Genomic DNA, 72,089 nt, shown 5'->3' with positions numbered 1-72,089 from the left:
GTAATTGTTTCTCTGGGCCCAAGAAAAAACAGCCCATCCACACTAGTAAATAGTAAAATCAATTCAAAATCCCATATATTTACTGAATGAGACGCGCTACCCACACCCAGCACACCTCCCCTCAAAAAACCTGGGTGCTCTTCTTCCTCCTCGCTCCCACCCACCCGACGTCAGCTCGCTCCACTCGTACCCCAAAATTCCTCACCTCACTCCTACAAAAAAACCCCACCTCCCCTTCTTCCTCACTAATAAAGAAAAACCCCAGCTCCCCTTCTTCTTCACTCGCACTACAACTAGCCTCGTCATTCGTTACTCTGCTCAAATCCGTGAGTGCGACACGACGCCCTCATGGAAAATGGAGTCGGCTCACCCCAGCGCCAAGAAGATGAGGCTCCCGTCAGCGGCGACGCCTGTTGTAGATCCTGCACCCGGCAGCACGGGGAGAAGCGGCGACCCCGCCCCCACCAGATCCCAGGAACCCGTAGAATCTCGGGTGGACCGCATCAGCGATCTCCCGGACGCTGTCCTTGGGGAGATCATCTCGCTTCTCCCCACCAAGGATTGCTGCCGCAACCAAGTCCTCTCAATTCGGTGGCACCCTCTATGGCGCGCCATACCCCTTAATCTCGACTATCGTCAGCTATCTCTCTTCAATTATTTTGAAATCCCCAGAGCCATTATCTCCTCCCACCAGGGCTCCGTTCAAAGCATTTGCATCCCGTCATGCTACCTGAGCAAGCATACCATGCGTTGCATGGTGGACGCCTGGCTGAAATCCCCTGAATTCATAGAACTATAGCTGCTTGAGTTCTACTACTCCCCTGGAAATCACATACCACATACCAAACGCCATGAACTTGTGCCCTCAGCACTGATGTCCATCTCGCAGTTTTCCTCCTCTCTCCACACCGCCACATTTGCACTGTGCTACCTACCAGACAATCTGGTACTAAACCTTCAACTCCCATTTCTCAAGAAACTTTCACTTGTGCGGGTTCGTATATTGGAGGCCTCATTGCACAGCATCATCCACTCTAGTTGCCCTGCCCTGGAGTGCTTGGTGCTTGTTTTGACAATTAGAATCGGTTGTCTCCAAATAAAGTCGCCTAACCTTGTAAGAATTGGAATTTCTTTTGACGGAAGGCAGCTTATCATCCAAGATGCCCCTTCACTTCAAAGGTTGATCCTTGATTCTAGTTAATCACCGTTGCAAATAACCGTCCTCTCTGTGCCTAAACTGGAGACCTTGGGTGTAATACATGATCTCTGTGCTCATTTCAATATCGTGTTTGGCTCAATAGTTCTTCAATTACTTTATACTATCATCTACACTTGTAACCATAAGCTGCATTTTAAATTTCTGCGCATAAGTTATATATCATCTTGGAGTACACATTTTGTACTAATATTATGTTCTATGCTCAATGAAGAGTTTCTCCATGGATGACCTATCAATGGTGCTGGATTATGTTAAGATCTTATATATCCAAATGAAGAGTTTTGATCTGAACAAGATTATTGTCTTGCTGCAATGCTTTCCATGTCTGGAGAAGTTGTATATAAAGGTGATAATTTGACGCACATTGGAAGCCCGCATATAGTGTACTAGAATCAACCATTCAGTTGTTACTCTTTCGACACTCTTTTTTTAGACCTTAACTATTTTCAATCTTCATGTCTATTTAGGCAACAGGACAGGGTAAGAAAGTTATAACCAATCGGTGGATTCATAAGCATCGAGATTTTCTCACTTCTCATGAGATTCGATTGAAGACAATAACGCTAGAACGATATGTAGCCAACCGTGCAAACACTAGATTTGTCACATTCTTCCTGTTGAATGCGAGGTTACTATTGTCCATCAGGCTTAAGTTTATCAGCAGCATGGTTTTGACGGATGGGTATGTCGAAGAGCAAAAAAAGGAGTTTCAGGTGGGCAAAAGAGCTTCTGAACGTGCCGGGCTTCTATTTAAAACATATTGTGGTCATAATCCAGTAAATTTTACGACCCAGGATGTTCATTCTATGGACCTGACCGCTCCATTTCACTGTGACTGCCGAAAATAGTGCTGGAGTTAGATGTTGTTGCCCTTTTCCACCTGGTTTTTTTTGTAAACCTGGTGAATAATTAACCCCCGTGCTTTTGTAATGTTTGTAAGCTGGAGTTAGATGTTCCTGCCCTATTGAACTCAGCTATGACAGTCATATTTTCTTTGAAACAAGGCCAATGGCTTGCCATTCATTTAATTTAGAGTGAAATATTGTAACAAATCCCAACCAAGGTAAATGACATCACTCTTGCCGGCTGCTTGAGCTCAATGTGCATTATAGAAGCCAAGTGATTAGCCCCCACCAGCATCCACAAACTTATCTCGAACTAGCACATCAAATAGGCTGTAAATTTTCATAGAAAAGGCTGCATGACCGTGACAGATTTGGATTCTGACATTTGGGATCCACGAGGAAATAGCCTATCCAAGGTGGTGTCGACTTACTAGCTAGTCAACAAACGATTCTGCCTACCAGCCGTTGGATTGACATCCAACATCTGTCGTGTATCTTCTATCTCTTGTCTTCTTCTTCCTCCAGCCGCTCAAACCAAACCACCCCGTCGGCAACGCCTGCTCCCGCCTCCCATGGCTGGCTGCACCTCCGTCGCCCTACCGTAGGTACCCTCCAACATTGGCCAGTCCCTTCCTCTATTCCCCCACACGTCCTGTTATTCTCCGGCAACGTCAGCCCCAACACGCACCCGCACCCGAACCAGTCAACGCTCGTACTCCCCTCCGCCTGTGACTGGACCGGCGCATCTTCCACGGCTCCTATTCGTTCCGTCCAAGGCATCGCCGTTGTCCTCCATGTCGCGGCCTTGGTTCGCTCGCCGTGCGCGGTGCGCCGCCCTCTTGCGTTGTCAACATTGTCCACAACCGAGAGGAACAAAGAGATGACTGTACGTGGAGAGGATGACAGTAGGGACCCACCAACGTCATGGCAGTACACAAGCAAGTGCCTCTATATTACAAGCCCAAAAATATGGTTCCTCCTAATGGTTGGACATCTGGGGCTCACGCCATTGTGAACATAGTCAATAAACGAGAGAATTACACTACGAGCGGTTGACACCAGGGACCCAGCAGGTCGCGCAGTTTTTTTTGAGGAACAAGCAGTTGTTATTTATACTAGTTTTAGCGACGAATCATGGTAACAACGGGGCTGTGCGGGGGCTGTGGCCCATCTAGCTAGGGGTTTATTTATGTTTACCACATCATGAGCCCAATTGTGTTTTTTCTTGCTGAAAATGGCTAGCCCAGTTCTATTTTTTAAAGAAATACCCAAACAAGGCATACTTGCTTTATCGGCCCTGCTGGGCTGCAAATCTTTCAAGACGAGGAGAGTTTCATTCGGTTTGCCCAGAAATGGGCTGTACATTTTTAAAACACATCAAACCAGGAATTAGTTTCAATTTTTTTTCATTACAAGATTTTAAATTCCATTGATTTTTATGCATGGACAATTATTTGGATTTTATATTTATATAAATTATTTTTCAAAATAGTTTGAATGTGAATCAATATTTCTGGATTAAAAAAGTTGACCGCACCGAAATATGCAAAAATTCGTATACTTTTTTACCATGGCCACAATATGGGGTGTAATGCTAAAAAAGGAAGATGGGCTCCAAAAAATTTCTTAAGAATTAGCAAATGGGTTGTACATTATTAGAAATAATGGCAGATGGGTTGTATGCTGTTTTCCATAGATTTGAGGCCGACTTGTGCGCCTACTACAGGTTGACGCGTATGCTTTCATAAAAAAAGGTTGACGCACATGCAACGCCTTGTCAACTTAGTCAACACACGAGAACAGTGACTGTTGGATGTCCATCCAACGGCTGTTGTGCTTTTTCAATCTCTGCTCTTCATGCTCCAGCCGCTCAAACAAGCACCGGCAGGACTGCCTACTCCCTCCTCTCACGGCCAGCTATGCTGCCGCGCAGGCCTCACAGCCCCACCATACTCCCATCGCTGGCCTACCCATCCCTGTACTCACCCACACCTGCTGTTATTCTTCGGGGATGGCAGACGAACCAGTAAACCCTCGTACTCCTCCGCATGGGAAACACCTACCGAGTATTCCCTGGATCCGTGTCGTTCCCTTCCTAGGCCTCACTGTCGTCCACCGCCCTGGTGCTCTCGGCGCGGCCTGGTCAACGTGGTACTGTACGTGGAGAGGCTGACAGTTGGGTCCACGGCCGCACGCAAGGAAATGCCTCCTTATTACGCGCAAAATAATAATTCCTCCACCTGACAGCTAGGATCCACAGGAAGGGCCTCTATATTTCGTGAAAAAAACGTTCACCCCGCTGACAAGTCGGACCCACCAGCTATATCTTCGCACGCAAGGAAGTGCCTCCTTATTACGCCCAAAAAATGAATACCCCCTGCTAGCTGGGACCCACCATATTGTTGGGTTGACTTGTGGGCCTACTAAATTGACGGGGACGAAGGGCTTTGTCAACTTAGTCAATACTCCAGTGATCGTATGATGTCCATCCAACGACCATAGTGCTTCTTCAACCTCTGGTCTTCTTGCTCTAGCCGCCCAAAGCAGCGCTGGTCGTGCCGCCTGCTCCTGCCTCCCGTGGCCAGCTGTGCTACCGCGGAGGCCTCACCACCCCCATACTACTCCCACCACTGGCCAGACCATCCCTCCACTCACCCACACCCCCTGTTATTCTGCGGCGACGGCAGCCTCACACCGCAGCCGAACCAGTGAACCCTCGTACTCCTCTTCGCATGGGCATCCACTATCGCGTCTTCCCCGGCTCCACGTCGTCCCCTTCCTAGGCCTCGCCATCGTCCACCACTGCGGCGCTCTCGGCGCGGCGTGGTCAATGTGGTCAACGACCAACTTCCATCAGAAGAGTACTGTACGTGGAGAGGCTGACAGCTAGGTCCACGGCAGCCGCAAGGAAGTGCCTCCTTATTACGCAGAAAATAATTATTCCTCCACCTGACAGCAGGGACCCACCGGACAGGCCACCAGTATTTCGCGAAAAAAACATTTCCCCCTGACTGCTGGGACCCACTGGACAGGCCACCGTATTTCGCGAAAAAAATGTTCCCCCGACTGTCAGCTCGGACCCACCGGAAGTGCCTCCATATTACGCACACAAAAATTAATACTCCCCCTGCTAGCTGGGACCCACCTTGGTGGGAGGCTGACTTGTGGGCCTACTAAGTTGACGGGGACGGAGGGCTTTGTCAACTTACTCAATATGAACGATTCTAGCTCCAGTGACCGTACGATGTCCATCCAACGGCCGTAGTGCTTCTTCAACCTGTGGTCTTCTTGCTCCAGCCGCCCAAACAAGCGCTGGTCGTGCCGCGTGCTCCTACCTCCCGTGACCGGCTGTGATACCGCGGAGGCCTCACCGCCCCTACTACTCCCACCGCTGGCCAGGCCATCCCTCTACTCACCCACACCCCCTATTATTCTGCGGCGACGGCAGCCCCACATCACAGCTGAACCAGTGAACCCTCGTACTCCTCTCCGCGTGGACTTCCAGTGCCGCATCTTCCCCGGCTCCGCGTCCTCCCCTTCCTAGGCCTCGCCGTCGTCCACCGCCCTGGTGCTCTCGGCGCGGCGTGGTCAACATGGTCAAGGAACGACTTCCATCGGAAGAGTACTGTACATGGAGAGACTGACAGCTGGGTCCACGGCAGCCGCAAGGAAGTGCCTCCTTATTATGCGCAAAATAATTATTCCTCCACCTGACAGCAGGGACCCACTGAACGGGCCACCGTATTTCGTGAAAAAAATGTTCCCCCCTGACTGCTGGGACCCACCAGCTACATCTTCGCACGCAAGGAAGTGCGTCCGGGCAAAAAAAAGATTCGCCCCCCTGACTGCTGGGACCCACCAGCTACATCTTCGCACATAAGGAAGTGTCTGACAGTCGGGACCCACCTAGTCGAAGCGTACGTAGCGTTGTCATTCTGGTCGCGAACGTGTACATACATACTGGTGGATGTAGAGGCGCGCACGTGTCGTAGTAGAGGCGCGCACGTAGCATGTACACGTACGTACAACGGTCAGTGTTCAAGAAAGAAAATACGGCCACGTATGTGTACATACGGGTGGGGTCTCGAACGCCTACTCGCGCATATGTATGGCCAGGGCTCGTGTACATGGCTGGGTCGGAACGGAGAAATAGCGTCGTCGTCGTGTTCATGGGGAGCCAACCGGTTGGGTCGGAAAGGAATGCGTCATCATGTTTATCGAGAGGGCTTGGACAGAACAGGCGATGGAAACAAGGCATGGCGTACCGCAGAACGGAGGAAACGGCCTTGTGTTCAACCGGCCACGTTCAAAACGGGATCCTGTTCATCGGGAGGGGTCTGGCGTACCACAAAACAGAGGAAATGGACCTCCTATGGTCAAAACCGAGGTCATGTTGATCAGGAGGGGTGTGGCATACCGCAAAACAGACGAAACGGACTTGTGTTGGAGCGCTACGGTCGAAATGGGGGGTCCTGTTCATCGGGAGGGGTGTGGCGTACCGTAACACGGGACTCCACGAGATACTGTTCATCTCCACCGTCGACCTCCAACAGCCTCCACGGGCTACCGTCGACCTCCTCCAGCCTCCATGGGCTCCTGTTCATCCAGCCTCCACCGTGCACTACTCCACCGGCTACTGTTCAACAACCCCTCCACGGGCACCCCTCCACCATCTACTGTTCATCCAGCCCTCCACGGGGTCGTCTTGTTCATCCAGAGGCAACACCACTGGGTCCTGTTCATCCACCCCCACCGCTCACTGGTCATCCAACCCCCCCTGCAATGCTCACTGTTCATCCAGAGGCAGCATCGATCGGCTTCAGTTAGTAGCAGTAGCGAAGGAATCGCTTGATCGGGTTTAGTTAACAGCCATCGATCGATCACTCAGGTTCAGTAACGCGTAGCCTGTAGTGCAATCGCTCGGGTTCAGTTAGAGCCCAACGCCTCGCTCGGTTTCAATTAGAGCCAATGCCTTGCACACACGCGCGTACATGTACGAGAGAAACGCACATCGCTCGGCCCCCGACCACCCATCGTAACCGGGAACTCCCCGAAAGTTTCCTCGCCCTCGCTTCTACCACGGGTTTTTCCGTCATGGACGGCCCAAAGAATGTCATGCAGCTGCATCTCCGGCCTGCCCAGGACGAAAATCCCATTTTCTGTCATGATTTTTTGTCATAGAAGTAGGAGCCCACCACATCTATGATGATACCGGGTTTTGTCACAGTTATCTTCATAGAAGTGTCATAAGTATGACAGAAAAAATTTCGTTAAGCCCAAAATGTCACGGATGTGTCTTTTTTTTGTAGTGAAACTAAGCAATTATGAGTGGCATAATGTTTAGCTTCAAGGGTGGAGTGTTGGTAGTGCGACACAAAGCAAGTAGGCAGATTGTATTCCATGTAAAAGATCGAAACCTATGTAAAAGCTGGAAATGACACTTTCTTTCTATACAATGCAGTCTTCATTGCCCACACATGATGGAAGAGATCACATAGAAAAATACTATTCACTCATGTCTATGGTTCCAGTATTTAGAAACAGGATGGTCCACCCTAAAAGAATATTGACAACAAATATGACAAGGCAAGCATAGATGTAGTGAATCAATCATTTACTTGTGAGCTTACTAGGACAAGTATGCAGAATTGTAACTGCAGTAAGAGACCGTCCAAAATCTGAATGAAGAAGTTTGTCTAGCACTTACTGTTTGCAACTAATTGACGTGAATAATTGGATATCATATCGAATGAGTAAGAAAGACAAGTAAAATTGTTAACAAACCTGGCTTGCAGTAGTAATCTGGGTCAATGTCACTACGACCAACAATCCAAAATGACTAGTGTCTATTCTGAGGGCCGGAATTTTGAAAACCCTGTGAACTTTAGAGGTACTAAAGATTACCGAAATACATCTGAACCATTAAGTGTAGGTAGCACTTAGCACACAAAAAACCCTAATGACAGTCCTGCCTAATGAGTAATGAATCAATTAGAAAATGGGTGATGAGGAGTGGCTGCTGAGTGTTGAGGACGTATCTCAGGATAAATTGGGTTGGCTTGGTGGGTGCTGCACGCCTGAGCCCTGAACAGACTGGGAAGGTAGGCACGATGGCGTGCCCGGGCAGCGGTGACGCTGTTGGGCGAGCGGCTCCTGGCCTCCTGTTAGTCTGGCGTCTTCTCCTAGAGTCATGTCGTCCGGGGACGGCAAGTCGCCGGCGAGGCAGGTGGCTGGGGGCGAGTAGAGATCGGAAGCGCGCAGCAGAACAGAGGGGAATCGGGGCTTGGGACGACCCAAAATCCCAGGGTGGGCCAGCCCACCGTGGGCACCCTGTAGAGATACACACCCGAGCGGCTAACATGCATTTTCGGAACTAATTTAGGAACATTTAGCTGACGAGTTAAACAACTCTGTTTTAATAATATCAGATTCGTATTTGAACAACTAAGCTTGTTTAGCTTGATGGGTGGAGTAGTGTTATTATGACACGAAGCATGTATTCTGATCATATAGTGATCATAAAAGGGGGAAACTCTAAGCATATATTTTTTTAACAAAAGAGGGTTTCCCCTCCAATTTTTATCAAAGAAACCACCACGGAACAAACATGATCAATTAAACCCTAAGCATGATCAATTAAACCGTATTATGGTTGTGCCATGGCAGACTTGAAGCTGCAAACCGGAGAAATGATATTTCGCATCCATTGTTTGCTTCGAACTAAGAACTAAATTCTAAGAGCTGAAAAGAAAGTAGAGTAACCAAGTTAAGATCTATTTTCTGGTTGAGATCAAAAAGTTGAGGAGATATGAAGTACCATGATACGTCTCCAACGTATCTACTTTTCCAAACACTTTTGCCCTTGTTTTGGACTCTAACTTGCATGATTTGAATGAAACTAACCCGGACTGATGCTGTTTTCAGCAGAACTGCCATGGTGTTGTTTATTGTGCAGAAAACAAAAGTTCTCGGAATGACCTGAAAATCCACGGAGATAACTTTTGGAAAATATAAAAAATACTGGCGAAAGAATCAAGGCCAGGGGGCCCACACCCTGTCCACGAGGGTGAGGGGCACGCCCTCCCCCTGGGGGCGCCCCCCTGTCTTGTGGGCCCCCTGATGCTCCACCGACCTCAACTCCAACTCCATATATTCCGTTTCCTGGAGAAAAAAATCAGAGAGAAAGTTTCATCGCGTTTTACGATACGGAGCTGCCGCCAAGCCCTAATCTCTCTCAGGAGGGCTGATGTGGAGTCCATCCGGGGCTCCGGAGAGGGGGATTCGTCGCCGTCGTCATCATCAACCATCCTCCATCACCAATTTCATGATGCTCACCGCCGTGCGTGAGTAATTCCATCGTAGGCTTGCTGGACGGTGATGGGTTTGATGAGATTTACCATGTAATCAAGTTAGTTTTGTTAGCGTTTGATCCCTAGTATCCACTATGTTCTAAGATTGATGTTGCTATGACTTTGCTATGCTTAATGCTTGTCACTAGGGCCCGAGTGCCATGATTTCAGATCTGAACCTATTATGATTTCATGAATATATGTGAGGTCTTGATCCTATCTTGCAAGTCTATAGTCACCTATTACGTGTTACGATCCGACAACCCCGAAGTGACAATAATCGGGATACTTCTCGGTGATGACCGTAGTTTGAGGAGTTCATGTATTCACTATGTGTTAATGCTTTGGTCCGGTACTCTATTAAAAGGAGGCCTGGATATCCCTTAGTTTCCACTAGGACACCGCTGCCACGGGAGGGTATGAGAAAAGATGTCATGCAAGTTCTTTTCCATAAGCACGTATGACTATATTCGGAATACATGCCTACATTACATTGATGAACTGGAGCTAGTTCTGTGTCACCCTATGTTATAGCTATTACATGAGGAATCGCATCTGACATAATTATCCATCACTGATCCAATGCCTATGAGCTTTTCACATATTGTGCTTCGCTTATTTACTTTTTCGTTGCTACTCTTATAATTACTACAAAACTATTATCTTTACTTTTTCCACTGTTACCATTACTATCATACTACTTTGCTACTAAATACTTTGCTGCAGATACTAAGTTATCCAGGTGTGGTTGAATTGACAACTCAACTGCTAATACTTAAGAATATTGTTTGGCTCCCCTTGCGTCGAATCAATAAATTTGGGTTGAATACTCTACCCTCGAAAGCTATTGCGATCCCCTACACTTGTGGGTTATCAAGACTAATTTCTAGCACCGTTGCCGGGGAGTATAGCTCTATTCTTTGAGTCACTTGGGATTTATATCTGCTGATCACTATGAGGAACTTGAAAGACGAAAGAACTAAGATTTTTCCCTCAACTAGGAGGGGAGGTAAGGAACAATCTATCTAGCTTTGCACTAGATTCTCCTTCTGTTTTGAGTAAGCTTGCGACACCTAAACCTACTACTACTATGAATTCTGATATGTCGCATGTTATTGATGATGCCACTTCTGCTATGCATGATACTTACGATGAAACTACTTCTGTGCGTGATACTACTTTTCCATTAGGTGAATTTCTTGATGAACAACTTGGTAGGGTTAGAGAGAATGAAATTATTGAAGATGCTATTATTGATGATAGTGATGATGAAAGTTCTCCCCCTGATTATGGATTACCTGTTGTTCCTGAGGGTTATGTTATGGATGAGGAAGCTGCTAGAGCTATTTTTGCTTGCAAACATAGATATGATCTTAAGAAGTTATTAGCTAAATGGAAGCAGCAATCCCTTAATGCTAGAATGAAACCTGACCCCGCTTTTGCTACTTCACCTATCTGTGTTACTGATAAGGATTATGAATTCTCTGTTGATCCTGAAATAATTACTTTGGTTGAATCTGATCCTTTTTATGGCTATGAATCTGAAACTGTTGTGGCACATCTTACCAAGTTAATTGATATAGCCACCCTGTTTACTAATGATGAGAAGTCTCGCTATTATTATATCCTTAAGATATTTCCATTCTCATTAAAGGGTGGTGCTAAAACTTGGTTTAATTCTCTTGATCCTGGTTGTGTGCGTAGTCCTGATTTAATACTTCTCTGCTAAATATTTCCCTGCGCATAAGAAACAAGCTGCCTTGCGGGAAATACATAATTTTATGCAAATCAAAGAAGAGAGTCTCCCACAAGCTTGGGGGAGGCTTCTCTGACTACTTAATGCTTTGCCTAATCATCCTCTTAAAAATGAAATACTTGATATCTTTTATAATGGACTAACCGATGCTTCCAAGGACTACTTGGATAGTTGTGCTGGTTGTGTTTTCAGGGAAAGAACAGTCGACCAAGCTGAATTACTATTGAATAATATGTTGACTAATGAAAATAATTGGACTCTTCCTGAGCCAATTCCTGAGGTAATTCTTGAGCCAATTGAGCCAACTCGTGAGCCTATTCCTAAACCAACTCCGAAGAAGAGGGGTGTTCTATTTCTCAGTCCTGAAGATATGCAAGAGGCAAAGAAATCAATGAAAGAAAAAGGTATAAAAGCTGAAGATGTTAAGAATTTACCACCTACTGAATAAATACATGGTCATAATATACCGCGTGTCGAAAAAACACATTGTCTTGATAACCCTACACAAGTAGTAAAGGTAAATTTTCTCTACATATATGCTAAAGTTGAAATTCCTTCTACTAAATTTCATAGCTCATGCTTGGATGAATGCGATGACTTTATGGCTAGACAAGAAAGTTTTAATTCTTATGTTGGTAGAGAATTAAAGAATAATGCTTTCGAGATAGGACGCTTAAGTGATTATATGGCTAGAGTTAAAGGTGAACTTAAACTCATTAGCAAATATGCTTCTATGGTTACCACTCAAGCTGAGCAAGTACTTAAAGCTCAAAGTGATTTGCTCGATGAATTAAATAACAAACATGACTTTGCTGTTAGAATGGCTACTAGAACTGGTAGAATGACTTAGGAACCTTTGTATCCTGAAGGCCATCCTAAGAGAATCAAGCAGGATTCTCAGAGAAATAATTTAGAGGCACCTATTTCTTCTAAAAAGAATAAAAAGAAAGACGAAAGGACTTTGCATGCTTCTAGTGAACCTATTGTAGACACACCTGAGAATCCCAATGATATTTCTATTTCTGATGCTGAAACACAATCAGGTGATGAACATGAACCTAGTGATAATGTTAATGATAATGTTCATGCTGATGCTCAACCTAGCAAAAATAATGAAGTAGAGGTTGAACCTGCTGTTGATCTTGATAACCCACAATCAAAGAATCAATGTTATAATAAAAGAGATTTTGTTGCTAGGAAGCACGGTAGAAAGAGAGAACCATGGGTTCAGAAACCCATGCCTTTTCCTCCTAAACCATCCAAGACAAAGGATGATGAGGATTTTTAGCGCTTTGCTAAAATAATTAGACCTATCTTCTTACGTATGCGCTTAACTGATATGTTTAAAGTAAATCCTTATGCTAAATACATGAAGGATATCATTACAAATAAAAGAAAGATACCGGAAGCTGAAATTTCCACCATGCTTGCTAATTATACTTTTAAAGATGGAATACCAAAGAAACTTGGAGATCCAGGGGTACCAACTATACCATGCTCCATTAAAAGAAATTATGTAAAAACTGCTTTATGTGATCTTGGAGCCGGTGTTAGTGTTATGCCTCTCTCTTTATATCGTAGACTTGAATTGAGTAAGTTGACACCTACTGAAATATTTTTGTAAATGGCTGATAAATCAACTGCTATACCTGTCAGCATTTGTGAGGATGTGCCTGTTGTGGTTGCAAATGTCACTATCTTAACGGGCTCTGTTATTCTTGATATACCCGAGTACGATAGTATGTCGATTATCCTTCGTAGACCCTTTTTGAATACTGCAGGGGCTGTTATTGATTGCAACAAAGGCAATGTCACTTTTCATGTTAACTAGCAAAGTGGCCCGCCCGATGTGCGGGCTAGAATTTTATAAATTTTTATCATGAGAACTCGTTATTGAATTTCTGTAAAGTTGGAACCTACTGTAATCACATTCACAAATATCAGCTCTTGCAAACATAGTTTTGTCTTGGTATGTTTGATTTTATCATTAATAGACAATATATATGTCATGTAGTTATTTACCTCATTCTTACACATATTGTACTAACTTTTTTTGCAATCAATCCTACTATGCAATTTATATTTCTTGCAAAATTTTGTAGCCGTTTTATCATGTTGGTTTGTTTTATGATTTCTTCTGTAAAAGAACATATGCATAGGTATATTACCAATATTATATAAGATTGACATATTAACCTTTTAGTTTTTTTAACAAAAACCTTTTAGTTGTTGATATGTGCATCAATGATATTTTTCCCAATTATCTCTAACTTGTTCTTTTAATTGACTGTGAACATCTTAGTAAACATAGTTTTAATTTTAAATTTGGTATATCAAGGAAATGACATTTTTGTAGTGTTTATCATTAAAAAAATTCAACCCCTTTAAAGAAATTTTGGTGGAAGAATATTTCATCATCTTATAATCAATTCAAAAATTGAATTATCATAGTTACAACTTACAACAAATCACTACAGGTTGTGAAATTGAAAAAAATACATTTAACAACAAAATAAACTATGCCTAGTGGAAGGTCAAGGACTGTGATCTATCAAAAAAGGCGGAAAAGTAATAAATAAACCAATTAGCGAGAAAGTACCGTGGTAAATAAATTAAGTGAGAATGGTAAATGGAACAAAAATCATCACAAAGGGTGTACAATTAAGAAGAATGGCAGAGCAAACACCAAATTAGTGACTATTAGGTACTTCATTTATTAAATTTGACTTTTTCACGATCCATCTACCTCATACACTGAAGCGAATGAATTGGGTCCTTCCTATAAAATACTAAATTCCATGGAACAAGAAACTGATATATCTGATTGTGTCCTGAAATAGTTTAGGCTGGAGACATAACTAAAATTAAGGTAGTGTCCATGTGATCATCATGTAATCAAATTATTTCCATTTTCCAAGCGTTCACTTGGTACCAGATTGACCAGAAAAGTAGCACACATATAGAGGATGTTTTGTCATTATAACATCAAAATGTTATTTCATTATTTTATCAAAATTATCTACTTTGTAGGATTTTATCCTTTAGGTTTGGTGAATAAGCAAACAAAAAATTGTAGCTGGTAATTAGACAGAAAAATAGGGTACAATCAAGATGATTGTACATCATCAAAGAAACTGGATACGTGGGGGTAATAAAAAGCTTGAGTGCGCAGCGAATGCCTATAATAATATTCTTTTATTCTGATTAGATATTTCCAAGCCGTCTAAGAAATTGTTCCTAACAAACATAATTGCAAGGTAATCAGTTTTTGTTCAATAAAGAATAATTTCACAAGCTCATAGACTTAGCTTGTTTTTGGAATTATGGTAGATTATGATAATTGGTTGGGCTAACCAACTTTTCCCATATTCATGGGTAGTTCATTTTAAAACAAATTATAAAATAAATCTAGTGAAAATTCAATAAACCAAGCCTTCGATATAAGATATTTTCATAGGAATAGTACTACATTATTATTTTGTTTGCTAAAACAATAGATCAATGACCATATATATGGTCATTCAAACAGTACACAATTTAGTACTTCAACAGATGCTGGTAAATGTGGTCATTTGTATCCAAATTTATTAGACCATCTCTAGTGTTACAGGAAAACGATTCAAAAGTTATTAATAATTTTTGCACACCATATTTGTGCAACAGTAAACTAAGCTTAATTAGCAGGACTTGTTGCAGAGCATATTTGACTGACGCTCATGATCCATTTGGTTTAATTAGCTACATCATAACACCATGCAGCTTATTTTCTTTTTCTCTGATTATTAAACACCGGCCGGTTGGACAAAATAGACAAACCTGTGTATCTCGTCGCAGCTAGGTGATTTCATCACCGGCTCGATCCTCATGAAGCTGTACCCGTGAACCATCCTGATGCGGTAGTTTCACCGACGATAATTGTGCGCTTGAGGTTGACCTCGTAATCCAGCAATGGGACACATCATGCTGCCGCAGAAGCATCCAGCTGTGAGCACTAATTTGATCCCCCATTGCGTGGCCGACGGGCTGTCCGCGTCATCAGCCCTGCCAGGGCGAACATCCCTTGGAAACGCCTCCTAGCGACCAGCAACGCGGGGCAGTCCTGTTCTGCAGCTTGTTCTTGGCCACGATGAAGCTCCCGAACATCACGTTTCGGCCCAGTGGGGACTGCGCGGACATGAGCAGGGCGACGTATTCCTTCAGCGACAATACGTCTTGCGGTGGCTCCATCCTGTTCGGTAGGTTGCCTTTTTTGGCGAGATCTGAAGCTCGTTGCTAACCACGCCGAAGCTCCTGAACGTTGCATCACCGAGCAGCAGGGACTGTCCTGTTCCGTAGCTCTTTGTCTACCATGCCAAAGCTCCTGAACATTGTCTTCCCTGCCCAACGTGTACTGCTCCGACGTGAGCTGTGTGGTGTATGTATTTTACGATGGCTCATTTTCCCGTGGCTCTAAGTTGCCGCTAGATCGCTATCGCAAGATGACTTGCTAACGATCCTGATCGCTGCTTTTGAAATACTTACAGAAGAAACCATCGGCCACCGCACCGCCCTTGCCATATGAGCCAAGGGAATCGCCGGCCTAGGACGTTTAGACCTCGCGGTCATGGAGAGAATAAGTTAGGTTTAGATGGATGGTATGTTTTTTGGTGGTGGCATAGGTGGCTAATTTTCTAAACTTGTACGACCAAAATTTACTTTCAAGATCTATTGGACGCGGTTTCCTAATTAGTTGAGTCAACGGTCAGATGTTACTAATTTTTCTAGCATATTTATATTTTTTCTGGTAAACCCATCAATTACTTTTGATATATAAATAGACATACACCATGCACCTACGGGTCGGTTGGTTTGCTGTTCTTGAGTTGATGTATATGAGTAGATGCATGTATTCTAACTAGCTATATCAGAGGACGGTCAGATTTCAGCAGAAAGCCGACTTGCAAGGTACATCAACAAAACGTGAGTATGCAGGGGCGAGTGCCAAAATCGATGAATATCAGGGAGGCCTTGGCATCATGTGCTCTAAGCGCATAAGCGCATGAACATTGCCCTCCTTTCCCGCTGGCTCTAGCGCATCTCTCAGGAACATGGCAGTCTGTGGTTAGACATCATCCGGAACAAATACCTGCGTGGTCAACCCTTGGCCTTCTGCCAGCGGTCAGGCGGGTCCCAGTTCTGGCAGTCGGTCATCCAGCTGCTTCCCATCCTACGCATTGGGACCTCCATCTCGGTTGGTTCCGGAGCGGCGACCTTGTTCTGGTTTGACCGCTAGGCTGGGGACGCCCGCTTCGCTGCCCGCTTTCCCGACCTCTTCTCCATCGCAGTCGCCCCGACAATCTCAGTTCAGCAGGTCCTTATTGACTTAGGGCGCCTCGCATTCCGGAGGCCATTTGGGCCTCCGGAAGTGGCCGCCTGGCATGAGCTGCTTGATTGTATTGCGCTCCATGAACCGACTGTCGATGTTGGCCCGGATGAGGTTCGGTGGCACCTTGAGCCTTCGGGACAATTCTCCACCAAGTCCCTCTATGCGGCTATCACCCCCTCCTCCGCCCCTCCCCCCTTCAGGCGGTTTGGTCCATTCGACTGCCCCTTAAAATCTGGATCTTCATGTGGCAGTGGATCTGCGGTCGGCTTCCGTCGGGTGTTGAGGTCCGCAAGCGCAATGGCCCGGGCTCTGGCATCTGCCCCCTTTGTGATTCCCCCGAAGACTCGAACCACATTTTCTTCTCCTGTGTGTCTGCGCAGTTCGTCTGGAGCCGCTTTAGGGAGGCAATTGGCGGGAATTGGTGCCACTCCAACTTCCCCGACCTCTTCGCCGAACTACAGGCCCCCCCGCCTCCATCTCGCCACATTAGGTGGCTTGAGATTGGGGTTCTCACGTGGACGCTTTGGACCATTCGCAATAAACTTGTGATTCAGCGCTCCCCTCTCCGACGCTCTACTGACGCCCTCTACAAATTGTCTGGTTACTTGCAGCTCTGGCGGCCGCTTAGCCGCCCTCGGCACCGGGACGCCATCTCCGCCTTCATCGCCGACCTCCGCTCGATGGCCGTCCGTCTGTCGCCGCCCCCTCCGCCGCCTCCTCCTGAGCCTGATTAGTCGTGTGTTGCTATCCAGCTCCGGCTACGGCCTTGGCCCTGGCTGAGCTGTCTTTTTATGTTGTGTTGCGTTTCTGGGCTTGTTGAGCTGTGCCCTCAGCAGAATCTCTGGACCTTATTTGTGCGACTTGGGTGTGTGTGTTGAACTAGTTTTGTATGTGCTCCTGGCGGTTTGCTTTATTTATAAAGCGGGGCGAAAGCCTTTTCCGGTAAATCGATGAATATACCTGGCGCCGGCCGGCCGACGTGCATAGTGCACCGGCATGTTTTGCCCTGGTTCTTGGTATGTCGATTGATGTGCTCTGTACATGCATCGAGGGGACCTCCGGCCACCGGGCCGGCCGACGGACATCTGATAGCACCGGCATGTCTTGGTATGACTCTTCGTATGCTGATCTTTGAGTTTGGTATATGTACCGAGAGAACCTCCGACCGCCACCGAGGAAACCACCGGCGGTTTTAGGACTTGTTGCATGTGGGGGTCTGATCTCAATTGACTAATCAACAATAATTTAATCTACACAAGTCCGCGTAGTCATCATGCGCCGGCGTTGCTGATAGGATACGCATGCAGAAGTACCTAATTCATCTGCAGAAAACTAATTAATCAATAGTATTTACTTTTCTAGAAGTGGGTATGATCCAATGTCCTCCAAAATTGTTCGGTTGTCCGTCATCCCGGTTCGCCGACTCGTTCTCATCGCTCTCGTCACTTGTCTTTTTTTTTTGGAAAAACTTCTAATCTATTCATCTTCAATCATGGCACTACAACGAAAACCAAAAATAAAAATTACGTCTAGAATCGTAGACCACCTAGCGACGACTACAAGCACCGAAGCGAGCCGAAGGCGCGCCGCCGCCATCGCCGGAGCCGGGCATAACTTGTTGTAGTAGACAGTCGGGAAGTCGTCGTGCTAAGGCCCCATAGAACCAGCACCCCAGAACAGCAACCGCCACCGATGAAAAATAACGTAGATCGGAAGGATCCAAACTAAAGGCACACGAACGTAGACGAACAACGATGAGATCCGAGCAAATCCACCAAAGATAGATCTGCCAGAAACACACCTCCACACGCCTACCAACGATGCTAGACGCACCGCCGAAACGGGGGCTAGGCGGGGAGACCTTTATTCCATCTTCAGTGAGCCGCCGCCGTCTCGCCTTCCTGAGTAGGACACAAACCCTAACAAGATTGAAAAAAATGACTAAAAACAAAACCCTCCCGCCGGTCCTTGTCAGGATCCACCGCGCCTCCATGGCCTTGTCCTTATTATAAGATCTTAAAATTTAGGGATGTTTCACGTTCAGGTGGTTGAGTTGTCGTGGATCTGAGAAACTAACGCCGCGGCGGCAGGTTTCTTTAGGCGTTTTGCTTTTAGGATAAGAAGTCTAGGTTTTCTTTTCCTTTTCTTGATGGGAGGGAATGAACATGCAATTTCTCCTCCCAGGTAAGGTACGTGGGCTAAGACGTTCCCTTAGGTGGAGCTGTTTTTTCCTTTGATGTGGCCAAGATAACTTATCAAGGGCATTGTGGGTAATATTTTTGACCTTTTAATCCATTGGTTGTGCTTGCCTGATGGGTTTAAATTGATGGCTAGATGTTTCTAATTATTATGAGATTTTCTAGGCCAATTCTCTTTTTTCTAGTTACCCCATAAAGCACTTTTTATATATAAATAGATGGTAATGAGCATACGGTACACTTTCCGAGGAAACAACCTTAAGTTCATAGCATCAATTCTATTAGAAAAATTCCAACTATCATTGTTGGAGGTTTTGAATTTCCTCTTCCTACTGTCAAGGAAAAGTATGATATTCTTATTTTTGGGGATGTTCATATCCCCGTTGAGGTAACCTAGTGTTATTCGAAATTTCTCCGGTTCCGTGTTATTCGAAATGAGTTTGTTAACAAGACTTGATCAACCTTGTTAGTGGATTCGTTTTGATGATCATGAGATTGATGGAATTAGAAGGCACAACCTTCTGTACCCTCTTTTTACTTTCTGTTATTTAGAATAAATAAAGCAAAAATAGTATTGTCTGTCTTTTCTGAATTATCCGTTCAATAAAAAATATCGTGAAAATAGAAGTGCTCCAAATGCCCTGCAAATTTAGTATGATTTTTATGGATTATTTGAGGATTTTAGGCACTAAAAACAATGCAGGGGGGCAAGCACCTGGCCACGAGGGTGGAGGGCGCGCCCACACCCCCTGGGCGCGCCCCCTATCTCATGGGCCCACTGTGGCCCCCCTCCACTTATTCCTGCACCCACACACTCCATCTTCTTCCCAAAAAAAAACCATCCTGATCAAGCACGAGTTCTAGCTCATTTTGCTGCGATTTTTGATCTCCTTGCTCAAAACTCCATTCACAAAACTGCTTTGGGAGATTGTTGCTTGGTATGTGACTCCTCCATTGATCCAATTACTTTTTATTCTAGTGCTTTATTCATTGCAAATTTTTGCTGCATAGGTGACCCTGTTCTTGAGCTTGCATGTCAAATTTATGACGTTCCAAGTAATTCTAATGCATGATATAGGCTCTAGGCACTTGTAGGAGTAGTTGCTACCAATCTTGTTTAGTTTTATTCACTTTTATTTTGAAATTACTAAAAGTTTAGAATTTTTTTAAAAAAAGAAATATGTCTAGGAGAATGTACCAAGGTGGTTCCTCAACAAAGAGAGGACCCAGGCGTGCTATGCATGAGCAAGACGATGAACCACCAAGGGACGCAGAAGTGCGAGCTTGTGAGTGGCCATCAGAAGAGTTTATGGTCAAAGCAGGCATTAAGGATGAATTTGACGCATATGTGCATAATGCCGATCTTGAGGACTTCTTACAAGATAAATGTCCTCAGTACTATCAATTGACTGATTCATTCGTAAGAAGGTTTAAATATAAATCTTTGCGTAATTCTCAGAGTGTCATGTTTGATATTTATGATAAATCTTATACCATGGACTTAGAAGATTTTACAATTGCTTGCAAACTCCCGCAGTGGGGCAATGTTAATGACCCCCACAGATCTGAATATAAAGACTTTCTTGCTAGTATTACTGTGGGAGAATCTAGGAATATAGCACAAGCTACCATAGGGAGCATTCATTTTCCTGTTATACATTATTTTGCTCTCTTCATTGGTAGACGCATTAACGGTAAAGATGAAGCATGTCACATGTGTGTCCCTGATCTTTGTGTCCTCAAGAGTGCTGTGTTAGGTAATAAAGATTACAACTTGGGGGCAATAGTTGCACGTAGGTTGCATAATAATGGTATATCCGGAGATTTGTTTGGAGGGATTTATGCGACCCGTGTTGCTAATTATCTTGGTATAGCTCCACAAGAGGAGGATATGGAGTTGCTTCCTGCTTATTTGGATTATGACGCGATGGTCAAACATCGTTTTCTTTTGAGGAATGAACAATTCCTCCAGTATCGACTAATCTTTGACAGACGTAGCTCTGTCCATGTTACTCTCCCTGCTCCATCCCTTTTTGATTACCAGGCAAAACGAAGATATGTTGTTACCAGGGAGGAGGCAGCCGAACACGAGGGGAGAGCGGAGGTAGCGCGCCAATATGCCGCAACTCAGGAGGCATTGGCTACTGCATCTCAGGACGACCCCAGTTATAACTTCGGATATCAGCCAGGCTATCATTGGCACTAGACCAACTTAGGCCAAAAGCCTAAGCTTGAGGGAGTACGTATTTCTCACTGATACGTCCATTTTGCATCATGCTTTTATATCAATATTTATTGCATTATGGGCTATTATTACAAATTATATCTCAATACTTATGGCTATTCTCTCTTATTTTAGAAGGTTTACCATGAAGAGGGGGAATGCCGGCGGCTGGAATCCTGGCTGGAAAAGGAGCAAATATTGGAAACCTATTCTGCACAACTCCAAAAATCCTGAAACTCCACGGAAGTCATTTTTGGAATTAATAAGAATTATTGAGCGAAGAAAATACCAGAGGGGGCCCACACCCTGGCCAGGAGGGTGGGGGGAGCGCCCACCCCTACTGGGCGCGCTCCCTGTCTCCTGGGACCCCTGGTGGCCCTCTGGTGCCCATCTTCTGCTATATGAAGGCTTTTACCCTGGAAAAAGTCATAAGCAATCTTACGGGACGAAACTCCGCCGCCACGAGGCAGGGACTTGGCGGAACCAATCTAGGGCTCCGGCGGAGCTGTTCTGCCGGGGAAACTTCCCTCTGGGAGGGGGAAATCATCACCATCGTCATCACCAACGATCCTCTCATCGGGAGGGGGTCAATCTCCATCAACATCTTCACCAGCACCATCTCCTTTCAAAACCCTAGTTCATCTCTTGTATCCAATCTTGTATCAAAACCACAAATTGGTACCTGTGGGTTGCTAGTAGTGTTGATTACTCCTTGTAGTTGATGCTAATTGGTTTACTTGGTGGAAGATCATATGTTCAGATCCTTAATGCATATTAATACTCCTCTGATTATGAACATGAATATGCTTTGTGAGTAGTTACGTTTGTTCCTGAGGACATGGGTGAAGTCTTGCTATTAGTAGTCATGTGAATTTGGTATTCGTTCAATATTTTGATGAGATGTATGTTGTCTTTCCTCTAGTGGTGTTATGTGAACGTCGACTACATGACACTTTACTATTATTTGGGCCTACAGGAAGGCATTGGGAAGTAATAAGTAGATGATGGGTTGCTAGAGTGATAGAAGCTTAAACCTAGTTTATGTGTTGCTTCGTAAGTGGCTGATTTGGATCCATATGTCTAATGCCATGGTTAGGTTTACCTTAATACTTATTTTGTAGTTGCAGATGCTTGCAATAGAGGTTAATCATAACTGGGATGCTTGTCCAAGTAAGGGAAGTACCAAGCACCGGTCCACCCACATATCAAATTATCAAAGTACCGAACGCAAATCATATGAGCGTGATGAAAACTAGCTTGACGATAACTCCCATGTGTCCTCGGGAGCTCTTTCCTCATTATAAGAAATTGTCCAGGCTTGTCCTTTGCTACAAAAAGGATTGGGCGACCTTGCTGCACTTTATTTACTTTCATTGCTTGTTACCCGTTACAAATTATCTTATCACAAAACTATTTGTTACCTACAATTTCAGTGCTTGCAGAGAAAACCTTACTGAAAACCGCTTGTCATTTCTTTCTGCTCCTGGTTGAGTTCGACACTCTTACTTATTGAAAGGATTATGATAGATCCCCTATACTTGTGGTTCATCAAGACTCTTTTCTGGCGCCATTGCCAGGGAGTGAAGCGCCTTTGGTTTGTGGAACTTGGTAAGGAAACATTTATATAGTGTGCTGAAATTTTCTGTCACTTGTTACTATGGAAACTAATCCTTTGAGGGGCTTGTTCGGGGTATCTTCACCCCGACCATAACAGCAAAGAGTTTCTCCTCAACCTACTGAACATACTGAAATATTTACTTTGAGATTCCTTCGGGTATGATAGAGAAACTGCTAGCTAATCCCTTTGCAGGAGATGGAACATTGCATCCTGATTTACACCTTATCATTGTGGATGAAGTTTGTGGGTCATTTAAGCTTGCAGATATTCCCGATGATGTTGTCAAAAGGAAGGTTGAGGGAGTCCTGGATTAGGGGGTGACGCTGGCTATCTTGCCCACCATGGCGCCTCCGCACTCCGCTTGACGTCCGCCCACGACCTTCGGCTTGACGCTGAAGATCTTCAACCATAGGCCAAAGTGAGGCTGGATGCGGAGGAAGGCCTCGCATACAACGATGAACGCCGAGATGTTGAGGACGAAGTTCGGGGCCAGATCGTGGAAGTCCAGGCCGTAGTAGAACATGAGCCCCCAGACGAACGGGTAAAGAGGAAATCCCAGTCCGCGGAGGAAGTGGGGGAGAAACACGACCCTCTCATGGGGCCCAGGAGTGGGGACGAGTTGCCCCTCCTCGGGAAGCCGGTGCGCGATGTCATCAGACAAGTATCCGGCCTTCCTCAACTTTTTGATTTGCCCCTCCGTGACGGAAGAGGCCATCCATCTACCTCCCGCTCCGGACATGATTGGAGAAAGGTCGAGGTGGGAAGTGCGGGCTTGGGCGCTGGAGCTCGAGTGTGCAGGGATGGATAAGAAAAGGAGGAAGAAGGCGTAAATGGAAAGGATGGATTCTTATCCCCTTATATGGGCGGCCGATACTGTAAGCCCCCACCAGCCCAATAAAACTCACTTATCTCCCAAGCGCCACGGTTAATGGCGCGGTTGGGTTACCCATGTCCGTATTGATGAGAATCCCGGAATAAGGGGACACGATCTCTGCTTTGACAAGATGTGCCAAGAAAACCGCCTCGCTAAACACGCTGAGGTGGAACAGTAAAACAATTCGAATAAAGGCTTGGCCGTGGCGTGATGTCGCGCTGCGGAATACGTCAGCAGATTAGATTTGTGCAGATATTATTCTCTCTACGGTGGCATGTGGAACTTATCTAGTAGAGCCGGACACTATCCTTGTGTTCAACATCTTCTATGGAGTATTCGGAGGAGGAACCCGCCTTGCAATGCCGAAGACAATTTGCATGCCGGACTCGTCGTCATTGAAGCCTGGTTCAGGGGCTACTGAGGGAGTCCTGGATTAGGGGGTGTCCAGATGGCCGGACTATGACCTTTGGCCGGACTCCCAGACTATGAAGATACAAGATTGAAGACTTCGTACCGTGTCCGGATAGGACTTTCCTTGACGCGGAAGGCAAGCTTGGCGATATGATATGAAGATCTCCTCCCATTGTAACCGACTCTATGTAACCCTAGCCCTCTGCGGTGTGTATATAAACCAGAGAGATTTAGTCCGTAGGACGAACAACAATCATACCATAGGCTAGCTTCTAGGGTTTGGCCTCTCTGATCTCGTGGTAGATCAACTCTTGTACTACCCATATCATCAATATTAATCAAGCAGGAGTAGGGTTTTACCTCCATGGAGAGGGCCCGAACCTGGGTAAAAACATCCTGTCCCTTGTCTCCTGTTACCATCCGCCTAGACGCATAGTTCGGGACCCCCTACCCGAGATCCAAGGTGCCGGACTCCGTTCCGAACTCCGAATCTTCCGCGCCCCTTCCCATCGAACCCGATTGGGCTCCGATCATGGAGTTCACCGCCGCGGACGTCTTTCAGCACTCGCCCTTTGGCAATATCCTGAATTCACTAAAGTCTCCCTCTTTGTAAGGAGAGCCCTGGCCGGACTATGGCCAGCATGGTTGGGATGCGGACGACGAAGAAATTCGAAACCCACCCACCACCCACTTTGTAGCCACTGTCGATGATCTAACCGACATGCTCGACTCCGACTCTGATGACATCGACGGTATGGACACCGATGAAGGAGACGACCAAGAACCAGCGCCTATAGAGCACCGCACAATCACCTCATCACACGATGTATACATGGTGGACATGCCTAAAAGAAGCAACGACAAGGATCTAAAGGACGCAACCAGGGATCGTCCCCTCGGAAAACAATCAAAGCAGCGGCGTAAGCGCCGCGCCAAGCCCCACCTCGACAAAGACCCGGCCCTAGAGCAGGGCGAATCAACGGAAGACGAACATGCCATCGAGCAACCGTCCAATCAGGGCGGACAAACCGAGCAATCCGTCCCCAGCAAAGATAATAGTCCGGATGACCTCACGACGGACAAGTCACTGGAGCACCAGAACCTCCACCAAAGGCTCATCGCCACTGCGCGTAGTCTGAAAAAGCAGAAGCGGAAGCTCAAAACAGCGGAAGATGCACTCAGAACAAGATGGGGCAAAGTACTTAATACCGCACACAAATACGGCAACAGCCATCACACAAAGAGCTATCAGAAGCAGAAATTACTATCAGAATTTGATGAAGAGGCCTTAGAGCCCCCACAATCAAAAAACAAGGAAGTCACCAGGTCGGATAGACGACCCCACGATCGACCTCAAGCGACAAAGGGCGCCGCACTCAATACGGCACGCGATCCGCTCCAGGATTCGCATCAAAAAACCGTTCCAACCAGATCCATTTACGGGCCAAGAAAGCAAGCTCCAGCGAGCAATGCAACGCAAAAAATACCAGAACATCACGGCACACCTACATACAGGGGCGCCGCACGCCCCCTATGTTTTACCGACAAGGTACTGGATCATGAATTTCCAGCGGGATTCAAGCCCGTAAACATAGAAGCATACGACGGAACAACAGACCCTGGAGTCTGGATCGAGGATTATATCCTCCATATACACATGGCCAGAGGAGATGACCTTCACGCCATAAAATACTTACCCCTTAAGCTCAAAGGGCCAGCCAGGAATTGGCTTAAAAGCCTCCCCGAAAACACCATGGGAAGCTGGGAAGAGCTCGAGGATGCTTTCTGGGCAAATTTTCAAGGGACCTATGTCCGACCCCCAGATGCAGACGATCTGAGTCATATAACTCAACAACCCGGAGAGTCAGCCCGGAAACTCTGGAACAGATTTCTTACTAAAAAGAATCAGATAGTTGACTGTCCGGACGCCGAAGCCCTAGCAGCTTTCGAAAATAGCGTCCGAGACGAATGGCTTGCCAGACACCTCGGCCAAGAAAAGCCAAGAACAATGGCCGCATTAACAAGCCTCATGACCCGCTTTTGCGCAGGAGAGGATAGCTGGTTAGCAAGAAGCAGCACCAGCGACCCGAATACATCCGAACTCAGAGATGGAAACGGGAAACCGCGCCGTAACAAAGAACAGCGCCGGATCAAGGAAAACAGCCCGATGAGCACGGCAGTCAACGCCGGATTCAAAAGCTCTCGGCAAAATCAGAAAAAGCCGCCCCCTAAAGATGACAGGGACGAGCTATCTAACCTCAACAAAATCTTGGACAAAATATGTCAAATCCACAGTACTCCCGGAGACCTGCAAACCACACCCACAGAGATTGTTGGGTCTTCAAGCAGTCTGGCAAACTCAATGCCGAACACAAGGGGCTCGACACACCAAGCGAGGATGATGATGCACCCCACAAGTAGAACACCGGAGAACAAAAGAAGTTCCCACAAGAAGTCAAAACAGTAAATTCACTTTAGGTGACAAAAGGGAAAAACAGAACGGCGCCTGCGAAGATATGCGCCATACGGCCCGCCCCAGAGGAGCACCGCCACTGGTTGTTACAACCAATCACCTTAAATCATCAGGATTACTCCAGAGGTATCCGGAACGCACGCTGGACTGCCTTGGTCTTGGATCCGATTATTGACGGACTCCAATTTACACAAGTCCTAATGGACGGCGGTAGTGACCTAAACCTGTTATATCAGGACACAATCCGCCAACTGGGGGTAAACCCAACAACAATTCGCCATGGCAACACTTCCTTTCAAGGAATCATGTCGGGCCCGGTTACCCAGAGTATGGGTTCCCTTTCGTTAGAAGTCATGTTCGGCTCACCCGACAACTTCCGAAGCGAAAAGCTAACCTTCCACATCGCCCCATTCATAAGTCGCTATCAAGCGCTACTGGGACGTGAAGCTTTCGCCCGCTTTAACGCAATACCGCATTATGCATCCCTTACACTCAAAATGCCCGGTCCATGAGGCATCATCTCATTAAAGGGAAATATCAATTGATCCCCGAAGTACGGATAATGGTGCGGCCGCCTTGACAGCCGCACACTAATCCAGCTTCATTACCCCGGACACGGTTCGACGAGTCCGGCGTAAACATACAAAGGCCTAATAGCCGCATAACCCGGTGCAAGGGGCTCCGCGTGTTTACACCAGGAGACAATACGGCCCAATTTTACTCATGCCTCTGTGTTATATTTTGTTTATTTTAATATAGATTTCTCGCATGATTATTTTCACTAAGTCTCTCTCTTTCACAGACAAACACCGTGCTACGCCCGTCCAGGATACGGCACAACGGAGACACAGGCACAGACGTGCAGTAGGGACCCGTTCTAAGGATTCTCTTCAGATTAAGACCCTGCGTAAACCTTTTTTACTGTCTCTTGTTGATAACATCCAAACCGAGGAGGAGGCTGGCGTCTTGGCATATGGCCACGCCAGAATTTTGCACGTACCTGGACACCAGGGGCTTTTTTACCAAAGGGCTCTTGATCGGCCCATCTCCATAAAGACCGAATACCTTAGGGAGTGTTCGGCGTCGCGAGTTTGGCCTTATATGCATCAGCTCCGAATCATGTCTTTGGTCAAATGTTGGGTTTGCCTGGCTCCTGTGTTTTGCTGCCTTACGTTCCGCTCTATCGGCTAAGGCGGCACCAGGAGAACTACTGCGACTGTGCCCCGGTTTGGCCAGGCGATCACCTCAGTAGAGAAAGCCGAAAACTGACTGTCATGATATAGCGAGAGACTGGTCAACCACTCGATGACTTTCAGAATCTTTAGGATTCCTCCGCATTAATGAAGGACCGCTTCCCGGTCAGGCACATACGCGCCCCGAATTCGGGCGAGCGCGGTGCCCCTAGGGGCTATTCAGTAGCCCCACTGTCAAACTCCTATGGCTAAGTGAAAGTGATAAAGCATTATAGTCTGGTTGCCTAGTTCGCCGCGCTATCACCTCCTTTATAGGACCAATACGTTGGATTAAGTGTGAAAAGGCACCTTTTTGCGAACACCCCCGCATTATATGCGTGGGGGCTGAAGCCAACGACTGCCATCTTTCAGGTTATATACACATATACATTGACGGCCGCACAGGAGGCGTTATAATTCTTGCAAGCACAAGTATAAAAAGATTTTATATTCTATCAAAATATTTGTTTTACAATAGCACATGCTATTCGAACACAACATCCTTCGAGCACTGCGCCTCTATTAAACGAGCGCCATGAAGAACTTCCTCAAAGTAGTGCTTGGCAGGTACTCGGCTTTCGTCCGAATCCCAGGATGCAACAACACTGGCCTTCATATCCGCCCAGTATGTCTTGACACGGGTAAGAGCCATCTGTGCACCCTCTACACACGCCGACCTCTTCATTGCATCAACATGTGGCACCGAACCAAGGAACTGCTGCACCAAACCAAAATAACTCTTCGGCTCTGGCTTCTCCGGCCACAGACGACTCGCAACATACCTCATTGCGAGTCTGGATAACCTGTTCAGCTCCGCCCAGGCAGCCAAACGGTCGGATACCGAAAGTGGTCATTCTGGATTGTGGAACTGCGACCAAAAAAGTTCTTCCAATTCATGGTCACCTCGACCCCGGAAGTGTTCGGTCGCGTCTGCCGCACTAGCTGCCAAATCCAGATAAGTGTTTTCCGCACTCCACTGCCGGTCTAACGGAGCATACTTAGGGTCCCCGAACTTCATCCGCAGCATATAGGGCTTTCCAGCCGTGATATCTCCGGCCTGACGTAGCTCCTCCTTCATAGCTCTCATTGCAGAGCGAGTATCCTTGGCCTCGGTAGTGATCTTTTCAAGATCCTTCTGAGCCGCCTTGCCTTCTTGTTCAAGAAATTTACAGCAGTTGGCAGCATACTTGAATTTTATAGCCATCTCGGCTATTACTTTCTTGCTCTGGCAGTGAGCAGCCTGTTCGGCTCTTAGCTCTTCAGCCGCCTTAACGGCAGTCGCATCACTTTCCCTTGCTTGCTCCTTGGCTCGGGCAAGTTCCGCCCGAAGGTTCTCCACGGCAGCAGCACCATCTACATTAAGCACATATCTCATAAGGCACAAGCATCGAACTCCTCTTATCAGATGTCTTTGGAACATACCTTGTGCCTCATCTAGCCGCTTATTTACAAGCGCGATGTCGGCATCTACCACGTCAAGTTGCCGCTTTAGCTCGGCAGATTCATCAGTCCGGCTAGCCACCGAACGCCTCGCCACCTTCATAAAATAGGTGACATATTATACCTGGAGTTATGATCCTCTGTGCACCGTCACTTTTGACGACACATAGAGTCTCAGGGGCTACTATTTATACAGGGCGCATTTTATATATGCGGCTCTACCAAAAGGTACACCTTTTCACGTACCTCAAAGCATGTCAGTAAACTCCTGGTGGCCTCGTACAGTCCGCTTTCCGCGGATGAAATCCTTCCAATCACCGTGTTCATCAACATACGGTGTTCTTCTGAGATGGATGCTCGCCCGAGCAGATCCTTCAGCCCCTCCGACCGCGCACCAGAGTGTGCCGGACTAGCCTGATGACCTTTTCCAGGGTCCGGACTTGGAAAAATCCTCCGAGAAGACACCTCGGGGTCGCCTGCCTCGTGAGATGGTGCAGCAAGGGGAGGCGTTTCGCTCTCCATCATCTCCGGACGAAGATCCCCTGAAGATGAGCTCTACTGAGAAGGGTTGAGATCCGAACTGCAAGGTAATATTTCGGTTATCTTCTTCAGAAATAAAATAGGAATGTCACTCATTTTGGAACCCCTCTCTTTACTTATGGCTCGGGGGAGAGCTGATCCCCTTGAGGGCGCAATGCGGCCGGGGCATTCTCCGGCGCCGGACCCTCTAGCGAAGATTTCTTCCCCCGTTTTGAGGCCATCCCCTCCGGGTCTTCAGAGGCAGTCCTTTTCTTTCCCTGGTCGGGGGAATTTTTGATTCCTCCCTTCTTAACTGCCTCCTTCACGGAGGCGGTAGCTCCTTCGTTCCCCTCTTCGCCTTCTTCTAAAAGCACAATCTCCAGCATCCTGATTAACATGGGATCCGGCGCGGTCTCAGGCAGGGGGGCTGGACACCTGATAAGCTTTTCCTTCACTATCCACCTAAGCTCTGTTAAGGGTAATTTTATGATGAAAATACGGATGGCGTGTCCAAATATGGGTCTACTTACTTGAGCATCCGGGCGATTGCAGCTCAGACCTGCGTCCTCGGACAAGTCCGGACACCTTGCTTGTGATCCGAAGAACAACTTGTACATCTCCACGGGCGTCGTGCCCATAAAGTGTTGGAGGACTCGCGGTCCCTCCGGATTAAATTCCCACAGGCGGAGAGGGCGACGTTTGCAGGGCAGCATGCGGCGAATCAGCATAACTTGCGCCACTAAGGTCAAGTTGATATCTCTTTCTGAGAGATCTCGAATGCGGTCCTGCAGCAAGGGCACGTCTTTGGACGGCCCCCAGATAAGCCCTTCATTGACCCATGACGCTAGCCGCAGTGGGGGATCCGAGTGAAAAGCAGGTGGCGTCACCCATGTGGTGCCCCTGGGGGCTGTGATGTAAAACTAGTCCCATTGCCATAAGCCGGACTCCTTTTGGAAAGAGCCCTTGGGCCATGGAGCGTCGGCCATCTTGCTTCTGATAGCTCCTCCGCACTCAACGTGCTGCCCCTCGATCATCTTCGGTTCCACCTTGAAGGTTCTAAGCCACAATCTGAAGTGAGGAGTAATATGGAGGAAGGCCTCACACACGACAATAAACGATGAGATTTGGAGGATGGACTCCGGAGCTAAGTCGTGAAATTCCAGCTCGTAATAAAACATAAGCCCCCTCACGAAGGGATCAATCGGGAAGCCTAGCCCCCGAAGGAAGTGAGATGTGAACACCACGCTCTCACCGGGCTGGGGAGTGGGAATGACCTGCCCTTGAGCAGGCAGCCTATGCGAGATTTCACCGGTCAGATACCTGGCATCTCTCAGCTTTCGCACGTCTTCTTCCGTAACGGAGGAAGGCATCCACCGGCCTTGAAGGTCGGAGCCGGACATCGTCGAAGGTCTGAAGCGCCTAAAGCTGGAGATCTGGATGATGGAACTCAAGGCGAGGGGCGGATTCGATTGAGTTAAAAGGAGTCGAGCCTTGGTCTCTTTATAAAGAGGTTGAATACCAAGAGCCCTCCCCGTAACCGTTGGGACTCGCTTTCGATTAGGGAGTCATACCAAAGGCATGGTTGGGTTACCCACGCCCGTATTGATGAGAATCCCGGAATAAGGGGACACGATCTCTGCTTTGACAAGACGTGCCAAGAAAACCGCCTCGCTAAACACGCTGAGGTGGAACAGTAAAATGATTCGAATAAAGGCTTGGCCGTGGCGTGATGTCGCGCTGCGGAATACGTCAGCAGATTAGATTTGTGCAGATATTATTCCCTCTACGGTGGCATGTGGAACTTGTCTTGTAGAGCCGGACACTATCCTTGTGTTCAACATCTTCTATGGAGTATTCGGAGGAGGAATCCGCCTTGCAATGCCGAAGACAATTTGCGCGCCGAACTCGTCATCATTGAAGCCTGGTTCAGGGGCTACTGAGGGAGTCCTGGATTAGGGGGTGTCCGGATGGCCGGACTATGACCTTTGGCCGGACTCCCGGACTATGAAGATACAAGATTGAAGACTTCGTCCCATGTCCGGATAGGACTTTCCTTGGCGTGGAAGGCAAGCTTGGCGATATGATATGAAGATCTCCTCCCATTGTAACCGACTCTATGTAACCCTAGCCCTCTCTAGTGTCTATATAAACCGGAGAGATTTGGTCCGTAGGACGAACAACAATCATACCATAGGCTAGCTTTTAGGGTTTAGCCTCTCTGATCTCGTGGTAGATCAACTCTTGTACTACCCATATCATCAATATTAATCAAGAAGGAGTAGGGTTTTACCTCCATCGAGAGGGCCCGAACCTAGGTAAAAACATCATGTCCCTTGTCTCCTGTTACCATCCACCTAGACGCACAGTTCGGGACCCCCTACCCGAGATCCGCCAGTTTTGACACCGACAAAGGTCTTCCCTTTATCTTTGAAGGTAGATGCACTGACATGGTATAGGCTATGTGATGATACGGGATCTTGGAATTATGAATGATTGAAGTTGGAATTCCACCAGAAGTTCTAATCTATGCATCTTGTTCATCGTGATTGTACTTACATATATAATTTCTAGCCTCGCGAAGGAGAAAGCATCGCTCAAGCTTGGGGGAGGCTTAAGTCAATGTTATATTCATGCCCCAATAATGAGCTCTCAAGAGATATGATTATTCAAAAAATTTATGCTCGGCTTTCTCTCAATGATCGCACCATGCTTGATACTTCCTGTGTTGGTTCTTATATGCTGAAGACTACTGAATTAAAGTGGGACTTATTGGAAAGAATTAAACGCAATGCTGAAGATTGGGGTTCGGACGATGGTAAGGAGTCAGGTATAACACCTAAGTTTGATTGTGTTAAATCTTTTATGGATATCGATGCTTTTCGTAAATTTAGCGCTAAGTATGGACTTGACTCTGAGATAGTAGTTGCTTTTTGTGAATCTTTTGCTACTCATGTTGATCTCCCTAAGGAGAAGTGGTTTAAATATAATCCTCCCATTGAAGTAAAAGTAGTTGCACCTATTACAGTTGAAGAAAAGACTGTCACTTATAATGATCCTATTGTTCCTACTACTTATGTGGAGAAACCTCCTTTTCCTGTTAGGATAAAGGATCGTACTAAAACTTCAACTGTTGTTCGTAAGAGTAATACTAGAACTTATACACCCCCTGAGCAAATCAAAGTTGAACCTAGTATTGCTATGGTTAAAGATCTCTTAGATGATAATTTAGATGGGAATGTTATTTATTTCTGTGGTGAGACTGCTAATATTGCTAGACCAGATGCTAAGATACATAAACCTGTTGTAGGCATGCCTATTATTTCTGTTAAAATAGGAGATCATTGTTATCATGGCTTATGTGATACGGGTGCTAGCGCTAGTGCAATACCCTCTGACTTATATAAAGAAATTATGCATGATATTGCACCCGCTGAATTGGAAGGTATTGATGTTAATATCAAGCTTGCCAACAGAGATACTATTTCACCAGTTGGGATTGTTAGAGATGTCGAAGTCTTTTGTGGGAAGGTTAAATATCCTGCTGATTTTCTTGTCCTTAGTTCCCCACAAGATGACTTTTGTCCCATTATTTTTGGTAGACCCTTCTTGAATACCGTTAATGCTAGAATTGATTGTGAAAAGGATATTGTTACAATTGGCTTAGGGGATATGTCTCATGAGTTTAATTTTGCTAAGTTTCATAGACAACCCCGTGATAAAGAGTCACCTAGTAAGGATGAGATTATTGGTCTTGCTTCTATTGCCGTGCCTCCTACTGATCCTTTAGAACAATATTTGCTAGACCATGAAAATGATATGTTTATGAATGAAAGAAGGGAAATAGATGAAGTGTTCCTCCAACAGGGTCCTATTCTGAAACACAACCTACATGTTGAAATCTTAGGGGATCCCCCTCCACCCAAGGGTGATCCCGTGTTTGAGCTCAAACCATTACCTGATAATCTTAAGTATGCTTATCTGAATGAAAAGAAAATATATCCTCTTATTATTAGTGCTAACCTTTCAGAGCAAGAAGAAGAAAGATTATTGAAAACTCTAAAGAAGCACCGCGCTGCTATTGGATATATCTGGATGATCTTAAGGGCATTACTCCCACTCTATGCCAACACAAAATTAAAGTGGAGGAAGATGCCAAACCAGTTAGAGATCCTCAACGACGATTAAATCCTAAGATGAAGGAAGTGGTAAGAAAGGAGATACAAAGGCTCCTTGAGGCAGGTATAATTTATCCCGTTGCTGATAGTGAATGGGTAAGTCATGTCCATTGTGTTCCTAAAAAGGGAGGTATTACTGTCATTCCTAATGATAAAGATGAATTGATCTCGCAAAGAATTATTACAGGTTATAGGATGGTAATTGATTTCCATAAATTAAATAAAGCTACTAAGAAAGATCATTACCCTTTACCTTTTATTGATCAAATGCTAGAAAGACTATCCAAACATACACATTTCTGCTCTCTAGATGGTTATTCTGGTTTCTCTCAAATACCTGTGTCAGCAAAGGATCAATCAAAAACTACTTTTACTTGCCCTTTCAGTACTTTTGCTTATTTACATATGCCTTTTGGTTTATGTAATGCACCTGCTACCTTTCAAAGATGTATGATGGCTATATTCTCTGCCTTCTGTGAAAAGATTTGTGAGGTATTCATGGATGATTTCTCCGTTTATGGATCCTCTTTTGATGATTGCTTGAGCAACCTTGATCGAGTTTTGCAGAGATGTGAAGACACTAGTCTCGTCTTGAATTGGGAAAAGTGCCACTTTATGGTTAATGAAGGCATTGTCTTGGGGCATAAGATTTCCGAGAGAGGTATTGAAGTTGATAAAGCTAAAGTTGATGCCATCTCCCAAAGACATAAAAGTTATAAGAAGTTTCCTTGGTCACGCCGGTTTCTATAGGAGGTTCATTAAGGACTTTTCTAAAATCTCTAGGCCTCTGACTAATTTATTGCAAAAATATAATCCTTTTTTCTTTGATGATGATTGTGTAGAAGCATTTGAAATACTCAAGAAAGCTTTGATCACTGCACCTATTGTTCATCCACCTGATTGGAATTTACCCTTTGAAATTATGTGTGATGCTAGTGATTATGCTGTAGGTGTTGTTCTAGGGCAAAGAGTTGATAAGAAATTGAATGTTATCCAGTATGCTAGTAAAACTCTTGATACTGCCCAGAGAAATTATGCTACTACTGAAAAAGAGTTCTTAGCAGTCGTATTTGTATGTGATAAGTTTAGACCTTATATTGTTGATTCCAAAGTTACTATTCACACTGATCATGTTGCTATTAAATATCTTATGGAAAAGAAAGATGCTAAGCCTAGACTTATTAGATGGGTTCTCCTGCTCCTAGAATTTGATTTACATATTATTGATAGAAAGGGAGCTAAGAACCCCGTTGCAGACAACTTATCTAGGTTAGAGAATGTTCTTGATGACCCACTACCTATCGATGATAGCTTTCCTGATGAACAATTAGCGGTCGTTAATGCTTCTCGTACTGCTCCTTGGTATGATGATTATGCTAATTACATTGTTGCTAAATTTATACCACCTAGTTTCACATACCAGCAAAAGAAAAAGTTCTTTTATGATTTAAGACATTACTTCTGGGATGACCCACACCTTTATAAACATGGAGTAGATGGTCTTATTAGACGTTGTGTACCTGAGCATGAACATGAACATATCCTATGCAAGTGTCACTCTAAATCATATGGACGACACCACGCTGGAGATAGAACTGCACATAAGGTATTGCAATCCGGTTTTTATTGGCCTACTCTCTTCAAAGATGCTCGCAAGTTTGTCTTATCTTTTGATGAATGTCAAAGAATTGTTAATATTAGTAGACATCAATAAATGCCTATGAATTATTCTCTTGTTATTGAACCATTTGATGTTTGGGGCTTTGATTATATGGGACCTTTTCCTGCCTCTAATGGATATACACATATTTTAATTGCTATTGATTACGTTACTAAGTGGGTAGAAGCTATTCCAACTAGTAGTGCTGATCATAACACCTCTATTAAGATGCTTAAAGAAGTTATTTTTCCGAGGTTTGGAGTCCCTAGATATCTTATGACTGATGGTGGTTCACATTTTATTCATGGTACTTTCTGTAAAATGTTTGCAAGTACGATGTTAATCATAGAATTGCATCTCCTTATCACCCGCAGTCTAGTGGTCAAGTAGAGTTGAGCAACAAAGAGCTCAAATTAATTTTGCAAAAGACTGTGAATAGATCTAGAAAGAATTGGTCCAAGAAACTTGATGATGCATTATGGGCCTATAGAACTGCATATAAAAATCCTATGGGTATGTCTCCGTATAAGATGGTTTATGGAAAAGCATGTCACTTACCCTTGAACTTGAACATAAGGCATATTGGGCTATTAAAGAGCTCAACTATGAATTCAAACTTGCCGATGAGAAGAGGTTATTTGATATTAGCTCACTTGATGAATAGAGAACTCAAGCCTATAAGAATGCCAAGCTATTCAAAGAAAAAGTCAAACGCTGGCATGACAAAAGGATACAAAAGCGTGATTTTAACGTAGGTGATTGTGTGTTGTTATTCAACTCTCATTTAAGGTTTTTTGCAAGAAAACTTCTCTCTAAATGGGAAGGTCCTTACGTTATCGAGGAGGTCTATCGTTCCGGTGCTATAAAAATCAACAACTTTGAAGGCACAAGTCTGAGAGTGGTGAACGGTCAAAGAATCAAACATTATATCTCAGGTAATCCTATCAATGTTGAAACTAATATTATTGAAACCGTAACCCCGGAGGAATACATAAGGGACACTTTCCAGAACGTTTCAGACTCCGAAAAGGAATAGGTATGTGGTACAGTAAGTAAACCGACTCCAAAATAATTCTAATGGCAATTTTCCTTAGTTTTGGAATATTTAAGAATTTTGGGAAGAAAGAAGTAATCCGGGAAGGACACAAGGCCTCCACGAGGGTGGAGGGCGCGCCTACCCTTACTGGGCGCGCCCAATGTCTCGTGGCCACCTCGTGTGCCTCCAGGACTCTGTTTTCTTGCAAGTTACGTATTTTGGTCGGTAAAAATTCATTATATGATTTCCTGAAGGCTTTGACCACCGTATCACGCAATTGTCCTTTGTTTTCGTTTCAAGCTGTTTCTGCCACATGTCGGAGGGAGAAAGCTATGTGGTTCATTTTCTTGCGGGCCCTAAGATCTACGGGGACTTGGAACATGGTGGTTGGACCAGTGAGGAAGAGGAACATTATGAGCCTAAGGGAAAGGAGGAAACGAGTTCAGACGAAGACGAAGCCCCATTACCTCATCCTGGGGACATGCCTGTGGAGTTTAAAAAGTCAAGCCTCCCTGATAGAGCAAAGAAGCCAAAGATCGAGTTTATCCCTTTTCGTCTCTTGCGGGAAAATAAACAGGAACTATGCAAAAGAATATTAAGTCTTGAGCAGGAGATAGATGATCTAAAGGAGCAAAATACTATCCTCAAGCGTAAATTGAGGAAGAAGCCTGCATCAACAACCCCCACTTCATCACCTCCGAGGACATAATCACATGGATATGGGCACTCCCCTTGGCAACTGCCAAGCTTGGGGGAGGTGCCCAGGTATTGTATCACCATCACACTCCTATATTTACCATTTTACTTAGTTTGATCCTTTTAGTAATATCTTGATCTAGTAGATGGAAGTTTTGGTATCAAGTAGTTTTGAGTTTTGCTTTGTGATCGCTTTATGTAATCGAGTCCGTAAGCTATCTATAATAAAGATTAGTGTTGAGTCAAGGATTTTGCTATCTTGCTATGATCTTGAGAAGTAGAAGAATAGAAAGAAATAAAAGAGTTCATATTGATCTTATGGATAGTAATGACTTCACACATAAAAAGTATGAGGCATGAAAGTTGTTGAGAGTTGACAAACGTAGTTTTGGTCATCGTTGCAATTAATAGAAAGTAATATGGAAAGAGAGGTTTTCACATACAAATATACTATCTTGGACATATTTTATGATTGTGAGCACTCATTAAGTATGACATGCTAAAAGAGTTGATGTTGGACAAGGAAGACAACGTAATGGTTTATGTTTTCTCACATCTCAATTAAAGTATATTGTCAATGATCTTCCCAACATGTTGAGCTTGCCTTTCCCTCTCATGCTAGCCAAAATTCCTTGCACCAAGTAGAAATACTACTTGTGCTTCCAAATATCCTTAAACCTAGTTTTGCCATGAGAGTCCACCATACCTACTTATGGATTGAGTATGATCCTTCAAGTAAGTTGTCATGTTGCAAGCAATAAAAATTTCTCTCTAAATATGTATGACTTATTAGTGTGAAGAAAATAAGCTTTATACAATCTTGTTATGGAAGCAATAAAAGCGACGGACTGCATAATAAAGGTCCATATACAAGTGGCAATATAAAGTGACGTTCTTTTGCATTAAGATTTTGTGCATCCAACCCTAAAATCACATGACAACCTCTGCTTCCCTCTGCGAAGGGCCTATCTTTTACTTTATGTTTTTACTTTATGCTTGAGTCAAGGTGATCTTCACCTTTCCCTTTTTCATTTTATCCTTTGGCAAGCTCCCCGTGTTTGAAAGATCTTGATATATATATATATATCCAATTGGATGTAAGTTAGCATGAATTATTATTGTTGACATCACCCAAAGGTGAATACATTGGGAGGCAACACAATAAGCCCCTATCTTTCTCAGTGTCCGGCTGAAACTCCATAACCACAAGTATTGCGTGACTGTTAGCAATTGTAGAAGACTATATGATAGTTGAGTATGTGGACTTGCTGAAAAGCTCTATTCTTGACTCTTTCTAATGTTATGATAAATTGCAATTGCTTCAATGACTGAGATTATAGTTTGTTAGTTCCCAATGAAGTTTCTGAACCATACTTGACATTGTGAATTGATTGTTACTTGAGCATAAGAAATCATATGACAAAATCTATATATGTTGCTGTTATAAGAATGATCATGATGCCCTCATATCCGTATTTTATTTTTATCGACACCTCTATCTCTAAACATGTGGACATATTTTTCGATTTCAGCTTCCGCTTGAGGACAAGCGAGGTCTAAGCTTGGGGGAGTTGATACGTCCATTTTGCATCATGCTTTTATATCAATATTTATTGCATTATGGTCTGTTATTACACATTATATCTGAATACTTATGGCTATTCTCTCTTATTTTACAAGGTTTACCATGAAGAGGGGGAATGCCGGCAGCTGGAATCCTGGCTGGAAATGGAGCAAATATTGGAAACCTATTCTGCACAGCTCGAAAAATCCTGAAACTCCATGGAAGTCATTTTTGGAATTAATAAGAATTATTGAGCGAAGAAAATACCAGAGGGGCCCACACCCTGGCCAGTAGGGTGGGGGCGCGCCCCCTGTCTCCTGGGGCTCCTGGTGGCCCTCCGGTGCCCTCTACTGCTATATGAAGGCTTTTACCCTGGGAAAAATCATAAGCAAGCTTATGGGACGAAACTCCGCCACCACGAGGCGGGACCTTGGCGGAACCAATCTAGGGCTCCGGCGGACCTGTTCTGCTGGGGAAACTTTCCTCCGGGAGGGGGAAATCATCACCATCGTCATCACCAACGATCCTCTCATCGGAGGGGTCAATATCCATCAACATCTTCACCAGCACCATCTACTCTCAAAACCCTAGTTCATCTCTTGTATCCAATCTTGTATCAAAACCACAAATTGGTACCTGTCGGTTGCTAGTAGTGTTGATTACTCCTTGTAGTTGATGCTAATTGGTTTACTTGGTGGAAGATCATATGTTCAGATCCTTAATGCATATTAATACTCCTCTGATTGTGAACATGAATATGCTTTGTGAGTAGTTACATTTGTTCCTGAGGACATGGGTGAAGTCTTGCTATTAGTAGTCATGTGAATTTGGTATTCGTTCGATATTTTGATGAGATGTATGTTGTCTTTCCTCTAGTGGTGTGATGTGAACGTCGACTACATGACACTTCACCATTATTTGGGCCTAGAGGAAGTGTGACGCCCGGATAATTAGACTACAGTATTCCCACGTCAATGATGCCACATCACCATGATTACTGTTGCTAATCTCGCGTTAGTTCAAAATGATTCAAATTCAAATTTGAGTTAATGGCAAACATCAAAAGTTTTCAAACGTTAAAACTAAAATGTTCGGTTTGCGAAAAGTAATCCATACTTTATTTTGGTGAAGTAACCACACTTTTACAAAATGTTTAAATATTCTAAAATAAGTAAAACAGTAGCAGAAATAGATAATTAAATGCCTTTTTCAATTAATTAAATATTAAGCTAATTTATTAATTGCCCGAAATAATGGGGCACTGACATATTTATAAGTACTAATTTAGGTGCTAGTGGTAAATTTTACAAAACCAAAAATAAAAAGGAACTAAAAATAAAACAGAAAAGAAATAGAAAACAAAAGGAAAATGATAAAAGAAAAATAAAAACAAAACTAATCTACTGGGCCATGTGACCCATTAGCCTAGGAAAATGGCCCAGCCCACCCCTGCCATCCCCTTCCCGTCGCTACAGGAGACGGAGGGGGCCGTGGCAGCCATCCATGGTGCCTTGGCCGCGGTGGCGGCCATCGGCGACCCCTGCCCCACCTACAAGGCCCCGTCAACACCCCTGAAACCCTAGCCCCCTCACAGTCCTTCCCCCCTCGCGCCCCTTGCTCTCTCTCCCGCGCCCAGCTGAGCTCCTCGTCGCTGCCGTCCCGTCATCGCCACGGCCAGCCAAGGCGCCCAGGAGGACCACCGCTGTCGTCCTCTTCGGCTATGGGGGCGCGTTCAAGCCCGGAGCCATCACCTCGACTGGATCGACGCCATCTTCTTCCTCGGTCGTCGCCGCTGTTCTTCATTGATCCGTCGCCTCTGCAGCTCCTAAGCCACCAATGGGCCTCCGTGTGCCTCCGCGGTGAGCTCCTCGTCCGATTCCCCCTCTTCTCCGGCTCGATCCGTTCCGTTTGTGGCCGTCCCATGAGCGTTGTCCACCGTGCAAAAGTTCAGTGTCCGCGTACGTGCACGCTGCTGCTCCTTTGTTGCTGATGTGTGTTGCTGCTGCTTTCTACCTACTCTTGCTTGCTGCTGCTCGCGCCGTCACGCCCGTGCCCGCGCTCGCTGGCCTCTAGCTCAACCGGTTGCGCCCGGCCGCGCCTACGCGCGTGCCCGCCTTCGCGTGGCCTCGCCCCCATGCGTGCTCCCGTGTCACATCACGACCACTGCTGCTGCTGCTGATTGTTGTGGCCGCTAGGTGCTTGTTCTACTAGCTGCGGCTGCTTGCTGCTCTTCCGGCTGCCTTGTGCATTGCTGCTTCTCTTACTCCACTGCTTGTTCCTGCTGCTACCTAGCCGCTGCTTCTGCTGATGTTTTGCTACTGTTACTCTGCTTTGCTAGTTGCCTGCTATTACGCTAATGCTAATGGCCATGGCCAGGCACATGCTTGTGTGCGTGTTTGTGCAAAGCCACCAACAGCCGGCCGATGCAAATTAGCTTAGGGGCTGATTACTAGTTAGGTTAACTGCTAGCCAATGACAATGGCCCCCATTGTTAGTTAATCTAATTTAATTAGAGTCTAGTTAACCTTAGACAATGACATGTGGGACCCACTTACACTATTCATATGTTGACCAGTCAACATTTGACCGGGTCAACCCAACCCCACTGACCCCACTTGTCATACACTATGGCTACAATAACACTAGGTGACAAAATTATAATCTATTTTATTTTCAAATTAAATTAATTCTAGAAAATGAATAAACTTTGAAAATTAATATAAATAATCTGTAACTCGGATGAAAATACTTTGTACATGAAAGTTGCTCAGAACGACGAGACGAATCAGACTATGCAGCCTGTTCGTCAGCCACGCGTCCCTAGCATAGAGAACACGCAACTTTCCCCCTTCGGATCACGTGTCCGAAAACGCGAAACACCGGGGATACTTTCCCGGTTGTTTCCCCCCTTCGTTAATATCACCTACTACCGCTTTAGGGCACACCTAGCACCGCGTACTACCATGTTATGCTTTGTGATGCTTTGATTGCTCTGTTATTTATTGTGTTCCCCCTCTGTTACTTCTTTACGGTAGACCCCGAGGCTGCCAGCGACCCCAGTTCGACTACGGAGTTGACGACCCCGACTTGCCAGAGCAACCAGGCAAGCCCCCCCCCCCTTGATCATCAGATATCACCTATTCTTCTCTATACTGCTTGCATTAGAGTAGTGTAGTATGTCACTGTTCGGTTACTCATATTCTGTTGCATAGCCTGTCATTGTTGCTACAGTCATTGATACCTTATCCCGCAATCCTAAATGCTCAGTATAGGATGCTAGTTTATCATCATTGGCCCTACATTCTTGTCAGTCTGCCTTACTATACTATCAGGCCGTGATCACTTGGGAGGTGATCACGGGTATATACTATACATTTATACATACTATTCAGATGGTGACTAAAGTCGGGTCAGCTCATTGAGTCCCCGCACGTGATTCTGATGTGGGGGCTGGAAGGACAGGTGGCTCCATCCCGGTAGAGGTGGGCCTGGGTTCCCGACGGTCCTCGACTGTTACTTTGTGGCGGAGCGACAGGGCAGGTTGAGACCACCTAGGCGAGAGGTGGGCCTGGCCATGGTCGGCGTCCGCGGTTACTTCATAATAACACGCTTAACGAGATCTTGGTATTTGATCTGAGTCTGGCCACTGGCCTATACGCACTAACCAACTACGCGGGAAAGATATGGGCACTCGACGTCGTGGTATCAGCCGAAGCCTTCGTGACGTCAGCGACTGAGCGGCGCGCGCCGGGTTGGACTGCGTTAACGCAACTTCCTTTGTAATGGAGGTTGCTAGGTCTGCTCACCGGCCGCGTACGCAACGTGCAGGTGTGCAATGGGCGATGGGCCCAGACCCCTGCGCGCATAGGATTTAGACCAGCGTGCTGACCTCTCTGTTGTGCCTAGGTGGGGCTGCGACATGTTGATCTTGCGAGGCTGGGCATGACCCAGGAAAGTTTGTACGACCAAATGGGATTGAGCGTGTTGGGTTATGTGGTGCACCCCTGCAGGGAAGTTTATCTATTCGAATAGCCGTGTCCCTCGGTAAAAGGATGACCCGGAGTTGTACCTTGACCTTATGACAACTAGAACCGGATACTTAATAAAACACACCCAGACAAGTTCCACAGACAACCCGATGATCGCTTTTCCACAAGGCGACGAGGGGAGGATCACCGGGTAGGATTATGCTATGTGATGCTACTTGGAGGACTTCATTCTACTCTCTTCTACATGCTGCAAGATGGAGGTGGCCAGAAGCGTAGTCTTCGACAGGATTAGCTATCCCCCTCTTATTCTGGCATTCTGCAGTTCAGTCCACCGATATGGCCCTTTACACATATACCCATGCATATGTAGTGTAGCTCCTTGCTTGCGAGTACTTTGGATGAGTACTCACGGTTGCTTTTCTCCCTCTTTTCCCCTTTCCCTTCTATCTAGTTGTTGCAACCAGATGCTGGAGCTCTGGAGCCAGACGCCACCGTCGACGATGATTCCTACTACACTGGAGGTGCCTACTACTACATGCAGGCCGCTGACGACGACCAGGAGTAGTTTAGGAGGATCCCAGGCAGGAGGCCTGCGCCTCTTTCGATCTGTATCCCAGTTTTTGCTAGCCTTCTTAAGGAAAATTTGTTTAACTTATGTCCGTACTCAGATATTGTTGCTTCCGCTGACTTGTCTATGATCGAGCACTTGTATTCGAGCCCTCGAGGCCCCTGGCTTGTAATATGATGCTTGTATGACTTATTTTATTTTTAGAGTTGTGTTGTGATATCTTCCCGTGAGTCCCTGATCTTGATCGTACACGTTTGCGTGCATGATTAGTGTACGATTGAATCGGGGGCGTCACAAGTTGGTATCAGAGCCGACTGCCTGTAGGAACCCCCCTTTCACACTCCTTGGCCGAAGTCGAGTGTAGACTTTACAAAACTTTTACTAACATGGTTGTGTGGCCCATGGGCCCATGTCGCCATTGGGTGGTATTAGGATCTTTTATTCCTCATCTATGCTCTGGGACTCTGATCTCTCTTCTATTCGGGTTAAATGAATTTTTCTAAATCTAACATTAGGATCTCGTGATCACTTTCACCCGTAGAGCATCTTATTACCGATGGTCGACTGCTGCACCAGAAGATTTCGAAGTTACTCTCCGATACTCTTTTGAGACCTTGTGCCCGTTCCTTTTGCAATTCCCTACCACCGAAATATCCCTATGGATAAATACATACACTTGTCGTTCTTACTTTTATTCCCAGTTGATCTTGTTATTACAAGATACCTTGAAATCCCTTCTATTGTTCTGAGAATATTTTGTGCCTACTGCCTTGCAGTTCCTTGCCACCTGAATACCCCTACGGATAATTTCTCGCCCTTATCGAGTATCCGTTCATCCCCAGTTGTTCATCTGTTTCACATTGGTCTTCAAAATACTATTCGATCCTCCAAAAATCCTTAGTAGCTTATTGCTCTACAATACTTGGCTGCTTGCATTATGGATGCTTTCCATATGTCTGGCAATATTCGTTAGTATCCTTAGGCAGCGTCATTTTGATCCTATTGATTCAACCTGAGTGCAAATGCACGCAATAATCAGTTGATCCTTTTAAATTATCATTCCGGCTCAGACGTCATTTTAAACATGAGCTTGTTCTCGACCAATCTATTTGCCGTCAATTGTACCCTTAGGTCTATTGAACTTATCCACCCTTGATCAGAGCGTCCTCTTCTGATCCTTCGATTTGGAAATCATAATTCCTTTCATATCTAAGCATCAAATCATTCAGATGTTCTATAATATGATGCCCTTGCATTCTTTCATCAACTGGTTATGTGCTGATGCTCACATCATCTCCTCTATCGACCGTCAAATTCTTTGTTGGATTATTATTCGGCAATGTCCTTCATATTTAACCGCCTTGTGAATTCTTCCCTGATACATAATGCCATTAGTAAATCCTATTCTCTGATTTGTCCAACCATGCTCTTCTTCCAAGCTGGAGTTATTTGCTCCTGTAGTTTGTGGTATATGTTCCTAAGATTCCCTTATGGGTTGAACCTATACCTTCCTTAAAAACCGTATGAACCCGAAGGTTTTGACAAGTCATACCCTTCTAGTGTTTAGCAGATAATTTTCTACCATACAACTTCTTCGAGGACGAGAAGTGAATGGAAGGTTATGCATTATAGAAGTGGGAGTCGACCTTGAACTTTGTGTTCATGCCCATGGACACAATTTAGATCTTATCATTAAAGCTTCTCTTAAATTAATTATTCCCTTGGTATAAGTACATCTTATATCTGGGATCTGGCCTTTTTCAATCGTGGTTCCAACCATGATCTCCTTTAAATACCATTTCTCATGCATGTTTAAGCACTTACCTTCTATAGAGCAATACCCCAGTCCAAGCTCTACTTTGGACTGTCGTCGAGTATTACCCCCCTGGTATCTCGAGATTATCTTGGAACTGCATAACTTCTTATGAGTTCTTCATCAAGTACTACATTCTCACTGATTACAATTTTTCATGGACTCTGAGTTATTAAACACTCAAAGACACCGATAACTGAACCGAGTCCGCACTACGGTTCAACTACTCTTAGTAATCTTCTTTAAGTACGAATTTGTACCCGATCAAGCCATTCCTAGCCTGATCGGCTATATCCTTATCATGCAACTTTTTAACTGTGCTACCTGGTCCTTATTCCCAGAGCACAACTTTCGATGATGAGCTAAGCTTATGTTGATCGTCCTTGTCTTACCATTTCACCTCAAGCAACAAGCTTGATTCCGAGTTTGTGTTGTATCCGTGGTTTCAATAACTTTTCGCTCCATCCTTCCTTTTGCTTGATGTCGTCGATGCCCGATTACATCTCCATGAAACCTCTCGACAAAATTTGTCATGATCATCATCAACATTCTGAGTTCCTCCAGGATATCAATTGTATTCATGAAGAGAAATACCATCCTTGCCCCTTGATGATTTGTCTTATCATCGTCAACTTTCTTGCTTTCCCTTCAACACAAACTTGTTCATGTTTTGTGTTGTACCTTGAGATCCTTGCTATCCAACTTATGTTATGTTCTACCTTGGATTATTTCTAACTTTTATGTCAAGAATGTCATGGGAAATTCACCACCCTTAAGAGTTCTTGATACAAGTGATACTTATTAACATCACCATTCTTTTCTTGGTCCCCGTGTTATTTCTAACCGAAATACCGACAAATAGACTGTGATGTGAACAATTCAAAACTTCTAGCAACCCTATTGATTGTAAGTTAATGAACTATGGTCACATTCTTTGTGTATTGGATATCGAATCACCCTTCTAACATTGATCATGCTACCTAAGACCATCTTTCAGGTGCACCTTTCAACCAATGTTTACTTGCGTATGTTTTTCTCAGGCATACATCATTAATATCATTTGATCTGACAAATGATATCTCCTTGTTCACATGATTGTGGAAATCCATCTTTTTGGAAATCTCAAGGAATTGGCGCTGAGTCCATCAGTCACCTCCTCACCCTCTCCTTGTTTTAACGATGAACTCTTGTTTCAGAACTCGCTTTCATAGTTCATTTCCCTGGGAATCTAACAATGTCATCTCGTCAATTTGCGTTGCACCTTTTCTTCTCAGGCATCCCATGTCCGAGGTATCTTAACACCAATCAGATCTGAATCTCGGTCAGATATGATGGTTGGAACATATTTCCAAGAATTATAACATTGGTCTTTATATGACCCAGTAAGATGATGTCATGCCTAGCACACCTGGCCGGAGGACCTATTGTTATAGTTTCCTTTTCACCAAGGTTATCCATTCTTCCATGAGGAAATTGTAAGACTTATTCTACAAAATTTTCCTAATGGATCCTTTGTGTTTACAAAGTCTGACCTTCACTTGTTGACCATGTCAATGCTATCTCTAAGCATGTCTATGGTACTCCAATTTTCAAGAACATTTGAAGCCCAATGCTAAATGTTTCTTGATCAATTATCCAAACACCGTTGCATGGGTAATGTCATGATATTTCTCTCCCCTTTCCTAAAGGGTTTGCTACGTTATATCCTGTCATGGATATCATGCTCTGCTTGTCCTTGGGAAGATATACCCTTGAAATATGTGTTTAAACACCTTTTCCTTTCCATTGTTCTGTTTAAACCTGATAATCACTTTTCCTTTCCATTGATTTGTTTAAACCTTCTTGTGATCTATATGATCCAAGCAGAAATATTCTCCTGCTTATGTAAACATCTCGGTGTACATTTCTGTCAGCAAGACACTGTTACTATTGTTGATGACATTATGGTAACCACCGATGGATGAGAACTTTGCCTATTGGTCCACCTCATTCAACGAGCAGGAAAATGGTTCTCTTCGTCCCTCGCCCTTCGTACCGACATTGTTGTCGACATAACTGATAGGCTACCCTCTGACCTGCCTTGCTATCATGTCCATGCAAGATGTCACCGCTCCTCCTACTTTTAACCCACATGGTGGGCCCATAACCCGCAGTTCCACAGGATCGAAACCTGACTCTCCGATACACCCCTGTTCCCAAGGTTGTTCCTCGCGCGTGGCCTCGTATGTAATTCACGAGCCACCTTCCGAGAGATCATCAATTTTGGCATCAGACACAATAATTATTCCAGTTGCTTTGAACCGCTTTCACGCCCTGTAACAGGCATCGAACGATTATCTATCCGCTTGAAACTTCTTATTGTACCGTCTTACTTTGCTCTCGATGTGTTTCATTTGTTCAACTCGAGAGATAGTCATGTGTTCATTCATGGGATAACCCCAGATGATTACCCCTTATAGCAACCTATGATTATAGACCTGCCCCTTACCTATTCGTAAGTACGATGGAGTTCCCGAAGAAAGGATGCCGACTTCATCATGATGACCTGTAGAAGATCAACTTAATGGATCGACCTCTTCGAGAAGAGTAACCAAGACCAACAAGACCCATTAGAATTTTGTAACCTAATCCCTTCCTCGCACTTCCCCTCTTAAATCTCGGGACAAGATTTCTTGTAGTGGAGGAGAATTGTGACGCCCGGATAATTAGACTACAGTATTCCCACGTCAATGATGCCACGTCACCACGATTACTGTTGCTAATCTCGCGTTAGTTCAAAATGATTTAAATTCAAATTTGAGTTAATGGCAAACATCAAAAGTTTTCAAACGTTAAAACTAAAATGTTTGGTTTGCGAAAAGTAATCCATACTTTATTTTGGTGAAGTAACCACACTTTTACAAAATGTTTAAATATTCTGAAATAAGTAAAACAGTAGCAGAAATAGATAATTAAATGCCTTTTTTCAATTAATAAAATATTAAGCTAATTTATTAATTGCCCGAAATAATGGGGCACTGGCATATTTATAAGTACTAATTTAGGTGCTAGTGGTAAATTTTACAAAACCTAAAATAAAAAGGAACTAAAAATAAAACAGAAAAGAAATAGAAAACAAAAGGAAAATGACAAAAGAAAAATAAAAATAAAACTAATCTACTGGGCCGTGTGACCCATTAGCCCAGGAAACTGGCCCAGCCCACCCCTGCCATCCCCTTCCCGTCGCTACAGGAGACGGAGGGGGCCGTGGCAGCCATCCACGGTGCCTTGGCCGCGGTGGCGGCCATCGGCGACCCTTGCCCCGCCTACAAAGCCCCGTAAACGCCCCTGAAACCCTAGCCCCCTCGCAGTCCTTCCCCCCTCGCGCCCCTCGCTCTCTCTCCCGCACCTAGCTGAGCTCCTCGTCGCTGCCGTCCCGTCACCGCCACGGCCAGCCAAGGCGCCCAGGAGGACCACCGCCGTCGTCCTCTTCAGCTACGGGGGCGCGTTCAAGCCCGGAGCCACCACATCGACTGGATCGACGACATCTTCTTCCTCGGTCGTTGCCGCTGTTCTTCATCGATCCGTCGCCTCTGCAGCTCCTAAGCCACCAATGGGCCTCCGTGTGCCTCCGCGGTAAGCTCCTCGTCCGATTCCCCCTCTTCTCCGGCTCGACCCGTTCCGTTTGTGGCCGTCCCATGAGCTTTGTCCACCGTGGCAAAAGTTCAGTGTCCGCGTACGTGCACGCTGCTGCTCCTCTGTTGCTGATGTGTGTTGCTGTTGCTTTCTACCTACTCTTGCTTGCTGCTGCTCGCGCCATCACGCCGTGCCCGCGCTCGTTGGCCTCTGGCTCGACCGGTTGCGCCCGGCCGCGCCTACGCGTGTGCCCGCCTTCGCTTGGCCTCGCCCCCTTGCGTGCTCCCGTGTCACATCACGACCGCTGCTGCTGATTGTTGTGGCCGCTAGGTGCTTGTTCTACTAGCTGCGGCTGCTTGCTGCTCTTCCGGCTGCCTTGTGCATTGCTGCTTCTCTTACTCCACTGCTTGTTCCTGCTGCTACCTAGCCACTGCTTCTGCTAATGGCCGTGGCCAGGCACATGCTTGTGTGCGTGTTTGTGCAAAGCCACCAACAGCCGGCCGATGCAAATTAGCTTAGGGGCTGATTACTAGTTAGGTTAACTGCTAACCAATGACAATGGCCCCCATTGTTAGTTAATCTAATTTAATTAGAGTCTAGTTAACCTTAGACAATGACATGTGGGACCCACTTACACTATTCATATGTTGACCAGTCAACATTTGACCGGGTCAACCCAACCCCACTGACCCCACTTGTCATACACTATGGCTACAATAACACTAGGTGACAAAATTATAATCTATTTTATTTTCAAATTAAATTAATTCTAGAAAATGAATAAAACTTTGAAAATTAATATAAAATAATCCGTAACTCAGATGAAAATACTTTGTACATGAAAGTTGCTCAGAACGATGAGATGAATCCGACTACGCAGCCTGTTCGTCAGCCACGCGTCCCTAGCATAGAGAACACGCAACTTTCCCCCTCCGGATCACGTGTCCGAAAACGCAAAACACCGGGGATACTTTCCCGGTTGTTTCCCCCCTTCGTCGATATCACCTACTACCGTGTTAGGGCACACCTAGCACCGCATAATGCCATGTTATGCTTTGTGATGCTTTGGTTGCTCTGTTATTTATTGTGTTCCCACTCCGTTACTTCTTTCTGGTAGACCCCGAGACTGCCGGCGACCCCAGTTCGACTATGGAGTTGACGACCCCTACTTGCCAGAGCAACCAGGCAAGCCCCCCCTTGATCACCAGATATCGCCTATTCTTATCTATACTGCTTGCATTAGAGTAGTGTAGTATGTTACTGTTCGGTTACTCCTATTCTGTTGCATAGCCTGTCATTGTTGCTACAGTCATTGATACCTTACCCGCAATCCTAAATGCTTAGTATAGGATGCTAGTTTATCATCATTGGCCCTACATTCTTGTCAGTCTGCCTTGCTACACTATCGGTCCGTGATCACTTGGGAGATGATCACAGGTATATACTATACATTTATACATACTATTCAGATGGTGACTAAAGTCGGGTCAGCTCATTGAGTACCCGCACGTGATTCTGATGTGGGGGCTGGAAGGACAGGTGGCTCCATCCCGGTAGAGGTGGGCCTGGGTTCCCGACGGCCCCCGACTGTTACTTTGTGGCGGAGCAACAGGGCAGGTTGAGACCACCTAGGCGAGAGGTGGGCCTGGCCCTGGTCGGCGTCCGCGGTTACTTCATAATAACACGCTTAACGTGATCTTGGTATTTGATCTGAGTCTGGCCACTGGCCTATACGCACTAACCAACTACGCGGGAAAGATATGGGCACTCGACGTCGTGGTATCAGCCGAAGCCTTCGTGACGTCAGCGACTAAGCGACGCGCGCCGGGTTGGACTGCATTAACGCAACTTCCTTTGTAATGGAGGTTGCTAGGTCTGCTCACCGGCCGCGTACGCAACATGCAGGTGTGCAATGGGCGATGGGCCCAGACCCCTGCGCGCATAGGATTTAGACCGGCGTGCTGACCTCTCTGTTGTGCCTAGGTGGGGCCGCGACATGTTGATCTTCCGAGGCCGGGCATGACCCAGGAAAGTGTGTCCGGCCAAATGGGATCGAGCGTGTTGGGTTATGTGGTGCACCCCTGCAGGGAAATTTATCTATTTGAATAGCCGTGTCCCTCGGTAAAAGGACGACCCGGAGTTGTACCTTGACCTTATGACAACTAGAACCGGATAATTAATAAAACACACCCAGACAATTTCCACAGACAACCCGGTGACCCCTTTTCCACAGGGCGACGAGGGGAGGATCACCGGGTAGGATTATGCTATGTGATGCTATTTGGAGGACTTCAATCTACTCTCTTCTACATGATGCAAGATGGAGGTGGCCAGAAGCGTAGTCTTCAACAGGATTAGCTACCCCCCTCTTATTCTGGCATTCTGCAGTTCAGTCCACCGATATGGCCCTTTACACATATACCCCATGCATATGTAGTGTACCTCCTTGCTTGCGAGTACTTTGGATGAGTACTCACGGTTGCTTTTCTCCCTCTTTTCCCCTTTCCCTTCTATCTGGTTGTCGCAACCAGATGCTGGAGCCCTGGAGCCAGACGCCACCGTCGACGATGATTCCTACTACACTGGAGGTTCCTACTACTACGTGCAGGCCGCTGACGACGACCAGGAGTAGTTTAGGAGGATCCCAGGCAGGAGGCCTGCACCTCTTTCGATCTGTATCCCAGTTTGTGCTAGCCTTCTTAAGGCAAATTTGTTTAACTGATGTCCGTACTCAGATATTGTTGCTTCCGCTGACTTGTCTATGATCGAGCACTTGTATTCGAGCCCTCGAGGCCCCTGGCTTGTAATATGTTGCTTGTATGACTTATTTATGTTTTTAGAGTTGTGTTGTGATATCTTCCCGTGAGTCCCTGATCTTGATCGTACACGTTTGCGTGCATGATTAGTGTACGATTGAATCGGGGGTGTCATAGGAAGGCATTGGGAAGTAATAAGTAGATGATGGGTTGCTAGAGTGACAGAAGCTTAAACCCTAGTTGATGCGTTGCTTCGTAAGGGGCTGATTTGGATCCATATGTCTAATGCTATGGTTAGGTTTACCTTAATACTTCTTTTGTTGTTGTGGTTGCTTGCAATAGGGGTTAATCATAAGTGGGATGCTTGTCCAAGTAAGGGCAGTACCCAAGCACCGGTCCACCCACATATCAAATTATCAAAGTACCGAACGCGAATCATATGAGCGTGATGAAAACTAGCTTGACGATAATTCCCATGTGTCCTCGGGAGCTCTTTTCTCATTATAAGAAATTGTCCAGGCTTGTACATTGCTACAAAAAGGATTGGGCCACCTTGCTGCACTTTATTTACTTTCATTGCTTGTTACCCATTACAAATTATCTTATCACAAAACTATCTGTTACCTACAATTTCAGTGCTTGCAGAGAAAACCTTACTGAAAACCGCTTGTCATTTCCTTCTGCTCCTCGTTGGGTTCGATACTCTTACTTATCGAAAGTACTATGATAGATCTCCTATACTTGTGGGTCATCATTCACCGACTTTACATTCATGTTCACACACTATTCTAGTTGTCGGTGCTCATACTCTTTCATTGTATTATCCATGCTAGTTTAATTTTCTTTTTCTAGCTTTCTTCTTGTGTGTTTGATAAATCTTAGGAAAAACCAAAAAATTAGTTAGTTTAATTTCGATGCTTGTAGTAGAAATTAAAATGAAAACCCAAAAATATTTCTTGTTCTTCTTCTTGCTTTTCGGGAGCTTTCCCGTGTAAATAGTTTTATTTTCTTTTCTTTCCTTTGGGGGTCGAGAGTAGTAGACCATATTGAAAATGTTTAGTGTCTCTCATATGCATGATTGTTTATTTAACTTAGAGCCCATATTACTTTGTCTTCTCTCTTGAGTTGAATGCTTACAGATTCCAGCTTAGTCCAATGCACGTGCACTATTATTATTTTACACATTGTTCGGTCGTGCAAGTGAAAGGCAATAATGACGATATATGATGGACTGATTGAGATGAGAAAAGCTGGTATGAACTCGACCTCTCTTGTTTTTTGTAAATATGATGAGTTTATCGTTCCTGATTCAGCTTATTATGAAGTAAACATATTGGCAATGACATTTAGAGATTATAGTTGCTTGTGTCATGCTTGATTAGCTATGAGTTATAATGGTTTACCTTGCATGCCAACATGCTATTAAAATGATTGTGATGTGGTATGATGGGATGGTATCCTCCTTTGAATGAATTGAGTGAATCGACTTGGCACATGTTCACGCATGTAGTTGAAACAAAATCAACATAGCCTTCATGATATTTATGTTCATGGTATATTATATCCTACTCATGCTTGTACTCGGTGTAAATTAATTTTAATGCATGGTCATGACTGTTGTCGCTCTCTCAGTTGGTCGCTTCCCAGTCTCCAACGTATCTACTTTTCCAAACACTTTTGCCCTTGTTTTGGACTCTAACTTGCATGATTTGAATGAAACTAACCCGGACTGGCGCAGTTTTCAGCAGAACTGCCATGGTGTTGTTTATTGTGCAGAAAACAAAAGTTCTCGGAATGACCTGAAAATCCACGGAGATAACTTTTGGAAAATATAAAAAATACTGGCGAAAGAATCAAGGCCAGGGGGGCCACACCTTGTCCACGAGGGTGGGGGTGCGCCCTCCCCCCTGAGCGCGCCCCCCAGTCACGTGGGCCCCCTGATGCTCCACCGACCTCAACTCCAACTCCATATATTCTGTTACATGGAGAAAAAATTCAAAGAGAAAGTTTCATCGCGTTTTATGACATGGAGCCACCGCCAAGCCCTAATCTCTCTCGGGAGGGCTGATGTGGAGTCCGCCTGGGGCTCCGGAGAGGGGGATTCGTCGCCGTTGTCATCATCAACCATCCTCCATCACCAATTTTATGATGCTCACCGCCGTGCATGAGTAATTCCATCATAGGCTTGCTGCACGGTGATGAGTTGGATGAGATTTACCATGTAATCAAGTTAGTTTTGTTAGGGTTTGATCCCTAGTATCCACTATGTTCTGAGATTGATGTTGCTATGACTTTGCTATGCTTAATGCTTGTCACTAGGGCCCGAGTGCCATGATTTCAGATCTGAACCTATTATGTTTTCATGAATGTATACGAGTCCTTGATCCTATCATGCAAGTCTATAGTCACCTATTACGTGTTATGATCCGACAACCCCGAAGCGACAATAATCAGGATACTTCTCGGTGATGACCGTGGTTTGAGGAGTTCATGTATTCACTATGTGTTAATGCTTAGGTTCGTTACTCTATTAAAAGGAGTCCTTAATATCCCTTAGTTTCCACTAGGACCCCGCTGCCACGGGAGGGTAGGACAAAAGATGTCATGCAAGTTCTTTTCCATAAGCACATATGACTATATTCGGAATACATGCCTACATTACATTGATGAACTGGAGCTAGTTCTGTGTCACCCTATGTTACAGCTATTACATGAGGAATCGCATCCGACATAATTATTCATCGCTGATCCAATGCCTACGAGCCCTTCATATATTGTGCTTCGCTTATTTACTTTTCCGTTGCTACTGTTACAATTACTAAAAATCTATTATCTTTACTTTTCCCACTGTTACCATTACTATCATACTACTTTGCTACTAAATACTTTGCTGCAGATACTAAGTTATCCAAGTGTGGTTGAATTGATAACTCAACTGCTAATACTTAAGAATATTCTTTGGCTCCCCTTGTATCGAATCAATAAATTTGGGTTGAATACTCTACCCTCGAAAGTTGTTGCGATGCCCTACACTTGTGGGTTATCATACCACCTCTCTTGCAGCGTCGTGTAGGCATCGGGGGTGCGATGGCTATCGGTGGCATTGAAGCAGATCTGCGATGGTAGACGGGTGCATCGGGGGAGAAGTCCCGTTGCGGTGGAAGAGAAGGTCGTGTGAGCGGCCCCGGCAAAGAGGACGATGGTGCCGATGAAGCGAGAGGACGCGATGCAAGGCTATTGGTCCGTCGTCATGGATGAGAAATGTTCATCTCTAGCAGTGGACGACGCGGTCTTGGTAGGCGCTCCGGCATGGTGGAGGACGGTGGCGATGGATGTGGTGGAGGACGGCGGCGATGGATGGGGTGGCGGACGGAGGCTGGTGTGGGGATGGGGTGTTCTAGCACGGATGGTTTATGAATGGGAAAATGGAGGGAGAGGTACGGGGAACCATGTTTTTGGGACGCACCTTTCTGAAATATGGGAAAGTTACGAACTTAGCCCCCGTTTAAAATTTGGACGTCTCGTCGGTTGGGGATAGGACGGTAATCTCGCATCTCGCCAATATTTGCCCAGAGCAATTTCGGGCGAGGAGAGGGTCGTTGGAGCCCATGGTTGGCGCACAGTGTATGAATGGGGCTGACAGGTTGGGCGGTTGTGTCATGTCTGAGTGAAGTTACAAACTTGCCCCTATTGAAAATATTTGCCTACATCGATTTCGGCCGAGTCGAGTTTGTTTTGCCACCCACCGTGTATGAATGGGGATTGGAGGGAGAAACAGAGGTCTTTTGGATGAGCTTGAATCAAATGTGTTTTGCCACCCATGTTTGACGCCCACCGTGTCGGAATGGGCTCAGAGGCGGTCGTGTCACGTCTAATTGAAGTTATTAACCTACCCCTATTTAGAGCAGTGGAAATCGGGTCGATGGATTGTCCGTGTAATGGGCAGACAGTAATTTCCATCTCCCAAACACTTGGCTTCGGGCAGCCGATGTGGGAGTGGACATTTTGCCGCTTCTTTCGAATTTTGGGATAATAAGCATCCACGTTTACCCTGGCAACTAAATTCGAATCCATTTTATATTCCTATATGAATCTTTATAAATCATTCTATGTGTTTTTATATATCTTCAAAAGGACGACAAAGATGTATTCCACTGTCATATATGAATATGGTTTACAAATGCCGATACTCAAATTCAGATGCTAGAGTCGAGTTTTAAGGTGAATTCGAATATCTGGAACACTTCATGTCCAACTCAAATGTCACACGCAGCATAATGTGTACTCCCATTTAGATATGTACACAAGCGATGTATCAAGATTCAAATACCGAGTCAATCAACCAAGAATGTATAGAACTAACAGACATATAAACACTTATGGAGTATATGGATCAATAATATCAACTAACATACATAAGCCAGGCCGCTATACTTTTTTTCTACAACAGCATCCTTTTTTTAGCCAACATCTTGGCCCTTTCCGATGCGTGCCACTTATGGTCCATCTATACTTCTATTAGTGCTGAATGCACATTCAGCCCGATTGGCATATTTGTAAGTCTGCCACAGCAATCCAAATGAAATGTCTCCGAGTCTTATCAATTAATACAAACTTGTCCTCAAATAAAATTACAAACCAAAAAACAAAAAACAAAAAAACAATTATTACATGATCTCTAAAACAAATGGTTTGATTGATTACATGAACAAACAATACAAAGGTTATTCAACGATGGGAAGAACATTTCACCTATTATTTACCAAGTGGGAATTTAATTTCCTTTTTTCCTTCAGGACCATAACAATGTGGTTAGTCTCAGCTTGCTTCGTTTTGAAATCCACCAAATGTTTAATGGTTGTCTTGAGTACTACTTGTGACTGTGATGTTTGCTTCCTCAACATGTCAACTTCATCTCTAAGTGCAGAAGCAGAATCTCTTTCTACCACTAGTTTAGCCTCTAGAGCATCAGCAGTTGACAATTCATAATGCACGATTGGGCCGGTGCCACTACTGTGGGATGATGCAACGTCCATGGGACCTCGCTCTTTGATCTTGGGCTAAGATGTTTTGCCATTAAAGTTCCAATTGGATTCAGAAAAGTTGAAGTTAGCTAAACATCTCAACTGGGAGTTATAACAGCAAACCAGTTAAACAAACAAGGAATTAAAGAGATTCAATTGGATGCTGAAAAATAGTTATTAACAGCATTGTAACCCGTTGTTGCAGCAGCAAAGAAGTTAAACAAACAAGTAGATATTTAAGTTAACGCAAATAGGTAATTCTTAACAGTAAGTATCAAACACATAGATATGCGCAGTCTACAATAGGATTAACAGGTTGTGGCATTATGTAATGAGTAGTAAGCTAAATTAAGCCAAGCAACATAATTGAACAATTTTGCAATAACTGGCTAACTAAAATTCCGAGAAGCCGATAACTGAACTTACCCTAGTTCTTTGTACAGGCACACTGCAACTTCTTTTTTTCTTACAAGGTTGTACGAAGGAGTCCATGACATCAATTGCTTGGATACGCAGTCCCAATACTTCTTTCTTCCCACACTGCATTGGTAAGTCGAATGGTTAATCTGGTAAGACGGTGCGTCCTTGATATGTTATATGAGGACGTGTAGTCAGACTAGTTGTAGCCACACACATCATACTGGCTTTTACTGTATATTTCATGCGATTACTTTTGGCATATCAAGATCTAAGCAATCTACAATAGGATGAAAAAACTGACATCCTTCACATTATTGGCGAACTCGGTTCATAGAAACAAGAAAATTCAACAATTCTGTGGGTAAATCAAAAGCGCCACTGGAATATTTTTCACTACCCAATCATACACGCAAAAAGGGGTGACGCCACCATAGGGGCTGGTATGGGAGGCCGCCTTAGGTGGCTGGAAAGTGTGCACCTAGTTTGAGTCATCCAGGTTGGCTCAGGCTAGTTTTGTTCGTCCCAACGCACGAGCAGGAAATGTAAAAAATGAAGAAAAATGTTTCAATTTGGATGGGCCAATAACATAAGTGCAAGGCAGGACCTATAGCAGGCTCGCGGCCCAAACGAGCGCCTCCCATATTGATCGACAACAGGAAAAATCCCAATTCATTCGCTCCAGCCTCCAGTTTGGTTCGCTCCTAACCTAGCCGCTGCTGGACAGACCGACACAGCACTTCCTCGCGCCCTCTTTGGAGGGCGGTCGTCGGGCTTCAAGCGAATGGAAGGACAAGAAGATGAAGATCCAACCCTGGGTGTAGCCTGCATGGGAGGCAGCGGCGGCAGCACGGGCATGGCATCGAGCTTGCACAAACGGACAGTCGCAGCTTGCAAGAGTAGCATGTGCAACGAGCAGGTACATCACATCCCTGATTATATCTAATTCAACTCTTCAATTTTTGGCTAATAGTTAAACCTGACGGTGTTGTGAAACTGCTTGAATGTAGGGAATCTATGAGAAAATGAAACCAATTTCTACTTATTTTATAACTCTCCCAATCAATACTGAACTGACTGAATCTGATGTATCTAATCAAGTTTCCGATGCAAACATACAAGCTCATGTTGTTCTTGAGCCTGAAGTGTCTAATGAACAGACTGCTAATGAAGGATTTGATGCAAACATTTTACATGCTCCGGGTGATGAACATATAGTGTCTAATGAGGGATCTAATACAAGCATTTTGCTATCTCATTGAAGGATTTAGTGTCTAATGATGATCTGCTATGTTGAGAGAGATAGAGATTTGCAGGCATTGATGACAAGCAAATTATAGTGCATTTTAGTAGCTTGAGGAAACGTTGAGGCCATCTACCAGAAAGTCCCTGTATCATGACAACATAGCATAAATACTTTTCTAATCTGTTTTTTGAAACTATTGGCATACTTGTGCAGGATAGATATATTGATATGCAGTTTGCGCACTGGTTATAGGTGCAATTACACTTCGATATTTTCAGCCAGAGAACGAATAATTCAAGCAGGTACAGACCATGTTTGTAGTCCTTGTACACCATGTTGCATTTTGTGTTTTTTGGTTCTTGCATCATTTAGTGTTTATAATCTGAACTACTTTGGATCATTAGCTGGTTTCCAAAGTGCATGTAGCTTCACATTTCTCAAGTTATGTTGATTTCCGGAGTGCAAGTGCCTTCGTATTTTTTAAGTTAAATGTTCGCCCCTGGTAACTTGAATTCGTGGATCCTCCACTGCACACAAATCATACACGAATGCCAGTACGAATTAAATGAAATGCAGGGACTTACGCTAGCTCATTGTACAGGCTCACTGCAGCTCTGCTTGCGCTTGGGATGTTCCATGTACAAGTCCATGTTACCACTTGCTTGGATGTGCAGGCCTTGTGCTCCTTCCATCCCCCTATGCATTTTTGACACGGTGAATGATTGATCAAATAAGAGGAATCAACCTTGATGTTGTACCGGAGGACAGATACTTACAAGGTTATATGGGTGTGCAGGATATGTACCAGATCCCATAGCACCGCCATGCTTCGCTAAAAAATGGATTTGCTTGTTTCAGATGATATCTCCAGAAGAAATAAGAGTTAAAGTCAGAGTTTCATAGGCGTGTAAGCTAAGAGAGCAGTGAAAGGATATCCAAACATCGTTGGAACAGTGCACAAGGGAGTGATGTGTGGATACCTAGTTCAGGCCAGCGTTTGGGCATGCTCGCCTAGCTAGAGTGCGGGTCACTTCAGAGCCGTTGAGGGTGATGCGCTGGCGTTAGCTGGCCGCGCACAGATGCAGATCTTGAGTGGCAGCGGAGCACTATGATGCGGTGGACGAGACCGTTGGTGAAGTCCCAACAGCCTCGGGGGGCGGAGGTGCGATGATGTGCTCGGTGAAGTAGCCCCGATGAGCTAGGAGACGACATCGGTGAAATGCACCTGACGCGGTGGAACTCGGTGTCTTTGAGGCACGTCGGTTGCTGCGGCCGACGTTGTCGGTGGACCACCCGGTGCAGTGGACGAGGGCGTAGATGAGGTAGCTCTGTTGCGGTGGTGAAGCGCGACCGTCGTCGTCGTTGTCGTCTGGCATAGAGGTGGGGAAAGAGACCAGACGAGGGGCGATTCCAACTTTGCTTGGGTTGATGGCGAATTAGGGATTTGAGCAATCTGGGCGCATAAGAGGACGATGGAGAAGAGAGATTTTGTAGGGCTGGAATTGGGGCCGCCAGATATTTCAATCCGAAACATGGAACCGCAAACTTATTTTGTCGTCGTCCTTTTTGGGGGGGGGAGTGGGGGCGGAGGGAGTGGGTGAGGGAGGGACGAGGGAGGGGGTAGGTGGCTGGGTGCTACGCGTCCGTCCGACACACGCGACCACCCCGACATGGCTATGCTTTGGTGCCTTAAGGCACCTGCCTTTGTGTCCATGACATGTGGGCCCAATAGGTGGCTGGCCCACATGTCAGTGAACCAAAGGCAGGTGCCTTTAAGGCACCGAAGCAGCGTCTACCCCGACACAACCCTGGTCTGCCTGGTGCGCCTAAATTTGAGAATGCAAACAAATCTTCTTTCATTTGCAAACGAATATGTATGTATTACCATGCCCGTGTTTTCCTTGCAATAATTAGTCATTCGAAATGAGATACTCACTCCGTTCACTTTTGTAAGTCGTTTCAGACAACTTAAAATGAACTGTTTTGCACATTGTCTGAAATGTCTTCAAGGTCTTATAAAAGTGAACAGAGGGAGTACTATAAATTAATTAATGAGGGGTTATTTGAAAAAAAATCGAAATGGTATCCACGCTAACATGGATTAGAGTGTGTGTCACATAATTAGTTATTTGAATTAGAGTGTGTGTGTCACATAGAGATCTCCAATTCTAACGTGGATTTTGCATTTCACTGTATCCATGCTACTTTTTTTAATACAAATTCATATGTATATGATGAACACCATGGTAGTGAGAAAACTTTTGGATGGATTCAAACATATGACCTACAAAAAAGCACAACAAATTGAGTCAATGTCAACTTTTCGAAACTTAGTGTGGCACGAATTCGAAATAATTACCCGTATGCATGGTCCTCAATTCAAATCTTCCAATGTACACCGAATTGAAACATCGATATTAAGTCTCGTAGTATGTACATTCAAATGTTGCTTTTAGCCCCCCCCCCCCCCCCCCCGCACACACGCTACATACTTCCTGTATCGGTCAATCTTCCTCTCCTAACCACCTTAGGAAGCTATCGGTTTCCAACACACATTCATTCTTTCTCTCCATGTTTTGATCTCTAAGTCTCTCAACTACACAACCCCTTTTTCCACTCTGTTACCAAATGTATTTAACTCACACACCCGCCATTGCACCCCATGCCGAGCTCTCTCTCTCTCCCCCTCTCCCTCTCACCCTCTCGCGCTAAATACATGCATTGGGTATCTAGCCCCCCCAACCTCTCGTGCACATGCACGCACGTTGTATATCTAGGTCACTCCCTCCAGACTGTCTCACTCTTTCTTCCGCACGGCAGGCCACACTCGCTCAATCTCACTCTCTTTATCTGAGTCTCGTTTAACCTTGTTTTCTTTCACACACAAATGATATATCTCCCTGTTCGGGCCTCGATCGATAGACTCTATACTCTCTCACCCATATTGTCTATCTAGCTCACTCAATCTCTCTCTCTCTCTCACTACTAGAGAAAAGCCTAGTAGCAGCGCGGGTTTTAGGTACATTAGTAGCGCGGGTGCCCGCGCTACTGATAAGGCGCTACAGCTAACTAGTAGTAGTAGCGCGGGTGCCACCCGCGCTACTACTACGTCCGTTAGTAGTAGTGTGGATACAACCCGCGCTACTGCTAACTAATTAGGAATCAAAAAAATTCCAGCCATGGCTACTGCTACTAGCTAGGCATCATCGTCCTCTTCATCCATGGTCGATGCTGATCCTAGAGGGGATGAAGTCGTCCATGGTGATACACCTCTCCTTTGCTGCTGCTACAAAAAAAGAGATAAGAATTAGAAGAGGAAGAGAGAGATGGAGAGGAGTAGGTGCAGCAACTCACCGGTGGTCGCCGGAGTTGGAGCCAAAACCCTAGATGACGCCATGGATGGCGCTCTGCTCGATCTGGAAGATGAAGAGAGAGAGAGACACACACACACACACACACACACAGAGAGAGAGAGAGAGAGAGAGGGAGAGAGGAGTAGGAAGAACAACTCACCTATGGTTGTGTCCATGGCGGATCTGGCCGCCGCCATGGATGGCGCTCTGCTGGATCTACCTCTCCTTCCAACATCAGAGAAGGAGGAGGAAGGAGGGGGAGGGGGCTGCGGTGGTTGTGGAGGTCCCCGGATTTGGGGGAGGCATGAGGCGCGAGGCCGGCGGTGGTGGTGGGTGAGGAAGGGAATCATGTGTGGGAGGGATAAGCGGAATAGGAGAGCCTATGGAGAGAGGGGGGAGAGTGAGGAAGAGAGGAGGGATTCGACCGAGGATATGGAGATTTCACCTACCTTGTAATTAGTAGTAGCGAGGGGTATAAACCTGCGCTACTACTATCAACTTAGTAGTAGCGCAGGTTCATACCCCTCGCTACTACTATGGCATGTCCCGGGGGGCACGGTAGAGACTGCTTAGTAGTAGCGAGGGTTAAAAACCCGTGCTACTACTATCAACTTAGTAGTAGCGTGGGTTTATAACCCGCGCTACTACTACGGCTGGTCCCAAAAGGCACGGTGGAAATCACTTAGTAGTAGAGAGGGTTAAAAAACCGCGCTACTACTACCAAATTAGTAGTAGCGTGGGTTTATAACCCGCGCTACTAGTAATTAGCAGTAGCGCATGTTTTTAGCCATCGCTACTGGTAAGATTCTGTGTATAAGGTTTTCCCTAGTAGTGTCTCTCTCTCTCTCTCTCTTTGTATGTCTCGATTGACCTCGCTCTTTCTCGGACAAAAATGATATATCACCATGTTTGAGCCCAATTCGACCTATTCACATTTTATACTCTCTCACGCACATTGTCTATCTAGGTCACTCTCTCCAACCCGTCTCACTCTTTCCATCGCACGGCGACCCTATGTGATCGATTACCCTTGCTTCCTCCCACGCACAAAATATATCTACACGTATGTGACTGGATCATCTCTCAAGCTCTATCTTACAGCCCTCACCCTTGCCAAAAGCTCAATCGGACAATATCTCTCCAGAGCATATATATCTGTTCAATGAATGTCGGACCACACTCACTTTGTCTCTCTATCTATATGTCTCTGGATTGACCTCGCTTTGTCACACCGTATCTTCCACGCATTGAAGCTACTACCTCTCCATCCCTCACAAAGCCGGAGCTATTTACATTGCGAGGGGCACTCCAACCTTGGATTAATTTGTGTAGGCATTTATTCCGGTCGCTTTAGATTATATTTTCGAAGCATTCGACCCACAACTACTCCAAACACCCTTGCAACCCCCCCCCCCAACTCCCCTAGTTGATTTCCCTCTGGCTCGGCCATCACTCTCTTGCACATCCTTTCTCGCCTTCAACATCGCACCATGGTATTATTGTAAAAAACTATGTTGTTCTCTTCAATTATTATAAATAAGCTACAAAACTACACACCGATAGTCCACTTGGAATGGAAAAAAATTCGACCCACAAATTAAAGTGCTACAAACTACACACCGAGGGGCCCACATGTCATGAAACAAATTTGGACCCATATACAAATTAAAAAATGAAGGACGAGGATCGAACATATGACCGGGCTTTTAAGCCGCACGTCAATAGGCAACATATGTAGAACAACAATGTTTGTTATACCCCCCTTTGTTCACATAATGTTTTTATATTACCACAGCCTATTTAATGGATAACATGTAATATTATTTTTAGTACTATTCGCCTTCACTTACTGGTGGGTTCCATGTGTTCTCTCTCTCTCTCTCTCTCTCTCTCTCCTCCCCTTCTGCGTTTAGACGCACGGGCAAACACGAAGAACTCGCGGGTGATGTTGCCGTTGATCATATCTAGACGTGTTCACAAGTCACGGCACCAGTTTCACGTACTAGCAGCACTAGTCAATGTGTACGTGCAATGCACGTTAATTTGAAAGTATATTAAGTGCATGCGGATATTAAGGAGTAGGATATTTTTTGCGTGTTATTATGTGATTAGCACTATTTTTGGCATGAAATTAATTGCACGCTAAACGTGTTGAGCGCTCGACTTTGAAGCAGTCTAGGTCGTTGGATGACAAGGAATACATGTGGCTTGATGATGTTTTATATTTAATTTGATACGGCTCTAGCACAACATTCAATCGATCAAACCATAGATTTCGTTCAGTATGACTCTGACTTTAAATTATATGACGATCGATATAAAATAAAAGGAAGTGATGAACGTTCAGATTTTAAGCATGGCAATCCAAACATTTTTCATGGCAAATTTAGATTACGCGGCGGCGGCAGGGGCGTCTTGCGGTGGGAAGTGGCTTCTTTGCCGTGCTCTGTGTGTCGTCGGGCCACTGACCGACGGTGACGTCGGCGTCTTGCGCCGTTGTTGGCGTACACCTGGACGTTGGCCTAGCTTCAAGGAAGGACAAAATGTTCTGGACTTCGGAGTGAGTCAACTAGCGGAAGGAGGCGACTGGCATTGGTGCAAGGAAGCGGTTGACGGCGGCCATCCATGCCGCTGAGGGGGGCACTGGCACCCACGCTGGGACAGGCGCTGTCAACAGCGCGGCGGAGACATTCGTGTGCATGGGCACCGGCACGGGCGCGCACATAAGTGCACGCGCATGCACATGCGCTGGCAGGTGCACGGGCACCGACACGGGTGTGCATATCAGTGCACGCGCAGGCGCATGCGCTGGTAGGTGCACGGGCACGTGAAAGTCAGCGAGGACCTCGTGGAACCCCGTGGGATCAAGCTCGGTGACAATGTGCGGCTCCCAGCCCAGCAATGCCCCGGGGATGGGCGCTGGCGCAGTCGGGGCGACGGGAGCCGGAACGGGAGCGGGGACAGGCGCGGCATCTTCCCGCAAGGCCTGTTCAAGCTCGTCCCAAAGCGCCTTATGTTCTTTAGACTCCGGCTGGGTGTCTTCCTCAGGTAACTGGAACACTAAGGGAAGATTATCGTGATGCGGCATGGCATACATTTAGGTCAGGCTAGTTGGAGGTAGACGACAGGAGAATCGAACAGGAAGAGAGAAGATTGTAGCGATACCGGGTAGTGCGGGGATGATTTTAAACTACTGCGCCGGTGACATTAAAAGTGGGACCAGTTGGGAGGAAGGTGGGCGGCGGAGCCTGGTCAAAGGGCTCGCCTCCCGGTGAGCCTTCACAGCAGTCTGCTCACACGCCTCCCTGTCAGCCGGCGCAGCGGTCTGTTCGCACGCCTCCCGTCGACTCACACGCTTGCTCGGACGGCACCTGCCGATGAGAAGAGGGGACTCGTGGCGGCACGTAAACGCCCACGGTTTCAATAGTGAAAGTGTTCGCCTTAACGTGACAGGTCTTTGTTCCAAAATACCTTGGCTCTTCATTTGTGCAACTTGTCATAAGCAGCTTGTCTCAAATTTAAGAAAAACTTACAAAGTAATATTTGTGCCATATCACGTGACCATGCTCAGTTTCAAGAATTAATGCTCACTTTTGTATTTTCTGAAATTTAAGATCCAGGATTCGAAACAATATCATAACCTGCATCATGCAATACATTTTCAAGCCGTACATCTGTCCTGTTGTATTTCTTAAGAAAGGATTTGGTCAAACATTTTTCTTAGTTAGACTTCAGACAAGTTATATATGCAGAGTAAAAGGATAATCCCTCCGTACCAGTGCATTGCCTGATATATTAACTCAAGTACTAGGCACGAACAAACGGGCTCAATTCTATGCTCATCCTGGTGTAGTAGTAGTAGTAGTACTAGGCAATGCAGTTGACGGGTGACCTTGATGAGCGGCGGTCGAGGGCATTGAACCATGCTCGTCACGGTAGGTAACGTTGTCTAGTTACTAAAGCGTCCCTCCGTTGTTCATCGGTAGTAATTATGGACCGGGTACATGAGGGGAATTTCTTAGGGCTGGAATTCTGGCTGCCAGATATTTCGACTTGAAACGTTGGGGTTGCCTAATGTGTGTACCACGCACGCCACAGAAGGACACGAGCCCAATTTTTTTTATATTTTTATTTTTTTAGGATCAACACGAGCCAAGGTCTGGCTCGTACGTTGTTGGGTCCTACCATTCGAGAATACGAAAGGAACCTTTTAAATTGCCGAACAAGTCTATGTGTATTACAATACCTGTATTTTCCTTGCAAATACTAATCTCAATGTGGTAATTGATTTGTGACGAGTTGTTGAATTAGAGTGAGTTTGTGATATAGTGATCTCAACGTGGATTTCACATTTCATGGTATCCCTAGTAATTTTTCCAATGCAAATTCAAATTTAAAAGATGAACAGTATGGAGGTGAGAAAACTTTGTATGTATCAAGCATATGACCACACACACACAGAGAGAGACACACGCACGAACAAAACAACAATCCAATAAGTATAGTGCATCTATTTTTCCAAACCATGCATGTATGACACGAATTCAAAAATACTCCTTCTATTCCTAAATATTAGTCTTTTAGAGAGTTCAACAAGTGACTACATACGGAGCATAATGAGTGAATCTAGACTCTAAAATATGTCTATATGCATCCGTATGTGCCAGTCCATTTGAAATCTCTAAAAAGACTAATATTTAGGAATGAAGGGATTAAAATGTAAGACATGCATGGTCCTCAGTTCAATATTTAAAATCAACATGAAACTGAAACATGAATATTAAGTCTAGTACTACAGTACATGCAAATGTTGTGTTTAGGCGGAGCTATGATTGTACGGGGTCAACCCCTCGACCTTAGATAAAATTGTGGAGCTCTGTTTAGGGTTGTTTAGATTATATTTGTCCCCACCCTCCCAACCACCGATTGGTTGTGCACCCCCCACCCCTCCTCCCCGGGAGAATATCATGTGCCCCTATACCTTAGATGCTATATGCCGATACAAGTTGTTTGGAGCTTGTAGACCTGAGATATAGCAACTCACATGATGTTTCTTAATATTTTTACAGGCAACCTTGATGAATTTGAGAATTGCACACAATTTGTACAAAAACTACTTAGATGCCCTTGGATCCCATATCCAACGACCTCGAACCTCGTATCACCGTAGCATCTAAGATGAGGGAGGACATCATACTCTCATGTATATAAGAATATCATGTGCTACCACACCTTAGATGCTTTGGTGATACAAGCTCTTTAGAGCCGTTGGATTTGTGACCCAACACCTCCTCGGTGGTTCAAATGGTTTTTTGCAGAAAAGCCCCAAAAGAGTTCGGCCACTGCTTACAAGCACAAAGACTGCTCAGATGCCATTGGATCTTAGATCAAACGACCTCGAAGCTCGTATCACCGTAGCATCCAAGCTGCAATAGCACCTTATTTTTTCTCGCATGGGAGAATATGAGGTGCTCCCGCACCGTAGATTCTATGGTAATACGAGTTCACTGAGATCTAACTGCCCATAGTAGGAGGTTCGAATGGTTTTGCAATATATGGCTGATAGAGTTTGGGAAATGTGCAGAAAGTACAAGTACTACGCATGTGCCATCTGATCACTGATCATACGACCTAGATGCTCATATCACCATATGTAGCGGGTAATTAAGCTACGGGGAGCACCTAATATGAGCAACGGGGAGCCGTTGGATCGAAGATGCAGCGGCACACACGAGGCCTAAATGTTTTATTTGCAAAAAAACCTTTGGAGAGTTTGGAAATTGCGCATAATTACAAAGACTACTCCCAAGCCATTGGATCTCACTTCCAACGGTGTAAAAACTCGTATCACCATAGTATCTAAGCTGCGGGGTGGATGTGATATTCTATGGCACTGTCATTTTTGTTCGTAAACTTGCAAAATACGTGTAACTCGTGCCGTTACTTGTCTAACCACGCAAAGTGTTTGTTCAAAAAGAAACATCCTACACTGAAATATCGGAACAACACACGGGGGTCCCACTTGTCATTAATCAAATTTGGACCTAAAACTAACAAATCTGAAAGACGAGATTCGAACTAGCAACCTGGACTACAAAGTGTAAGTCGATTGTCTGAAACAACAACGGTTGTTGGCTTTGTCCCATAACTTGATTTTATACAGTATTACATTGAGTAGAGTAGAGGGAGTGCCTCGTCAACACGTGCATGACCGTTGTCTCACTTACTGGTGGGTCCCAGGTCTGCGATCTCAATCTCTCTTCTCTCCATCATCTAACCTTTGCACGGGCACACACGAAGAGCGGTGCTAACTTGCCATGGTGTTATTACAACTAAAAAAAGCTTGGAAAATAGAAGAATCGCCTAGAACAAGAGACGTTGTGGCTGGTCGAGAGGGATCTAACCACATCTATCCTCCATGCCACGTTTGCATGATGAAGCTGTGTGGCTAGTGGGGTGTTTTCGACCGACTGGCTGGGTCCCGAGGTCGAACCATAGGTACTAGAGTTACTGCCGACGTCTGATACGGTATATTTTTACACGCACATTTTTCCTCCATGTTGAGACGTGGCACACCCTACCGCGCGGTTCTGGGTTCCTCCCGGGTGGTGCACGCATATATTCTTCCTGACGTGGGACGCCCTACCATGCGTTTTATGGGTCCTCCTCGATCGTAGCGCCGAAGCAAGTAAATGAGTCGTCAAATCACGAAAGACCACCTTTCCCGCCGAGTACATCCGTGAAGCACGGTGGCTAGCTAGTTGGGCTAGTTCGACCGATTAGCTAGGCCGCCACCACATTTGTTTTTCACCCCTTTATTTATCAACTTGCCGACAGATAAATTTTAATATCCACCGCGGTGTTGTTCTGGTGTTTGGGTGCGGCAGGATTTTTAATTTTTTGATTGACGGAGTAGGCGCGGCAGGATTTTTAATTTTTTGATTGACGGGAGCAGGCGCGGCAGCAATTAGTCACGATGACTCCGCCTGTAAAACCCACTGCTCCCTGATGTGAGAAGTCGTCGACTGGTGTTTTACCATGGTGAAAACCAGAAGATTCCCCGCTCCTCGGCTGACTCCCTCCGCCTTCCCGTAGATTGCATTGCCTTTCAGCCGTTTCACCCCCTTTGCCTTTTCTCCCCATTGCTTCTACCAGGTGCCATGGCGGCGGCGCAAATCGAGTCCGAGGTGAGGCGCCTGACACAAGAGCTCCATGCCAAGGATGCGGAGCTCAGGGCCAAGCACGTGGAGCTCCGTGAGCTCAAGGAGGAGAGGAGTGCCATGCTCGTCCGTTATGTGCGGGAGTTCACGGAGCTTCAAAAGCGGCAGGCATCCACCACAAAGATGCTCGAGGCATCGGCGGCGTTGCTGCAGAAAGAGGGAGATATGATAGGCCGTCAGGGGAGCCGGCTGGAGTGTGAGCAGGCCGATCGTGACGAGGCCCAGAATCGCCTCAGCCACTTGGTGAACCAAGTTGCCACGCACGTGTTGCGGCTGCGCGATGCCTATCATTGTGCCAGCACGACGATGCCGGCCATCGGGCTAAACCCGTTCGACCACCCGGTCGACTTCAATAAGATGCTGCTTCCTGACCTGGTCTCCTTCTTCACCTATATCTCCGAGGAGCTGAGCCATCTCCGCGCGATGGTGGGGGCTGAGCTGGACAAGGAGGGGTTGCGGGCTACCGTCGTCGTTGCCGGGCGAATCCTTTCAGGGCTCCATCACCGGAATCCATTCGTGCCATTGGATGCTGTCTTTGACGAGTTGGCTCCCGTCGACCGGGAGCGGGCTCTGCGGGCGGTTGCACCCTGCATCACCAATGTCGTGCGCCTCGAGAAGCAGAGGGACTTCGGTGGTGTTTCCCTCTGCATGGGCATGTCCATGTCTCGGTGCAACATGACCGTTGGATCAAACTCAGACGGTGCAGATCAGCCACTGTAGCACAAAGTGTGTGGGTGTGTTTTGTTGCATTCTCATCTCAATATAGTTGTTTCCTCTTTGTGTATTTTTGTTAATCTACTAGTGTGGACTCATGCACCCTTCATACACTCTGCCAAACACCAAAAGTGGGTCGAGAAGGGAACTTTTGCTCCCATCCCGTGCACCCTCCATACACCCTGCCTAACACTATTCGTGCTTCATATGGTTCATGTTTCATGGAGTACTGTAGCACCGTACTCTCCGTGCACTGTAGACCTAGTTCTATTAACATTGATCTCACCGTTCATTGTCGACAGGACAGTCGAAAAAGTGGTACTATGTTACATATAGGAGTAGTTGACATGCGCACAACATCATTTGTTATCGTCATATCTTACTACACTAGCAACAAGATTGTGTAGTACTGACGTATGAACCACTGCACATGCCTAGTAGTAGGAGCACTGTGTATGTTCAAGTGGCTGTCGTGTTTTGCACTCCTCCGTTGTAAGAGTGGAAACGCTTGCTGTAATCATTTTTTTTCTTCAAAAAAATAGTGGACACGCTCTACCATGCGGATCCTCCTCCAGCCATGCACTAAATTACTCACTTTCGCCGACGTGTGGGACAGCCAACACCTGGGTCCACCAGCCATGCACTAAATTACTCCGTAGTAGACTAACGGTAGACTACCCTGATCGAAGCGCCGTAGTAATGCCCAATGAGCCGTCAAATCACAAAACCCCCTCCTTTCCAGCAGTAAGTTGGACGACGAAGCAACCATCATTTCACTCTTCTCTCTCAACTTCATCTCTTGAAGAAAACCCCCACTCGCTTCGCGTCTCCCTCATCTCGTTCCTCCTTCCACACTTCTCTCTCAGCTTGCTCTCTTGGATGGACGCTGGAGCACTGGCTGACGTGATGTCTATGGCTCTGGCCAAAACCGTTGAGGCTCATGGTACAAAGAAGCGCAAGCACCCCGCCGAGACTACCACAGATAAGCTCAAAGCCATCGCCCTGTCCAAGCCCCCCTCTCTGGGATCCCTCATTAAGCAAGTCCAGGTAATGCCTCTTGTTGACGATCTTTTTCTCCATCTTGATCGTGTTTTTTCATCTAACACGCAGTACTAGTACTGGTAGTACAACTTTCTGGGTGATCTTACATGTGATTTTAGTGTGCCAAATGACGGTTCTAAATTCCTCTTTTGACCAAAACATGCGAGAGGTTGACACTGATTTCTTATAGATTACTTTCAACTACTCCCTCTGTCCCAAATTTCTTGTCTTAGATTTGTCTAGATACGGATGTATCTAATACTAAAATGTGACTTGATACATATGTATCTAGACAAATCTAAGACAAGAATTTTGGGACGGAGGGAGTACTTTATGAACATCAATGCTACCTTTGAAGAGGGTATATTTGCCTTAGTAACTTGTGTTATGGATATTGCAAGTAATCCCTCTGCTCTCATGCCTTTGAAGACATGTTCTAGTGTCTTTGTTCACTCATTTTTGTGCGTATATGTAGTCATATATGGAGTATAATATCGAAAATCATCTTATATTTCTGAGGTAGTAATAAAATATGGTTTTTGTTTGAATTAGAACCAGGTCCGAGGTGGAGATGAAGTTCTCAAAGTCATGCCATGTGAACTAGAAGACCTGATGATGAGTTCTACTACTAAACTATCCAGCTGTTGTGTCCTTGTCACCATGTGTCCTGAACTAGCATTTTCCTGTAGCTTTGTTGTCAGGCGTGGTCTCGAGGCTGTACTTGACCACAAAAATTTCCTGGCTGTGCCTTCGATTACGAAGGGTGTGGTTCTTGTAAAGCTTCCCAACAAATCTGATGCGGCTTGTCTTCATCATCATGTTTATGAGTGGAAAGACCACTCTGTTAGGTTCTCCATGGTTGACAAGATGGTGATGGTGCATGTAGACATCTCTCACGAAGTCCATGGCCTAGTCAATTATGCAGGGTTCATCCCGTAGGTCGGTGGCAAGAAATAGTCTGCAGAGTTTAATTAGTGCAACTTTGCTTGGCCGTAGTAAGTACTATTGTTTAGTACTTGATTTGTGTTTGTGAACCCTGTATTGTTTATTAGTATTGCCGCTTTTGGTGTGTGGTCAGTCCTGAGAACAGTCTATGTTAATGTCTGTCCACTCAATTCAGTCTGTATATTTTGAAGTATCCAGATCATATTTTTTGTGAGGACGGTTTATCAATTATGGTTACACTCCAATATCTGTATGCATTGCAGGGTTTATCGCACCCACCAGGATTTCCAGTCCCATGGATGTTCGGTCCATACGATTTGTCATGACCTTTGGACTGTCTTGCTTGTGGGAGTAGGCGGGGCCCCCGCATGCCACCCATAGTTGGACGATCAATCTTCTGTTTAGTACTTCAACATATATAGTTATTTCCTGGTAAGGATTCACTCTTGTCACATCAAGTAAATCTTATTGATTTACTGTCTAAATCTTATTGATTTAATGTCATGTTTTCTTCCTTTTCCTGCAATTTTAAGATGCAGGTTTTTCCATGTGACATTCATCACAGAATAACCATTTGGTTTGCTCTAGGATCGCTATTTTTGCAGCTTTCACTTCTTATGTCGTGTCAGTAACGAAGGCACTGTCCATCACTTATATTACTGGAAAAAATTGGATTAGTCTGTTGTCTGAGTACAAGCTGAATCCCTATGATGAACTGTAGCTTGGTTTAACAA

Source organism: Triticum aestivum, chromosome 6B (genome assembly GCF_018294505.1).
Source record: "Triticum aestivum cultivar Chinese Spring chromosome 6B, IWGSC CS RefSeq v2.1, whole genome shotgun sequence".
In the NCBI taxonomy this organism is placed as follows: domain Eukaryota; kingdom Viridiplantae; phylum Streptophyta; class Magnoliopsida; order Poales; family Poaceae; genus Triticum; species Triticum aestivum.
This window is presented reverse-complemented; position numbering follows the sequence as displayed.